We start from the raw sequence: 72,089 nt of genomic DNA, 5'->3' as shown, positions 1-72,089 counted from the left end.
AGAGGAAGCCCATGCGATCACAGGGAGAATATATTAACTCTTTACAGGCAGCAGTGGGAATTGAACCCTGGTCGCTGGTACTGTAAAGCGTTGTGCTAACTGCTACGCTGCCCATTTACTGTGAATGCCCACAAGAAAATGAATCTCAGGGTTGTGTATGGTGACATATACGATCTTTGATAATAAATCTACTTTGAACTTCATAAAATAAGGCAATTAAAATCCACTGTTCACATGGTCATGTAAGGGTGAGACACAACCTGAGCACACTAAAAGACAATTCATGCCATTTGCAGAAACATGATAGAACAGGATTTAAACCTTGGCCTTTTATGCATTTTCTTTGAAGTACCTCATTTCTCAGAACATGTAGGTGGAAAGAGAGATTAAATGCTCTTTGTTTGTTTAGTCAGGAATCAATCATCACAGGACCTACTTGCAGTTATAAATGTTGACTGCTGCAATTGTTTTCACACTGCACATTCCCTATATTTGAAGCAGCATTCAAAACACCATTTTTCTTCCTGTGGTTTGCCAAAGTTCTTGATATTTTATGTTTCAGTTTGACATATGCATAAAGCACATTAGTGGGTGACTAAAAGAACTTTACATAGAGAGGCCTGAGCTAATGATAAAGAAAATGATTTCTAGAACATTGAATTCAGACTAGTAAATGTGGATTTCATGGAAAAGAGAGGAAGATGCAATTGTTCCAGAAAAACGGGAACACTGAACCTAGAGTTTTTTTGTACTTTTACTAAGCAATATGGGCTCTTGGACAAATAAATCAATGGAGTTTTGAATCATAATTCTCTCTTCTCATTAGCTCCATCAGAGAGGAGGTACAGGAGCCCGAAGCCCCACTCTAAGCTCTTTAGAAACAGCTTCTTGCCTTTGGCCATGATGGAGCTGGCAGAGTTTACAATCCTCTGCAGCTTTTTCTGATCTTGCACATTACACCCCTCCTCCTCTCTAGGAAAAACAAACCCACCCTATCCAGTCCTGATGAAGGGTTTCGGCCCGAAACGTCGTCACTACCTCCTCCCATAGATGCTGTCTGGCCTGCTGAGTTCTGCCAGCATTTTGTGTTTTTATTTACCACCCTATCCAGTCTCTCCTTACAAACGGAATGTTCCAGTCCAGCCAACATCCCGGTTTATCTCCTCTGCTCTCTGGTCAACATAATTGCATCCTTTCTTTGACCATCTCCTTAGAATCATAGAGCCATGCTGCATAGAAACAGGCTCTTCAGCCCAAAATGGTTTAAGCTGACCAAAATACCAACCTAAACTAGTCCCATTTGCCCACATTTGACCCATATCTACTAAACTTTTCCTATCCATGTACCTGTTCAAGTGTCCTTTAAATGCTGTTAATGTGCTTGCCTCAACTACTTCTGTTGGAGCTCACTCCATATACGGTGCAGACTCGAGGTGAAAGGTTGCCCTCTCAGGTTCTTGCAAAAATCTCACTCCGCTCACACTTAATCTATGTGCAATTTGATTATGTACGGTACTCCTGATAATAAAACAGCTTTATTATCACTGACATATGTCATTAAATTTGTTGCTTTGTGGCAGCAGCACAGTGCAGGACATAAAAATTACTATAAGTTGCAATAAAATATAAATAGTGAGGTGTTTATGGGTTCATGGACCATCAGATATGCCACATCACTGCTGCACTCAATGAAACACTGCCTATATTTTCTGATCAACAATGTAGTCAGCATTAATGGTGAAAGTTTATGCCTTTGGCTGTATGTCCTTAGTTATGCAATCGGGTAAACCTATCCTCATCACCGACTGTAAATAGTAATGGAATCTGCAGACATGCAGGTCATAATCCTCACCTCCTATGGACATGGTTCATCTGCTGCTGGAAATGTGGCTGCTGTATTCTTCATTCCAAGAGCTGTGAATTCATACAATGCTGGGAACGTGTGTGAACAAGTCTGTGCATTACTGCAGTCTGATACAGGTGTCTGTCAATGCAACAATTATGCTTGTTGACGTGTTGATGCTTGGAGATGTCTGGGGTAAATTTTTTACACAGACAGTGGTGAGTGCTTGGAATGGGCTGCTGGCAACGGTGGTGGAGGCAGCTATGAAATGGTCTTTTAAGAGACTCCTGGACAGGTACATGGAGCTTAGAAAAATAGAGGGCTATGGGTAAGCCTAGGTAATTTCTAAAGTAAGGACATGTTCAGTGCAGAATTGTGGGCTGAAGGGCCTGTATTGTGCTGTAGGTTTTGTGTGTGTGTGTGTGTGTGTTAGAGTCACAATTAAGATTCAAGTTCCAGATTTATTTATCATATATGTCAAAGCATACAATGAAATGTGTCACTTCTGTTAACAACCAATACAGCCAAAGATGTGCGGGGGGAGGGGGGGGGAGGGGCAGCCCGCAATTGTTGTCAAACACTCTAGCACCAACATAGCACACCAACAATGCTTTACTGAACAACACAAGACACAGCAAACAACAAAACAACAGCAAAACAGCTCTGTTCCTTCCTCCCACCCAACCATGTACTGCCCTCCAAAGCTAAGACAAGCCGTCATGGGCCTCCAGCCTCCAACGGACTCGAACTCGCAGACATTGGGCCTTCGACGTTCCTAGTGGACTCACAAGGACTCGCAGACTTGAGCTCCAGCCTCTGTTCCTGGACCGGAATGGCCGTTGGGCTTCATTCTTCAGTACAGTCCTCAGGACTCACCAATCATTACGAACAAGGACACTGAACGTCTCAACCTCTTATACAACATTGAATCAGGCCCTTCAGCCCATTGAATCTGCACCAACCATCCATCACCCATTTACACAAATCCTGCATTGGTCCCACTTCTTATTTTCCACACTTTCCCCCAGATTCTACCATTCACTTACACTCTAGCGGCAATATACATTGGAGTGCTAACCTACAAACCCGCATGTTTTGGGGGTGTCTGAGGAAACTGGAGAATCTGCTAGAAGCTCCTTCCATCTGTCACAAGGAGAACACCCACCCAGACAGCAGCTGAGCACCTGGGTTGCTGGTGGTGTGAGGCAGTGGCCCTGCCAGTTGTGCCTCTGTGCCACCTTATGGTGAATTGTGTGTTTAGTTGTACGTGTCCATGTCATTTTAGCATGTCCTGTTACTGTGAAGGTTTCATATGTGTTTTCATGTTTTTGTGGGCTTCGTAATGCACAGTGTGTGTGTGTTGAATTATGCTTACGTATACGTCCACATCAATTGTGCCCGTGTGTGTCAAGTTTTGTATATTGATACAAGTAGAATTTTGTATAGTTAATGCTATAACAGAGGAAAATCAAGTGAGTGGGATTAGTAGTGTGTGGAGAAAAATACCAGCAAGGCCAACATGGACTAGATGGGCCGAAGGGCCTGTTTCTGTACAGTATTTCTCTATGACTCTATGACCTTGATGGTCTGAATAGTCTGTTTTTGTCCTTCATTCTGTGCCAACCAAAGAGCTTTGCCTGCATGTTTTTTTCCTAACAGATTTCTGTTTCAATGTTACAAACAAAATTTGGCTAAATTTTAATTGCCAGTCAGTCTTCCGGTCCTGGTGCAATAGGAAAAGGGCTGTGTTTCATTTGGGGTTTGAGAACCAAAAAACCAAAAAATGTCATGAAAAACTCTAGCAAATTTCTACTGGTGTACCATGAGGAGCATGCTAACAGGTATTTTTAAAAAATATATATTGTTTCTGTTTTTGCACTATTTTGATCTATTCAATGGATATATATATATATATACATATACTTACTGTTATTTCTTTCTATATTTTCATGTATTGAACTGCTGCTGCTAAGTTAACAAATTTCACAACACATGATGGTGATAATAAACATGATTCTGATTCTGGTATTGAGGGGACACTGTACAGGATCAGATCAAGCTACAAAGGGTTGTAAACTCAGCCAGATATATCATGGGCACCAGTGTGGACATCTTCAAAAGGCAATGGCTCAAAAAAGCGAGATCCATCATTAAGGACCCTCGCCACCCAGGAAATGCCCTCTTCTCATTACCACCGTCAGGGAGGAGGTCTGGAGCCTAAAGACACACGCTCAGCATTTTAGGAGCAGCTTCTTCCCAGATTTCTGAATAGTCCATGAACACAGCCCGGAGGCTGGTTCTGCAATGCTTTGTGGTGTGTGAAGGGCACGGCGAGGCACAAAACCTGTCACGGTCATGCACTGCAACCAAAGCAAGTTTATTGTCAAAGAACATTTATGTAACCAACTCGGACACATCAGAGTCAGTAGATTTTGGCCCAATTAAGTGGTTGCCCCATTCGTCAAGATTTCATGGAAATGGTTAAAAGGGTATAAAAAAGACAAACTACCATTTAACTGAGTAACGAATTATGTTTATAAATGAAATACAGAACAAATTCAAACACTACCAATCCTACTACAGTGCCATCAAGCTGTGTATTAGTTCCTAATAGTTATTGATGGAGGAATTCATCCTGTGTACTCTGCTGCATTCTTTTGAATGACTGTAAATGAACAAATTCAGTATAGACACCCAGTATAATTAATGTACTGCCTGCATACGATGCTATCCAAAGTTGTATCCTCCAAATCTTCATTTTCATTGTAACAGAATCAGAATCAAGTTTATTATCATCAGCATGTGACGTGAAATTTGTTAACATAGCAACAGCAGTTCAATGCAATACATAATATAGAAGAAAAATAAATAAATCAGTGACATAATTACAGTATACGTATATTGAATAGACTAAAAATCATGCAAAAACAGAAATAATATATACTAAAAAAGTGAGGTAGTGTTCACAGTTTCAGCTGTTCCTGAATCGCTGAATGTGTGCCTTCAGGCTTCTGTACCTCCTACCTGATGGTAACAGTGAGAAAAGGGAATGCCTTGGGTGCTGGGGATCTTTAATAATAGATGCTGCCTTTCTGAGACACCAGTCCTTGAAGATATCCTGGGTACTCTCTAGGCTAGTACCCAAGATGGAGCCGACCAAATTTACGACCCTCTGCAGCTTTGTTCAGTCCTGTGCAGTCGTTTCCCCCCCCCCCCCCAATACCAGACAGTGATGCAGCCTGTCAGAATGCTCTCTATAGTATATCTATAGAAGTGTTTGAGTGTTGTTGTTGATAATCAAATCTCTTCAAACTCCTAATGAAGTACAGTTGCTGTCTTGCCTTCTTTATAGCTGCATCGATATGTTCGGACCAGGTTAGGTCCTTAGAGATCTTGACACCAGGAACTTGAAACTGCTCACTCTCTCCACTTCTGATCCCTCTATGAGGATTGGTATGTGTTCCTTCATCTTACTCTTCCTGAAGACCACAATCAGCTCTTTCGTCTTACTGATGTTGATTGCAAGGTTGTTGCTGCAACACCACTCCACTAGTTCGTATCTCGCTACTGTACGCCCTCTCATCACCAGCTGAGATTCTACCAACAATGGTTGTATCATCAGCAAATTTATAGATGGCATTTGACCTATGCTTAGCCACACAGTCATGGGTGTACAAACAGTAGAGCAGTGGCTAATCACACATCAATGGTGATTGTCAGCGAGATGGAGATATTATCACCAATCCATACAGGTTGTGGTCTTCTGGTTAGGAAGTCGAGGATCCAGTTGCAGAGGGAGGTACAGAGGCCCAGGTTCTATAACTTCTCAATCAGGATTATGGAAATGGTGGTGTTAAGTGCTGATCTATAGTCGATGAACATTCAAGATGAATGCTGATACCGTCACATCTTTTGCAATTCCTAACTTGAAGGAGTGAAGTCACTTTATTTTCATTTGTGGCTATTCCTGGCATCTCCGAGCCAGAATCCTTGAAACCACATGAGCAAAACAGTTCTGAATTGTCCTATTGCTTATTTCTCAGCATCTATCAGTGACAAAAAATCACTGCTTTTTGAACACAAGCACACACAACTGATGCTATTTAAAAAGTTCACTCTAAGCGCAGTACAGTATCTAACAGTCACATACGTGCACACATCTGATGCTAGTTAGAAACTATTTGGCACAGTCTTCTGTCCCAATTAAGTGGCATAGTGTCCCAAATAAATGAAGGGAATACTGGCTATTTTCTCAATTAGGTTTTGTTCTTTAAGAGTTGTCCAAAATAACCTGTTTCCCCGATTAACCAATGGCCCAATTAATATAATTGGGACACATCAGGACTTGTAGATTTTGGCCCAATTAAGTGGCTGCCCCAATTAGCTGAAGTTTCATGGAAGTAGTTAAAAGGTATAAAAAACCGAGTAACAAATTATGTACTTAAATGAAATACAGAATAAATTAGAACACTTGCAATACTACCACAGTAATATAAAACTCTGTATTGCTGTGTTCATTTGGTTGACTGTAAATGAACAAAATCAGTGCTGATTCTCAGTGCCGATAATGGACTGCCTTCATACAGTACATTCAACAATTGCAACTTTCAAATCTTCATTTTCATTGCAACATTCAAGATGATTGTTGATAACTTCAAATTCTCCATAGTTTCTAACTTGTTGATGTAGTGAAATCATTTTCACAGCCATTTCCAGCATCTCCTAGCCTGAATGCTTGAAACTTCAGTCAGCAAAACAGGTCTGATTTGCCTTACTGCTTATTTCTCGCCAACTATCAGTGACAAAAATCATTGCTTTTTGAACACAAACACATACAACCGATGTTATTTAAAAACTGTTCGGTTTAAGCACAGTGTAGTGTCCAATGGTCATGCAACTTCACATGTCTGATTCTAGTTAGAAACTGCAGGTAATAGTCTCCTGTCCCAAATAAGCAGCATGGTGTCCCAAATAAATGAAGAGAATCATGGCTTTTTTCTTGATTAGTTTTTGTTTTTTAAGTGTTGTCCCAGATAAGTGGTTGCCCCAATTAACTGCTGGCTCAATTAACCAGAATCCACTGTGTTTCTTATTGTAAATTTATGTATATTTTATGTATTGCACAGTACTTCTGCCACGAAACAATTTTCACAATATACTGTACATCAATTATAATAAACCTGATTCAGATTCCGATGATACCAGTGAGTGCGCCATCTCATCCTTCTGCAGCAGGGCAGAGAACTGAGTTTCACTTCCTCGAGGCATCAAGGCTGAATCTAAACATCAGATGCCATCCAAGAAGAAAACTGTAGCTGTTCCAAATGTGTCTGGAATTGGAGGCTGCTTGGCTGCGTTAGCAAAAATGCACTGTGAGGATATGCAATATATGCCCACCCTTTTAGCTTCTATCATTTCACTAACATGTACTTTGCTCTCAAGAGGCTAGATCTTGGGCACTTCTTTTGCTGCCCTAAGTGGACTCTTTACTGTGCCCTAAAGCCACTGGAACATTTTATTTGTTTGTTTGTTTGTATGTTTATAGAGGTACATTGCAGAATAGACCCCTCCAGCTCTTCAAACCACACTGCCCAGCAACCCCCAAGTTAATCTTAGCCTAACCACATGACAAATTACAATGACCAATTAACCTACCAACCCATACGTCTTTGGACTGTGCAAGGAAACCAGAGCACTCGGAGGAAACCCATGTGGTCATGGGGAGAGCGCACAAACTCCTGACAGGTGGCAGCAGTAATTGACCCCAGGTCACCTGTACCGTAAAGTGTTGTGCTAACCACCACACTACCATGCTGCTCCTCATTTTAAGGTGTCACTTTTTCTTTTATTATCAATGAGTATCAAGAAGCAATCATTCTCCATTTGAAACAAGTCCACTAAAACACTTGAGCGTACAAGACTGGCAAAACTGAGGTAAGTGATGGCTGAAATCCAGCAATAACAATTGACTGAACTGATTGTAACAGTACTCCTCAGCTTTGGGATTTGTTATGTCTCTGTACTATAACCAGCATTCTCACTGCCTGTTATGGAGCCTCCAATATGCAGGATCTAAATCACCGCCTGTTATGGAGCCTCCAATATGCAGGATCTAAATCACCGCCTGTTATGGAGCCTCCAATATGCAGGATCTAAAGAGGCTGTAGAGGGTTGTAAACTCAGCCAGTCATCACAGGCACGTCCTTCATCACCATTGACGACATCTTCATAAGGTGCTGCTTCAAGAATTTGGCATCTATCATTAAGGACCCTCACCATCCGGGACGTGCCCTCCTCCCTAAGGCTTGAAATCCCATACTCAACATTTTTGGAACTTTTTCTTCCCCTCTGCCAGCAGTTTTCTGAATGGTCCATGAACCCATTGACACTACTTTACTGTTCCTCTTTTGCCCTATTTATTTACTTTGTGCAACCTATATTAATTTCTAAACCTTGCATTACACTGCTGCAGCAAATCAACAGATTTCACAAAATGTGTGAGTGATGATAAATCTGATTTTAATTTTCATTCTGATTCTGACTGTGGACTGCAATTTACCAGCCACTTGCAATTGACAAAATGCATTAGAATTCTTGGGCGTATTTGCAGTGACACAATTTCATCTTCAAGGTTTTCTGAGCTCAATGGACTTGACGGAATTCATTCATCTGCATTCACGCATAAATCTATTGCATGAGCCACAATCAAAAAGGCAACAAAAATTGCAACTTCTTAATGGAACAATCTACTAATTGCCTCAGTCTGTTTCTGGCTGGAATTTGTATTAGTTTATCTCATTGCCACAAGTGCTGAAGTACAATGAAAAGCCTTTGTTTACATGCCCTCCAGACAGACCATTCCATACATAAGTACTTCAAGGCAGTAAAATGAAGACCAGAATGTAAAGTTCAGGGATAGAGAATAAGACGGAATTTTCTGATGGTCATCCATTTCAATTCAGCTTCCCATTTCCATTCCGACATGTTGGTCCATGGCTTCCTCTCCAGCCACGATGTGGCCACACTCAGGTTGGAGGTCCAACACCTCAAATTCCATCTGGTTAGCTTCCAATCTGATGGCATTAATTTATCTAACTTTCGGTGGTTTCTCCCCTCTCCCCCGCCTTCTTTCTTTTTCCATTCCCCATTTTTACCTTTCTCTTCCCCTCACCTGCCCATCACTTCCTTCTGGTGCCCCTCCTCCTTTCCTTCTTCCCATGATCCACTCTCCTCTTCTATAAAATTCTTTCTCTTCAGCTCTTCACCTCTTCTCTCTTTCACCTTTCAGCTTCTTGCTTCATATTCCCTCCCCAACCCACCCACCTTCCCCACCACCAGCTCTCACCCATCACCTGCCAGCTAGTATTCCTTCCCCTTTCCCCATCTTCTTATTCTGGCTTCTGCACCCTTCATTTCCAGTCCCGATGAAAGGTCTCTGCCCAAAACATTGATTGTTTATTCATTTCCATAGATGCTGCCTGACCTGCTGAGCTCCTCCAGCATTTTGTATGTGTTGCGTAGAATAAAGAGATACAGTTGCAGAGAAAGTGCACTGCAGGTAAACAAATAAAGAGCAAGGCCATTGAGAGATCAAGAGCTTGTCTTCAAGTGTATGAGAGGTTCATTCAAAAATCTGATTACAGTGGGAAAGCTGTCCTTGAGCCTGATGGTAAATACTCTGAATATACAAGACAGACCCTGCACGTAAGTGCAGTTACGAAGAAAGCACAACAGTACCTCTACTTCCTTAGGAGTTTGCAGAAACTTTGCATGCCATCTAAAACTTTGACAAACTTCTATAGATGTGTAGTGGAGTACATATTGACTGCCTGCATCACAGCCTGGTGTGGAAACATCAATGGCCTTGAATGGAAAATCTTACAAAAAGTAGTGGGTACAGCCCAGTCCAACACGGGTAAAGCCCTCCCCACCATTGAACACATCTACATGAAATGCTGTCGCAGGAAAGCAGCATCCCTCATCAGGGACCCCCCGCCACCTGGGACATGCTGTCTTCTCGCTGCTGCCATCATGAAGAAGGTACAGGAGCTTCAGGACTCACACCACCAGATTCAGGAACAGTTATTACTCTTCAACTATCAGGCTCTTGAACCAAAGAGGATAACTTCACTTGTCTCATCATTAAAATTTTTCCACAACCAATGGACTCACTTTCAAAGATCCTTGATCTCATTGTAGTCTCCGTGCCCCCAGTTGACCCCCATTTGCCCAGGGTGAACCCACCGTCACCGTGTCAATAGTGTAATGCTTCGGTGTAAGTACGGAGTGATGCCCCCCCCCCCCCCCAGTACACGCTCGCAACACAAATACCAGACAATACACTCAAAAGCCAGTAAATAATTGCAACTTTATAGTTATCTCTTAGTGATGGGTTAGTAGAAACAGATCATCTAAAGGCTCCAAGTAAATAAGTTTACCAGTTTGTGCACATAATTTTTAATACATTGGAGCTCACACCTCTGGTTCCATCCACAATGACCTTCCAAGCTTTCGGCTACCGTCCGAACCATCGGCGTCCAGTATCCGTCGCTCTGGAACCGCTGTCCGCTCCTCACACGTCCGTCCTCCTCGCTCTCCTCCCGAAAAAGACCGCGAACTCCCGCTCAGCTTACACATACAAGATAGTATAACAATTCTCCATTGGTTATTTTCCCCCTTATCGATAGTCATAACCCAAACATACTAGAAACAGAAACCCATTTCAGCATTACAGAGAAGCCATTTTGTTAGCCTGAACAGTTAACACCACTGTTACTGAGAGTCCCACATCATGTTCTTGATATTTATTGCCTATTTATTTATCATTATTTTTCTTTCTTTGTGTATTTGCACAACTTGTTGTCTTCTGTATACTGGTTGAACACCCATGATGGGCAGTCTTGCATTGATTCTGTTATTATTATTACCAAGTATGCCCACAAGAAAATGAATCTCAGGGCTGTATATGGTGACATATATGTACTTTGATTAAAAAATACTTTGAACTTTGAAATATGGTAGTCTACAATGCAATAGTAAGAATGTTGAATTTTCTAATCTCAGGTAACTCGACCCCCTCTATTCCTTTTCAACTTCTACTAGCCCACCCTCGTTCTCTCTCCCTCCATTCAAATTATCAAACCCTCCCACTCCACCACCTTCCCTTCCATTCCCAAGACATTTCACCCTTCTCCCAGCTGGTTCTATCTCCCCATAATCCCTCCCTTATTTGATTCCACCTATCACCTATCATCCTCAATTTCTATACCCCCCCTCCACCATCAGCTCCATCTTCCTCATTATTTATTCCTAATCTGTTTCCACCTTACATCTCTGAGCCTCTGTCTCACCCTCTTTCTCCCCTCTGTATACCAGCTAACTGCCCTCCACCTCTCGATCCTGATGCAGGTCTTGACTCAACATTTTGACCATCCCTTTGCCTCCACAGATTTTGCCTCCTATTAAGTTTTAGTACAAATCTACCCTTGAACAAATGAGGAATGGAGTTGAAGAATGGGATGAAGGTCAGAGCAGGCATTCTTTGTGATAGAGGTGATGAGAATTTATATATGAAGAACAAGGTAGTGATCAGGCAGACTCAATTTCAGACAGTGCCGGAGAGAGAGAGGGGGGTCAAAACCTCACTGCTTTCATGTTCCCTGTATTTAGCAGAAAGGAATTTTTGTTTATCTGGAACTGGGCATCAAACAAGGTGCAAGGCAACTGAACTAAAGAATCCTTGCACATGAAATATATCTCAATAGAGAAACACCATCCTTTGGTGTCTTCGAAGAATATTTTTAAATATTTTGAATAGCAAAAATAGAGAGGGTATACCCAAGGAAGCTGATCATAAGACCGTGAGGTAGGAGCAGAATTTGGCCATTTGGCCCACCAAGTCTGATCTACCACTCAGTCTTGGCTGATTATTAGTGTGGTGGTTGGCACAACACTTTACAGTACCAGTGACCAAGATCCAATTGCCACTGCTGTCTGTAAGGAGTTTGTACATTCTCCCCATGACGACGTGAATCTCTTTCGGGTGCTCAGGTTTCCTCCTACAGTCCAAAGATGTACCGGTTGGTGGGTTAATTGGTCTTTGTAAACCGTCCCGTGATTAGGCTTGGGTTAAATCGGGATGTGGGGGGGGGGGGGGGTGGTCACTGGGCAGCACAGCTCGAAGGGCCAGAAGGGCCTACTGCGCACTGTATCTCAATAAATAATAAAATAAATAAATTTATAACACCATTCTGCCCCTAAATGTTATCCCTCCCCTTACCAATCAAGAGTCTATCAATGTCTACCGTAAATACACCCAGTGACGTGCTCTCCACCACATTCTGGGGCAATGCTTTCCACAGATTCACCACCCTCTGGCTAAATAAATTCCTCCTCATCTCGGTTTCAAAGGGACAATCCTTAGTACTGGTGCCATGCCCGTGGATCTTAGACTCACCTGCTAATGGATACGTCCCTGTCTACCCAGGCTTTTTGACCCCCCCCCCCATCACTCTCCAAGAGGACCACCACATTGTCAGGGTTTGGAGGCTTGCCTGCCTCAGTGACCCAGAGAGCTGTGTTGGCTGGGGTCAGGGTTTTATGTTCTGGCTCTAGGTAGGGTCACCCATGCCAAACAGTTCAAAGGGTAGAGACCAGACTAAGAGTGGTCCAGAACTAACAACTCTGACTGGTAAAAGATAATTGTTTCAGAAACAGCAATGAAGGATCTTTCTACATTTGAACGTGGCAGGATTCCCGCATCTCCACCCAGGACCTACATGACTGACAGTAGTGGAAATTGGGAGAAGTGGAAGCTACTGACGTGATGAAGGAATACTTGGACACCACCAGAGATGGAGGACCTTCACTGTTGTCCAGAATGCCAGTGGTGTAATAGGCAGCAAGTAAGTAACTAAGGAGCCCCCCCCCACCCCCACCCACATCATAGGCAGGAGTGAATTTGATAATGTAAGATGGAGGATTATCGTCTGCAAAGCCAGCTATTAAGGTGATTTAGTAAGTAATGTTTCACCGATTATTGTGACATAAATTTCATTCTGGTCTTCTTCCTCTTGCTTTACTTAAGATGCTGACTCTTACTAGATTCCAGAGAAACTGGTTACTTTTCATTCCTTCCTAATTCATCATAATACAGCTTAAAAACGACACAATGTGTTCATTCTTTCGTTTTTGTGCCATGTCATATGACATGGGCGATCATGGTCTTTCCACAGCCATGATTGTCCTTGCCAAATTTTTCTGCAGAAGTGGTTTGTGGTTGCCGTCTTCTGGGCAGTGTCTTTACAAGAGGGGTGACCCCAGCCATTATCAATACTCTTCAGAGACTGTCTGCCTGCCTTCAGTGGTTGCATAACCAGGATTTGGCACTTACGGCTTCATGTAACACTCGTCAGGGGTCTAAGCAGGTGCTACACCTCGCTCAAAGACGCCCTGAGGGAACGTGAGGCTTTGGTAGAGACGTATCTCCACCCTGCCACCCAGAAAATCCGTGTAACGACGCTGAATGACTCTTTGCTGCAGTATAATCTAACCAGGCGTTCGCATCCTGGGATCCACGGACCTCTCGGTTAATGGCAGGGTCCGCGGCATAACAGAAGGTTGGGAACAACTGATCGAAACAAATAAAAATACAGCAGAATGTTCTCAAAACTTAAAGGTTTCACATGTTAAGGAACTGCAATCTCTTGGAGACAAGGAGACTAGAGATGCTGGAATCTGGAACAAAAAAAAAGCAAGCAGCATTAGGCACAAGGTTTCGACTCAAAACATCCCTTTGGCTCCATAGATACTGCCTGAGCCGCCCGGCTTCACCAGCAGCTCTTTGGATTGAAGGATTTAAAAACGTATGATAGATGAAGAGGATTGGTAATAAAATAAATAAAACAGTAAAGATTTCTCATCAAATGACATTAAAAACAACACTCGCCTTATCCAATTGTGACGCTTGTTTGTGACTCGCCCTATCCAATTGTGCTAGTGAATGTAAAGGAGTGTAAAGCACAAATAAATGACAAATTTCCCGTACAGCCTTCCTCTTTTGAAAAAGACAAACGAAACAGATTACAGTACAAGACATTCCACTTCTAATTCCTTGTGGAATTTAGCTCTTAAACTGTCATTGATTGATTGAGAATCATTTCGGGATAGAGCGAGGATGTGGGCATAGTGCTAATATAACTAACGATGCTTTTTTGAACAGCTATGGCCACAACTTATCATCATTATTATTAATAATAATAAAAGCTCTGCCTGAGATGCACAGACGAGACAGCAATAACCTCGGTATCTTTAAAAAGCGCATGCGCCCATCCCCCCCTCCTGTCAATCAAGCAGGTCGCGAGAATGGTCTTGACGTCATCAGCAAAACAAAACATTATACTGTACCTGACCGCAGCGAGAACTGCGTACAGATAATTAATGAAAAACATACAGAAAAGGAAAATATTCTCTTTGGGTAAAGGATGAGTTGAAATAATCAGATGGTTGTTTAATTTTTTCGGTTCGTCGCCCATGATGCCCCGCGCGTGTATATAAGCGGCGGGAGCCGATGATGCGGCCGCTGAAGGTTCTGGAAGGGGATCAGAGCGGATGGGCAGGCAGGGCCGACACAGCAAGCCGACATAACCCTGGGGGCGGGTTCAGTTTGCGGCCGGATGGTGAGAAGCTCCGTGGAACGGATACTCAACAGTCACTACTTCGGTAAAGAAAGAGGACAGAACTCACCGACGTCGATCAGGATGATAAACGCCCAAGAGAGGTAAAAGTGGGGGGAGGGGGTTGTCACCGGAGAGGGGGAAATGGGGGTCGAAGAAGGAGATGGGGTGGCTGAGAGAGCTAAGGAGGGGATCGCCCGGGGTGATGGGCGGAAAGGAAGGGGGGAGAAAGAGGCGGTCGCTGGGGATGCCGGGGAAGATGGGAGGAGGGCGGGGTGGTGGGTTGAAAGGAGGGGTGGACCAGAGATTGCTGGCTACGTGTTTAGTGTGTGTTGAGGCCTTTGCATTGGGCATTTCTGGGTCTCGAGTTGTTGACGGACGGTTGTTCCTCAATGGCGGGTTCTATTGTGGTGGCTTAATAAAAAATTGCGAATCATATACAGCTTTTACATGTTCCTTAGTAACAAGTGTTTACTGCCTTGTTATGCACATTATCTGTTCTCATCCGTTTGATGCCAGAAGAATGCTATGCAAAGCAGTTGTTTATCTTGAAATCTATATTCAAAAGCCAGTTGAACCTTTCAAAAAATATATTTGGCAAGTTGAGAGATAGAGAATGAAAGATAAGAGAATGTTTGGAATTCAAAGCAAGTCTGTCATGAACCTGACAATGAAATGGATCTATTTTAAGTAAGGGCTCTAAAGATATTCTCTAAACTGAATAAATAGCTGCATAAGTTCCTTCTGCATTTCATTCTGCTATCAACAACTATTTTAAAAAATGTATTTTAAAATTAATGGAAATGGATATTGCTGTTAAAACAGCTCATAAAAAGTGAGACTTATGGGATCAGTGATCCCCTGGTGTTGCCTGAATTGGATACTAAATAGGAAGACAGGTAACATCCAAAGATACTAAAGTTGATCTACAAGCTGGAGGGACATAATATATTGAAGCTGTTATTCTCATTTGAATAAATCATTATGTTAAAGACTCAAGTTCAACAAAATCAGTTCAATAAGTGATATTTGATCTGATTTCTTCAGCCTTGGATGATGGAACCTTACACACTTTAAATATTCCCCTTTTCCTTTTAAAATATAAAAAATAATGTATAGCTTCCACGTAAAAGTTCAATTATATTGGTGTTTTCTTGTGCCCATTAATACTGAAGATCAGAAGATCATTTACAAGTGTATATTCACATATACACTTCAAAATATTCACATTTTATTGATGCCATGAAACATTTGGTTTGCAACAGTAATTTGAAATAGAAGTTTGTGATTGAAAGTTTAAGCAGCACAATGTAGTTAAATTGTTTAGATGGCTTGTGCAAAGTTGGAGCAAATAATTTGACTTTATTTTTAACTTTATCTGCTATTTCTTTGGAAAATACTGTTCTTATTAAAATTGTGTTGCAGCTTGGTTTTGAGAGCTACTTGAGTTTTTGTCAGAAATTAATAGTCCTCATGACTGGAACTTCTAAAAGCTGAAGGATTCCCTACGTAAACAAAAGAACATTTGCAGATGCTGGAAATCCAAGCAACACAGTGCTACGTTCCCTACATGTTGTTTTCTAAGATTTCTAATTTGGCAAAAATATACATTTTTCATGGAGTCTCAGCAATGATACTCAAATCAATCCTGTTAATGACAATTGCCAGAAAAGGTGGTAGATTCCCTTCCATGAAGCAAGCTTGTACCTTACTACATGGGTGATTTGCAGTGTGATAGTTTTGGAACAATCTTAACTTGTATTCATGAACTAATCTAAGCTGTGACTTTATTCATTAGCCAAGCAGTACTTCCTAATTATTGATTGAGAGCACTGTACGGGTTAGGTTGCAGTTAGATGCATTCATTTCACATTTGAGTTAGGTTCAAGGGATATAATTAAGTCACACAAGCCATGCAAGAGTAAACATTTTGATAAATTATGTATTTTTGTTCAGTTGCTGTAAATATTTGCATGTACATTCCACACAAGTTCTGAAGTTTGTCAGAGTCACTGACTTTCTATTCAGGTAAAACTTGTGTAGAATCTTCCTTCCAATGCTGAGATCACATTAATCCTGTTGTAATCTTCTATGTACATTGCGTTCCTAGGTGGATTTCCTTCAAAGTTGTGATCATATAAGTAGCATAATTGAAGTTCTTTGTGCTTTGTATACCTCCAAATAAATACCTACCTAGACTGAGGTCTGAGATTAATGTGTGCTAATCTCAGCAAAAGGTATGAGTGTTGTTAGTTAATTTGTATTGTCAATTCCTCTTTAAAATAGAAATCCTTAATTTTGCTTGGTTACATTTTGAGTTCAATCATTTACACTCATTCTCACATTTTTACCTAATGGTCAATGCATGGGTATTATACAAGATGATTTCCAGATCTTGGCAGCAATAACTACCATGTTTGCATCCAGTTTGCACTTAGTGACATTCATAAAGTGCAACAAAATTGGAATAGAGCCATTGAGCAGCATCGGTCTATTTTTCATTATAGTTACTTTATAGAAGCTATAAAGTATAGTATTTCTCACTGTGGTATTCTATGTTTTGGCTCTTTCATTAAAGTATTTGTAATTCGAGGATGGAAAAAATTTGTTTTAAGCCCAACCACAATTCCATATTTAAATTGAACACTGCTAAGGGTAGATGTTTTTGTTGCAGTTCCAAAGTTCAAGCAGTGCAAGAGAATGAAAATTTCCCATACTTTAAAAGTCAATGAGCTATTGTATTGAATTTTAAGTTAAGTATGGGAAATGGGTGTGAGGATTTGAAATTGCTGAGCACTTGAATTGAACTGTTTCCATGACTTTAAAGGACTCTTTACAACTCATGTTCTCATTATTTTATTTGCGCAGTTTGCCTTTCGCACATTGGTGTTCGCCAGTGTTTATTTATGTATTATTTTAATAAAATTCCATTATTTTTCTTGTGCAAATATCTGCAAGAAAATGCATCTCAAAGTATAATGTTAAAATATACATACTTTGATATTAACTTTACTCTGATCTTTGATCTGTTTAAAATGATAAATCTCAGGATTTTAAGTAGACTTTAGATGGGGAATACTTGGCATTGAAATTCCAAAGATCCTGTTAGCATGGATGTTGGGGAGATGGAAACTAGTGCTGTCTTCTGACGAGGTAGAAACAAATTTATCATTATTGCGGACTCTGGAAATTCCATTCACCCAAAATAATACAGATACTCTGGAAGTAATATATCCAAAAAGCTGTTGGGTGTATTCTATTTCTCATCAAAATTTGCTTAATTTCAGCCACTTAATTAACAATGTCATCTTCATCTACCAGTGATAGGAATAAAACAGTATCTGAGCACTCTGACTTTTATAGAATCTTATGTACAGACTGATTTCCTATACTACACTATTCACAAATTTGAAAGGTTATTAATAAATTGTTAGGCTTTGTTTCTGACCCTGGCTGTACAGATTACTAATTGGTTTATTTTGATCAATAAATGTAATTGAACCAAGCTGAAAGCCTTTTTGAGCTTGAAGTATCTGTAGCTTACACTTTTGCAATGTTCTATTAAAATTTTGTATCTCACCAAATTTATCAATGCTGTAATACAAGAAGGTCTTGGACTGTAAAAGCCAACCTGTTATGATTGAGGATGACTTCCACTCTGGTTTTGTGGGTTCTGAAGTAGCTAGTGAGGCAATGTAGGATCTAAAAATATATCTACAGATTGAGTAGGAGCTACCCTGCTGTCGATGAACATCTTAATTTTTATTTTGTCATTTATAGACCTAGAATGGTTCTGTCCCACTTATGCTGGTTGGACTGTTAAGGTTTGTTAAGTATCTTTCTAAAGGGTTGTATAAGGTAAGAATGTAGCTGCTTGTGTTGCCAAACTGTACAGAATTTTTCTAGTATATTTTTTAATTTATTTTTTGGTGTGTGGGTATCACTGGTGTTCATTGCCCATTCCTAATAGCTAATAGGTGATGAGCCATCTTGGGTTGCTTGTGATTGCAGACCTTTTCTGTCACAATGAGCTTTTGAACAAATAAGTAACTTAAACTTCGGTTTTATCACAGCCGTAACAGCTCAAGTAGAAATTGTGCTTTGTAATTAATCTTCTGTTTAGTGTTCTCAGTTTGAGATAGTCCTGTGTGAATTGGCAAATTGTCACATACTAAAAACTGAAAATCTTTGTTTTGCATGCAATTCACGTAAGTCATTTAATTTACATTGAGGTTTCACAAAGGAGATCAACAATGCTGCAGAAATTATTGTTGCTTACAGAGTGCAGTGCAGGCAATAAGGTGCAAAGCTATAACAAGGTAGGTTGAGGACAGGAGTCCTTCCTATCATAAGAGTATCATTTGAGAATTTTATAAGTGTTTTGAACCTGGTAGTACAGGCTTTTGTATCTACTGCAACTTGGGAGGAGGAATAAGACCTAAAGAAATCGGAGCCGAATTTGGCCCATCGAGTCTGCTCTGTCATTCCATCATGGCTGATCCATTTCATTTCCCTCTCAGCACCAATCTCTTGTCTTCTCTCTGTATCCCTTCATACCCTGACTAATCAAGAATCTAACAACCTTTGCCTTGTTTATAACCAATGACTTGGCCTCCACAGCCACCTGTTGCAACGAATTCTACTGCTTCTCCACTCTAAAGAAAGGGCAAATGTCCAGGGTGAGTAGGGCTTTTGATTATGTTGGCTGCTTTACTGGGGCAGCCCCGGAAGAGTGGAGCAGAGGCCCATTACCGTGACGTTCTGAATTGTCCACAACTGAAATTTCTTTCAGTCTCGGGTAGCACAGATGCCTGTTTGCTTGGCAGCATTTAAATAGTGTTATCAGTAGTTCAACATCACACCTTACACTGGAGATATTGTCTTTTGTCAGTAATTTGCACAATTATGTACTTTAGTGAAGTGCTGTTCATATGATGAAGAAACTTGCTTTTGCTGGGGCAAAAACCTTTGGATGTAAAAGGTATAAATACTTTTGCAATAGTTAATGACCTGGAACACTTGTACTTGCTGCAAGTTTGAAAAATATTTTCACAACATTGCAAGTAGTTTTTCTAAAAGCATACAGATTGCACTAAAAATGAGAACAAGGAGTCTTCTAAGGCAGTAAATGAAATATCAGTCAAGTATATCGTTTTGTATAAATGTTTAACTTTTTGTTGAAGTGCATTCCAATTGGAGTGTATTCTATAAAGCTTTCTTACTTGGTTAAATCAATGGCCTTGCCTTGATCTATACTTCACGCTAGATGATAACTCCATACATTCCTATGACAGCTTCTGTTTCATAAACATGGGTAACTCAGAAAGATGCTACCCTTCAAACTTTTTGCCCATGTGAATGTAATTGAATGCTGAACAGCTTTAGTTCTGATTTGAGTAATTTGATGAAGCAGCTGATTAGTTGCTAGGACAGCTCCCTTGGGTGCTTCTGTATTGTTCTGAATTTAGTGGATTGGTTTTCACCCAAAGCTAATTTTTGTACTAATGATGGTACTGCATTTATGGTTGCTTATGCTACTCATTTTCCTTTGCTCTTATCTGAGGTTGTCGTACAATTTTTTGAATAATAGAAACCAATAATCCTCAATCTTTTAATGGCTATTTTATCTCAATGGTACTTGCACTGCACGGTGTGAAGTAGCATTGTGATGAAATCACAACAGCACAAAACTAGTGTCTTGTCAGTGCATGATCTGTCAAATGCAGTTACAGTATATTTCTATAATTTTAACCTGAATGGGTTTAAAATTTGACAGATAAAAGAATGGCCTTTTGTATCTAAAGGAGTCACAAGGTCAGGGTCGGGCACTCCGGTTTGCTGAGGGGAAGTAAAGGTGGAGCTTGTAGAGATGCCTGTGATATCCCAATCATCTTTGTATTCTGTGGTTCAGTTGTACACAGTGCACACTTTAGAAAAGAGAATTTAAACCTGTATATAGGTTTACTAGAACATAGAACAAAACAGCACAGCACAGTACAATGTGCCGACCCTTAAACCCTGCATTCCATATAATCCTCCACCTTAAATTTCTCCATATTTCTGTCTAGTAGTCTCTTAAATTTCACTAGTGTATCTGCCTCCACCACTGACTCAGGCAGTGCATTCCACACACCAACCAGAGTAAAAAAAAACCTTCCTCAAATATCCCCCTTGAACTTTCCATCCCTTACCTTAAAGCCATGTCCTCTTGTATTGAGCAGTGGTGCCCTGGGGAAGAGGCGCTGTCACTCTATCTATTCCTCTTAATATCTTGTGTACCTCTATCATGTCTCCTCTCATAATGCATACTCTATAAACCAGGCAACATTCTGGTAAATCTCTTCTGTACCCTTTCCAATGCTTCCACATCCTTCCTATAGTGAGGCAGCCAGAACTGGACACAGTACTCCAAGTGTGGTCTAACTAGAGTTTTATAGAGCTGCATCGTTACCCCCGTGACTCTTAAACTCTATCCCTCGACTTATGAAAGCTAACACTCCATAAGCTTTCTTAACTACCCTATCTACCTGTGAGGCAACTTTCAGAGATCTGTGGACATGTACCCCCAGGTCCCTCTGCTCCTCCACATTCCCAAGTAACCTGCTATTTACTTTGTACTCTGCCTTGGAGTTTGCCCTTCCAAAGTGTACCACCTCACTCTACTCAGGGTTGAACTTGGTCTGCCACTTCTCAGCCCACTGCTGCATCCTATCAATGTCTCTCTGCAATCTCCAACAATCCTTAACACTATCCACAACACCACCAACCTTTGTGTCGTCTGCAAACTTGCCAACCCACCTTCCTACCCCCACATCCAGGTCGTCAATAAAAATCACGAAAAGTAGAGGTCCCTGAACCGATCCTTGTGGGACACCACTAGTCACAACCTTCCAATCCGAATGTACTCCCTCCACCATGACCTTCTGCTTTCTGCAGGCAAGCCAATTCTGAATCCACCTGGCCAAACTTCCTTGGATCCCATGCCTTCTGACTTTATGAATAAGCCTACCATGTGGAATGTTGTCAACTGCCTTACTAAAATCCATGTAGATCATATCCACTGCATTACCCTCATCTATATGCCCGGTCACCACCTCAAAGAACTCTATCAGGCTTGTTAGACACAATCTGCCCTTCACAAAGCCATGCTGACTGTCCCTGATCAGACCATGATTCTCTAAATGCCCATAGATTCTATCTCTAAGAATCTTTTCCAACAGCTTTCCCACCACAGACGTAAGGCTCACTGGTCTATAATTACCTCCGGACTATCCTACTACCTTTTTTGAACAAGGGGATAACATTTGCCTCCCTCCAATCCTCCAGTACCATTCCTATGGACAACGAGGACATAAAGATCCTAGCCAGAGGCTCAGCAGTCTCTTTCTTCGCCTCGTGGAGCAGCCTGGAGAATATTCCGTCAGGCCCCGCGGGGACTTATCCGTCCTAATGTGTTTTTACAATTCCAACATCTCTTCTCCCTGAATATCAACATGCTCCAGAACATCAACCTCACTCATATTGTCCTCACCGTCATCAAGTTCCCTCTCATTGGTGAATACTGAAGAGAAGTATTCATTGAGGACCTCACTCACTTCCACAGCCTCCAGGCACATCTTCCCACCTTTATCTCTAATTGGTCCTATCTTTACTCCTTCAACCTTTTGTTCTTCACATAATTGAAGAATGCCTTGGGGTTTTCCTTTACCCTACTCGCCAAGGCCTTCCCATGCCCCTTTCTTGCTCTCCTCAGCCCCTTCTTAAGCTCCTTTCTTGCTACCCTATATTCCTCAATAGACTCATCTGATCCTTGTTTCCTAAACCTCACATATGCTGCCTTCTTCCACCTGACCAGATTCTCCACCTCACTTGTCACCCATGGTTCCTTCACCCTGCCATTCTTCATCTTCCTCACCAGGACAAATTTATCCTTAACATCCTGCAAGAGATCCCTAAACATCGACCACGTGTCCATAGTACATTTCCCTGCAAAAACATCATCCCAATTCACACCTGCAAATTTTGGCCTTATAGCCTCATAATTTGCCCTTCCCCAATTAAAAATTTTCCTATCCTCTCTGGTAAAGTTTAGGAAAAAGTTACGAGATATATTTGCAAAATAGAGAAAATCTGCAGATGCTGGAAATCCAAGCAATACAAACAAAATGTTGGAGGAACTCACCAGGCTAGGCAGCATCTATGAAAAATAGTACAGTTGACGTTTTGGGCTAAGACCCTTAAGGACTACAGTAAAAATGAAGAGTAAGAAGGTGGGGTCTGCTTCTTTGATCACCCACATTCCATCCTCTTGTATGAATACTGCCTTCTGTGCCATTGTAATATTGTCTACCATATTACATAGACCAGTTCCTTTATTGTTGCATGTATTCTGATTTTGTGTGGTTTTTTAAGCCACCTGCCTTTTGTCTAATGAAGTGGTTGACCTGCTTGTGACCACATGGGCTTCTTGGTGCTCCAGGTTTTTTTCTGAAAGACCTGCATTTTGGGCAGTTTAATTGGCCACTAAATTGTACTTACTGTGTAGCTGAATGATCAAGTGCAAGGGGGGAACAAATTAGGAATATTATAAATTCTCTCCCTCTTGCAAGTGTACTGTTTTTTTGGGCAAGGACCAACATACCAATGCCTTGTGTAATTAATGTACTTTTATTCAATCCTCAAGCAATGAGGAATCCTGTCATCCTGATTGCTTCCTGCACCTCGTCGTAGTTCCCACTGACATGTACAAGAACACTTAATCTTTTGAACATCAGCCATTAGTCTTTCCAGACCCAAAAACAATTATTTTATCTACTGAAATGGATAGTATGGATAATTCTACATTTTTCCATACAATTTTCCAAGTTTGCAACTCACAAGCTTGTCTGTACTCCCTTGAAGCCTCCTTGCGATCCCTATCATTGCTCAATTGTTTTGCTTAATTTTGTATTATTAGCAAACTTGGAAATGTTGCATTTAGTCCCGTCAGCCCCTTCTTAAGCTCCTTTCTTGCTACCCTATATTCCTCAATAGACTCATCTGATCCTTGCTTCCTAAACCTCATGTATGCATATAATTGGCATCTGTTGTGTATAGTTGTGGCCCAAAGACTGATTGATCCCTGTGATACCAAACTAGTCACAACCTGTCAAGCCAGGAAGCTCTGCTTTACCTGGTAACAAACTCTCAGCCCACACTGGTTATTTAAACACACCCACCCCAAATTCCACATACTTTGTTTGAAGCTCCACTGCCTGGAACCTTGTCAAAAGTCTTCAGGAAGTAGAAAATTCACCACATCCATTTGTTCCCGTATCTACTTCAGTAGAGTTAACCTCAAAACTCCAGTAGATCAAACATGGTTTCCCTTTTATAAATACATATTTTCTCTTTTTTTCCTTTGGATCTCGATACTACATTCATTAATATAAGTTCTATCGTTTTCCTAACTTTAATGTTTACAAGTCAGAAGCATGGTATCACATTTGGTACTGTTAGTAGTTAGAAACCTGTAGAATCCATAGAATTTTAGATGACTAAAGAATCCACTATCTATAGCCACCAACTTCATTAACTTCAGTATTTTAATGCTAATTTCTTTGTACAGTATCCTTGGTTCTTGGTTATTTGTAGGATGTTTTCTGTGAAGTTTCTTCAACACTTCCATGATAACTGATCGATCAGACCCATCCATGTCCTCCCCAGGCTATAAATACCTGAATTGTGCACAGTCCATACATATGAGTGTTTTGGGAGACAACCAGGGTGAATTTACTTGACTATTGAAAGACTCCAAGTATCTTGTACCCCCTGGGAATTCAGTTCTTGGCTACATTTCCAGGCTTTGAACTGTCGGGGTTAAGGGAAATCGTGTGTATGTATGCTGTCTTTAATTTCTAAAAGTTAGTTGCAATGAGAAATTTTGGTTAGAAAATTCTTCAACTCTGGCAAAAAACAAATGGTTGTTAATCTCATTTTCATTTATTGATGTGTTTGTGTAAACCAGATGGTTGCATTTATTTGTTTAGTAGTATTTGTATCTCAAAAGTGTCATGTGAGTTAGTCTAATAAATGACAAATTTATTACTCCTTGATCAGTAATTATCCGATCAGTTTCAGAAAGGTTTTTTTTTAACCAATAGCTAAAGGGTATTTTTTTAAAAGCAGTGTTTTAATTATGAAGTGTAGTGGACTTTTGGTGCCATTTTGGATGGGGAAAGGGAAGAAGATAATTTAAATATTAAAATGTATTTCTGACCTGAAAGCATGATTGAAGTCGATTTTGCAACATAGATCAGTGCTGCTGAGTAGGAAAGGAAGTGTTGCCTGCAGCCAAAGCAGTAAATTGGTTATTAATGCCATGTACTGAGATACCATGAAAAACATGTTTTGCATAACTTCCTTGTCCTAGCCCTTGTAAATAATTTTGCAATCCATTATCCCACAGCTGACAATGTTAAGGGGACTTCATTGTGGATGAGCGAACAGTCTATTTCTTGGCAATTAAAGACTTTCCTTTTATAAAATCTCTTAATGCCAACTGACTTAAGATGCAAATTTGGCATATAGTGGGCATCTGGCCTTTTCAAAGATTGGACATGTCAGATGTTGATTCATAACCTGGCTAACTGAAGTTAAAAATTATGCAAGATTGGTATATATGAGCAAGTGACTCAGTAAGGAATGCATGTTCTTTTTAAAATGCGAAGATGAAATTTGTTTGAAATGAGTTGGTCAGAAAGCTTGTGTGAAGCTGGTTTTCTATCCTAACATTATTAGTATTGTTGGTATCTAGTTCTTCTTGAAATACATGTGCTTAACACTGCTTTTGTGTTCTTTTTTGCAGTAATATTCCTTTGTGTGGTACCTCTCAGCAACAATACTGCAGGCACCTCGGTCCAGGGCCTCTGTGGTGCTCCTGATGCCCCTCACCCATCAGTGAAGATCCCGGGTGGGCGAGGGAACGGAAGGGATCACACTCTTGCAGCTCTCTTGCATGCGGTTTGTATAGTTTTTCTACATAAGATTAAAAAATCAAGTTGCTGCTCTGGTACAAAAACTGAGTGTAATTCAAAGACACGGCCAGTGTGGGTGTTTCTCTGTACTTGAAAACAGCTAATAGGTGAATTGTGTTGTAATTGAAAACAGTTAATAGGTGGATTGTACCGTGTTCTGACAGGTGGTAACAATAATAGAGCCAGTAGAGCCTGGGGGTACATTAATTAAAGTTGCAGCATTTTGGCGAGCTGCTCCTGTATCATGGAGCATGAATTGTACAAAATGGCACTACTCAAAGATATCAAACTTCGAGTTTATTGTGGTCCAGTGTCATTTTACAATTGAAGTTATCATGCAGCAAAGGTTATCAAACTAAAATTTCTGAAGTGTAAACCAACTGTGAATTTGGCTATGATGCATTGGAAATTTGAAGCTGAATGCTAATGGTGAAGGTTTTTAAAAAATCTATACCCATGCTCTTGAGCATTCTTAGACCCAAAAGATTTTGATCTTAAATTTTGCAGTGCTGGACATTATAGTGTTCTTGCACAATACAAGTAAAATGCAATGAATATTGAAATTCTAAGTTAAAATCCATAGAATTAACAAGTGTCTCAGCGTTAATGGTGAGTCTTTTTGGATTTGAAGATGTTAAGGTTCAAGCAGTTTAACTTACACAAAACAAAAAGAGGAAAGAAAAGGGTAAGATTTGGTATGTAGGAAAGCAATAATTAAATGCCAAAAACAATGGTGCAAGGACAACTTTAGTATTGAAAGCTAGTAATCTGGTAAGCTTGAAATCTGGCATGCAAGTGTTTTTATTGACAGTGTGATACACGCAAAATGCCTGAGGAACTCAGCAGGCCAGACAGCACCTATGGAAAAGAGTAAACAGTTGATGTTTTGGGCTGAGACCCATCATCAGGACTACAGCATTTTGTGTGTATTGATTTCCAGTATCTGCAGATTTTTTTCTTGTTTGTATATTGAAAATGTGGCTTGGCTATCGGCCTCCTCAACTGCAATGAGTCCCTAAACCACCTATTCTTGGTAGCTCTAGTGTAGCTTCCATAATTAGCATGTTCTATATTAATATTATCCACTGCTATTTTCTCTCAACATTAAGGCTGTAATATACAGTTGCCACACAAAGTTTGGAAACTCTTTGCAATTACCGGCTTTCTGCATTTTTTACTCATAAAAAGTGGTCTGATCTTCATCTAAGTAATTAATAGACAAACACAATTTAATTACACCAAACAACTGTACATTTCATGTCTTTATTGAATACTGTTTAGTCATTCACAGTCCAGGCTGGAAAAATTATGTGAACCCCTGTGTTTAATGAACTGGTTGAACTTCCTTTAACAGCAATAACGTCAACCAAATGTTTCCTGTAACTGCTGATCAAACTTGCAGAGCAGCAAGGAGAAATTTTAGACAATTCCTCCATTTAAAAAAAACACCTGTTTCAGTTCATCAATATTTCTGGGATACCTTGCATGAACAGCCCCCTTTGGGTGATGGCACAGCATCTCAATTGGGTTAAGGTTTTGGACTTGGCTATTCCAAAACATGAATTTTCTTTTTAAACCATTCTGTTGTTGATTTGCTCTTGTGTTTCAGATCGTCGTCTTGTTGCATCATCCAGCTTGTATTCAGCTTCAGCTGATGGACTGCTACATTGGCATTCTCCTATAAAATATCTTGATAAATTTTTGAATTCATGGTTCCCTCAAGCTGCCAGGTTTTGAGGCAGCAAAATAGCCCCAAATCATGATGCCCCTTCCACCACCCTTCACAGTTGAGATGAGGTTTTGGTGTTGGTGTGCAGTCCCTTTTTTCCTCCAACAGAGCGTTGTGCATTTCTGCCTAAAAGTTCAACTTTTGTCTCATCTATCCACAGAACATTGTCCCAGAAGTGTTGTTGAACATCCAGGTAGTCTTTTGCAAACTTGAGATGTACAGTAATTGTTATTTTGGGAGAGCAGTGGTTCCCTCTGTGCTGTCCTTCCATGAACACCATTCTTGGTCACTGTTTATTTTATAGTGGACACATGATTAGAGACTTCAAGTTCCAGAGATTTTTGCAGATCTTTTGCTGTTATCATTGGGTTCTTTTTCACCTTCTTCAGCATTGCATGTTGTGCTTTTGGTGTGATCTTTGCAGGACACGCACTCCTAGGGAGAGAACAGTAACAGTACTGAATTTCCTCCATTTGTAGATAAATTCTCTTACTGTGGACTGATGAACACTCAGGTCTTTAGAAATGCTTTTGTAGCCTTTTCTAGCTTCATGTATCTCCGTAATTCTTCTAAGGTCTTCTGAAAGTTGGTTTGATCGAGGCATTGAGATCTTTCTCAAGAAGAGCAGGCTCTGTCAATAAACTTTGTCTTTTTTGTAGGGCAGAGCACATCCACAACCCACACCTCTAATCTCATCTCATTGATTAGAACGCCTGAATTTTGTAGAAGGCAATGCCCCAGAGGTTCACATACTTGTTTAAATGATGTATTCAGTATTGATGAGAAATGCAATTGTTTGTTACTCGTTTGGCACATTGTTTGTCGATAGTGCCTTGGATGAAGATCAGATCACATTTTATGAGTTAATTAATGGAGGAAGCCAGGTAATTGCAAAGGATTCACAAACTTTTTCTTGTAACTGCATGTCATTAAAAATGAGGCAAAATTGAACTCATATGATCAAAATGCTGCCAACATATCTCTTAAGATTATTGATAATGCCATATTACCAGTATTGTTGACTCTTCATCTCCATTAAATCATATTATTGTTAAGCTCTTCATGTTATCACTTAGAAATTGTCATTGTTGTGCTGATTTGTTGTGACTTTGATGTTTGTTGCTATGGTGACCAATCCAGTGCTTGCCTGCAATTTATTAAAAATGCTGAGCCACTGAATTGAAAGTATGCTCCTGATTTTCAGACTTTATATAGGCAATTGCCCCACAATTCCCCAAATGAATTATTTCAGTTCATAAATGCATGGTAATCTTGTTAGACGCAATGGCTCTTATCATTTTGTGAATTTGATCCCTGATATGGAGCAGTTTGACACCCAAGCCTGCAGCAGTGAATTGGGAGGGAAACTGACGTTATACATTGAGGGAGAGAAAGATTAACATACTTTTGAAGTGGAATGCCAGAGAGAAATAGCCTAGCAGTGTATGTTGTGGACAATAGACAGTAGGTGCAGGAGTAAGCCATTCGGCCCTTCTAGCCAGCACCGCCATTCACTGCGATCATGGCTGATCATACACAATCAGTACCCCGTTCCTGCCCTCCCTCCATATCCCTTGACCCGACTATCTATAAGAGCTCTATCTAACTCTCTCTTGAATGCATCCAGAGACTTGACCTCCACTGCCTTCTGGAGCAGAGCATTCCACATATCCACCACTCTGGGTGAAAAAGTTTTTCCGCATCTCTGTTCTAAATGGCCTACCCCTTATTCTTAAACTGTGGCCTCTAGTTCTGGACTCACCCATCAGCGGGAACATGCTTCCTGCCTCCAGTGTGTCCAATTCCTTAATAATCTTATATGTTTCAATCAGATCCCCTCTCATCCTTCTAAATTCCAGTGTATACAAGCCCAGTCGCTCCAATCTTTCAACATATGACAGTCCCGCCATTCTGTGAATTAACCTTGTGAACCTACGCTGCAGTCCCTCAATAGCAAGAATGTCCTTCCTCAAATTTGGAGACCAAAACTGCACACAGTACTCCAGGTGGGGTCTCAACAGGACCCTGTACAGCTGCAGAAGGACCTCTTTACTCCTATACTCAATTCCTCGTGTTATAAAAACCAGCATGCCATTAGCTTTCTTCACTGCCTGCTGTACCTGCATGCTTGCTTTCATTGACTGATGTACAAGAACACCTAGATCTCGTTGTACTTCCCCTTTTCCCAACTTGACTCCATTTAGATAGTAATCTGTTCTTGCCACCAAAGTGAATAACCTCACATTTATCCACATTAAACTGCATCTGCCATACATTTGCCCACTCACCCAACCTGTCCAAGTCACCCTGCATTCTCCTGTCATCCTCCTGACATTTCACACTGCCACCCAGCTTTGTGTCATCAGCAAATTTGCTAATGTTACTTTTAATCCCTTCATCTAAATCATTAATGTATATTGTAAACAGCTGCAGTCCCAGCACCGAACCTTGCGGTACCCCACTGGTCACAGCCTGCCATTCCGAAAGGGACCCATTAATTGCTACTCTTTGTTTCCTGTCAGCCAGCCAATTTTCAATCCATGTCAGTACTCTGCCCCCAATACCATGTGCCCTAATTTTGCCCACTAATCTCCTATGTGGGACTTTATCAAAAGCTTTCTGGAAGTCCAGGTACACTACATCCGCTGGCTCTCCCTTGTCCATTTTCATAGTTACATCCTCAAAAAACTCCAGAAGATTAGTCAAGCATGATTTTCCCTTCATGCTGACTCGGACTGATCCTTCTACTGCTATCCAAATGTGTCGTAATTTCCTCTTTTATAATTGACTCCAGCATCTTTCCCACCACTGACGTCAGGCTAACCAGTCTATAATTCCCTGTTTTCTCTCTTCCTCCTTTCTGGAAAAGTGGGACAACATTAGCCACTCTCCAATCAGCAGGAACTGTTCCTGAATCTATAGAACATTGGAAAATGATTACCAATGCATCCACGATTTCTAGAGCCACCCCTTTAAGTACCCTGGGATGCAGACCATCAGGTCCTGGGGACTTAACAACCTTTGGACTCAACAGTCTATCCAACACCGTTTCTTGCTTAATATAAATTTCCTTCAGTACATCCTTTACCCTAGTTCCTTTGGCCACTATTACATCTGGGAGATTGTTCGTGTCTTCCCTAGTGAAGACAGATCCAAAGTACCTGTTCAACTCATCTGCCATTTCCTTGTTCCCCATAATAAATTCACCCATTTCTGTCTTCAATGGCCCAATTTTGGTCTTAACTATTATTTTTGCTATTCACATACCTAAAGAAGCTTTTACTATCCTCCTTTATATTCTTGGCTAGTTTACTTTCGTACCTCATTTTTTCTTGGCGTATTGCCTTTTTTGTTACCTTCTGTTGCTCTTTAAAAGCCTCCCAGTCCTCCGGTTTCCCGCTCATCTTTGCTATGTTATACTACTCTTTTATTTTTATACTGCCCTTTACTTCCCTCATCAGCCACGGCCGCCCCTTACTCCCCTTAGGATCTTTCTTCCTCTTTGGAATGAACCGATTCTGCACCTTCTGCATTATTCCCAGAAATACCTGCCATTTTTGTTCCACTGTCTTCCCTGCTAGGGTATTGTTCCATTGAACTTTGGCCAGCTCCTCCCTCATAGCTCCATAATTCCCTTTGTTCAACTGTAATACTGACACATCCGATTTTCCCTTCTCCTTTTCAAATTGTAGGTTAAAACATATCATATTATGGTCACTACCTCCTAATGGTTCCTTTACCTCGAGGTCCCTGATCAAATCCGGTTCATTGCACAACACTAAATCTAGAATTGCCTTCTCCCTGGTAGGCTCCAGTACAAGTTGTTCTAAGAATCCATCTCGGAGGCACTCCACAAACTCCCTTTCTTGGAGTCCAGTACCATTCTGATTCTCCCAGTCTACCTGCATACCCATGACAACTGTATCATTACCGACATGCCAATTTTAACTCTTCATTCAACTTGCACCCTACATCCAGACTGCTGTTTGGGGGCCTGTCAATAACTCCTATTAGGGTCTTTCTACCCTTAGAATTTCTCAGTTCTATCCATACTGACTCTGTGTCCCCCCTCGCAAGGGACTGAATATCATTCCTCACCAACAGAGCCACCCCACCCCCTCTGCCAGTCAGTCTGTCCTTTCGATAAGATGTATATCCTTGAATATTCATTTCACAGGCCCTGTCTGCTTGAAGCCATGTCTCAGTTATTCCCACAACATCGTACTTGCCAATTTCCAACTGAGCCTCAAGCTCATCTACTTTATTCCTTATACTTCGTGCATTCATATATAATTCTTTTAATTCGGTACTCCCCTCTCCTTTCATATCAATTCCTATTTCACTTGGCCATACTGTATGATCTCCTCTTGAACTTTCTACTCCATTGATTCTGTTGTCCTTTTTAACTTTTCTTATTTTCACTTTCCCTTTAACTCCATCCTTATATTTCCAGTTCATCCCCTCCCCCCACTACTTAGTTTAAACACATCCGTGTTGCAGTGGCAAACCTGTCTGCCAGAATGCTGATCCCCCGCCTATTAAGATGCAACCCGTCCGGAGATTATGAATGGACACAAAAGGAAGGACTATTAATGTCATATTATTAGTACTTGTAGCAATCACCTGCAATGCTAGTGGAAGAATCCTTGTAAGATTTTCATATTTTGTGCCTCTATTTGTACTGAGTGTTCTGCAGGGATCTGTACTGGGACCTCAGCTGTTTGTGATGTATATAAATGACCTGGATGAAAATATAGAAGCGTGCATTAGTAAGTTTGCTGACAGTATGAAGATTGGTGGCATTGTGGATAGCATAAAAGACTGGAAAAGAATACAGTGGGGTTGATCAGTGGCAGAGAAATGGCAGATGGAGTTTAACCCAGCCAAATATGAAGTGTTGCATCTTAGCAGGTCAAACGTAAAGAGACAGTAGACTTAAAGGAAAGATGCTTAACTCTGTTGATGAGTGGAGGGATCTTGGAGTAGAAGCTCATAACTCTCAGAAGGTGACTACACAGGTTGATATGGTGATTAGGAGAGCAAATAGCACGCTTACCTTTAATAGTTGAGGCGTTGAGTTAAAGAGTCAGGAAGTTGTGTTGCAGCTTTATAAAACTGTTAGGCCACATCTGGAGTATTGCATACAGTTCTGGTCACCCTATTATTGGAAGGATGTTGTGGCTTTGGAGTGGGTGCAGAAGAGGTTTACCAGGATGGTGCCTAGATTAGAGAGCATGTACTAAAACAAGACGTTGGACAAACTTGGATTGTTTTCTCTGTAGTGGCAGAGGCTGAGGGGAGATCTGATAAAGGCATATAAGATTGATAGGCATAGATAAGAGTATCTTTTCCCAGAGAGCATGCATTTAAGGTAAGAGGGTATAATTTGAAATTAGATGTGAGGGGTAAGTTTGTTGTGGTGGTAGAGACAGACACATTAGGGATGTTTATGAGACATTTAGATAGCTCAGGAATGAGAGGAAAATAGAAGGATTTGGATATTGTGTGGGTAGCGGATATTAGTTTAGTTAGCCATTTGATTACTAAATTGGCACAACATTGTGGGCCAAAGGGTCTGTTCTTGTGCTGTACTGTTCTATTATTTAGTTAAAAATGCTAAAAGGCTGAGTAATTATGCTGTCACGACTCAGTAGTTATTTCCTACATCTTGCCTGTTTTTCTTAATGTGGAAATGTGTGCAAAGTACTTTTCCTCAATTGGTGCCTTTCTTATTTGTAGGATGAGAAGCTAACCGTAACGCAAGAACTACCAGCAAATGGAAAACAGCATATTATCCACTTTCAGTACAAGTTGACAGAATCTAAGATCTCTAAATGGAATGCAGTTTTCTCCAATAATAGTCTCTTTCTGGAGATCCCTGATGGTATTTTGGCAGAAGGAAGCAAGGAAGGGTGAGTGGTTTGAAACCTGTTATGTTCTCATGTCATTGTCTGTATTGAGCCATATGAAAATATTTATTCAGATTAAGCATTCAAATTAACAATTTTTCACCTTGCTTCAGGGTAGCCTGTGAGGAGGAGATTGTCTAATACAATCAGTTTTAGTATTAAGAAGGAACTCGTAGATTTCTCTTAGCAGTAAAATGAAATGGTCTCTTAGATACTATTGCAGCAGGGTGATTTGGGAAGTGAATATTGTAAAAAGCTTGAGGCTTCTGTTGACTATCGTCCTTTAATGAATTTGCCATTGTATTTGCTTGCATTCCTAAAATTTAGGCTTTAAATTATATTAGTCTACATTTGGTGCTTCCAAATGGCTGTCTCCGACTTCAGGTTGTATCTTAAATTTCATTCTCCAGTGCTCTTTCCACTGATGCAATTAATGCTATCCACTGAGTGTCCTTTATTTAATAGTGCTACCTTGGGTATCCATTTAAAAAAACACCTTGAATCAAGAAATATTCTAGCTGATTTTAAATTACAGTCTTGCTCAAATAGTACTAAAATTAATCCAGTATTTCTTTTCCATTGTGTGTTTTGTTAGTTTCTCATTCTTTGGCTGTTAAGTTAAATGTAGTTGGCAAGTCTCACTCATTTGCATTCAGTCCCTGAACAAAACATAAAGTGCAATTCTTTGAAATACAAAATGGAATTTGTCTAGTTCTTTAGTGCATTATGGGACATTTTGACCTTTTGTACTATAAGCTTAAGGTTACTTCATTTAACTTGGTTGTAATGAAAACAGGAATAATAGGGTAGCACTGAGGCTTTGGGCCTACTCCATGACGTTCCGGGGATTCGGATCTAAGGACACAATTTGTTTCGGAATGCTGTTGCTTGCTTCTTTGTTTGCATGATTTGTTTTTTGTCTTTCTCTGCACGTTGGGTGTTGATCTATTTTTATTATTGGTTTCTTTCGGGTTTCTTGCTTTAGGGCTTGCCTGTAAGACAAATCACAAGGTTGTATAATTTACACATTCTTTGATATATTTTCTGTCTTTGAGATGGAACTGCTGCATGATTGTGCTGGGGCTTAGTTGCATAGGTAAGTAGTAGATTATGGGACATTCAGAGAATAAAAATAAACTGGGATTAATGTAGAAAATGTGTAAATGGTCAGCAGTCTGCATGGGCAAAGGTTCTGTTTCTATGATATGACTATTGATAGGGTAGGTTAAAACTTTCTCGTTCCTTTAGACTTGTTTTATTTTGGCCAGGTTAACTGTGCTGTTAGAATTTGCTGAGGAGAAGCTGAAGGTGGAGTACGTATTTGTCTACTTCTACAAAAACAGAGAAGATCGAGGTAAGGGCTTTCTATATTTCTGTAATAATAAACACTGAAGAAATGTCCAATAACGGTCATCAAGCCAGACAGTTTCTCAGTCTTTTTTTCTAAAGGCTAGGTTGAATATTGACTTGGTGAAGAATAGAAAGTAATAGCAAAGGAAATTGGTGGTGATTAGATGCTTCCTATCAGTGAATGCATGCCAACATCTTGAATTTCATGTAGTGTCTCAATTTACAAGTGTTTAGTTCTTGCAAGATTTGTATTCTCTAGGAATAACAAATTAAAGCATTGGATTCTTTTCTCTTCACAGCTATTCTTTTGAGGACATTCAGCTTCATGGGCTTTGAGATTGTGAGACCAGGCCATCCCTCAGTTCCAGCTCGGCCTGGTGTCTTGTTCATGGTGTACTCCATTGATCAGTCATTATCTGAGGAGGAGTGACCACATACTGTGTTTTCCTTTCCCTCCTTTATAATGTAGCTCATTTGGGAGAGGGTAGTCCTTAGTATAAACGCTGTGTAAAACCCATAGCTACAGCCTGTAAAAGGTGCAAATTTTTGTTGTCTTTTGCGTAAGCAAAATTTGATCATCTTGCCTAGATGTTCTTTAGGCAGCCTGGGCTGAATTCAGCTTCATGGATTGATACTGAGCAGTAATTGTCTCAAATTACAACTTTGTCAAGATTTTTTTTGTCTTTTGTTTCTTGAACTGTGTGACAATTTGTCATTGCTGTTTACAGAAAACATTGAAAGCCTGTGCATTCCTTTCACATACTGTGTTTTTATGTACCTTCTTGAAAGCTGTTTAAATAAAATAAAATATTTCAAATTTACCTTTGCATGATGTATTGATTTTCTTTTATGCGTGGTTGGGTTCTGTACAAGGCACATTGCCCATTCATAGCGGTTTTCATTTGGGAATTTATCAAAATTTACCATTTGATGTTGACTTTGCCCCCAATCAGGAATTTATAGTGTTCAATATTTGGGCATTTATAATTTCTTCACAAAAATTTTCTAGTGGGTCAATTTTTGTCTTGCATTTTCTTTTTTTCAAATATCAATTTTACATGACTAGCACAACAATTGCTATTTCTGGTCTATGCAAATTGCTAACAGCATTAAAAAATAAACTCAATTTATATTGCACTTAATTGACTACTACATTAGAGTGATTTGACAAATCATTTTGCAAATCTGAAAATCTTGACATTTGCAGCCACTTGTAATTTGTGCAAAGCTCTAGCTTTCTCGTTTACCTCCTAATGAGGAAAAACTGAAAAATAAGGAAATCCATTGTTCAGAGTGTAAATGTGAAATTAAAAGGCCTAAATGTGAAGTGTTGTTTCTTTTTAAGACTACTGCGCAGTGGGCATAGGGAGTTATGAAAGAGGCTGAAAAGTAGGACCTCAAAGGTAGTAATCTGGATTAGTAGTAGGTAGCTATCAATCCCAGGGGATCATAGCTCTCCAGAGCACAAGCTGGGTGGGAAGATTTGAAGAACTGGCTATTGCTCTTAGAGCAGGTTCCCCCTCTCCACACCACTGATGTAGTCCAAGGGCAAGTGCTGATACAGCTTGGCACCAGTGTCATTGTAAAGGTTGCCAGACTAAAGTTGTAAAGAGCCTCAAACTGCCTTAGGGACCCCGGCTCCGGATTTCTTCCTTGGGGTTTACTCCTGAAGCTTTCCCCATGGGTGGGTATGGCTGCAAGGCAGCAGAGATTTAAAATCAGAATCTTCCTTCTCCTAGATGGACTGCTGCCCAAGGCTGACGAGCCCCAACTACCTGAAGCAACTGGTTTGAGGCACCAGTGGTCTGCCTTTTCCCCTTGTCAGTAGAAGCAGTTCCACTGGGCCTCGTAGCTTAGCCACACGTGAAGGACAAGAGTTGGACTTGGTTGTCAGAGGCTATTGGAGATGCACACCATTTGGAGCATTTTATAGGTGGCGGGAGCTTATCCTCACTAGCACCCATGGCTATGACAACCTTAGGAATCTCTGGATTACTCCCAGTAAAATACACTAGTTAGGATAGGAATGGAGAGAGAAAATAGATTAATGAATGGCTGACAAACTAGGGCAGGGGTTGAGGGATCATTAAAACCTCTTCTTGGGCAAGGTTGACTTGTCCAAGAGGGACCTTAACTGGAAGGGAACAATTATCTTGGCTGGAAAGTGCGCTAAAGGGAGGGCTTAAACTAGTTTGGCAGGGGATTGTACACCAGAACACCAGGAGGGATTGAGAGGAAGGTAGATGCCATGAGCAGTAATAACAGGCAGGGGCAAGGTAAAAGACACAATAGGACAGAGGGTTTGAAGTCTGTATTTTAATGCTATGAGTATTGGGAATAAGGATGATGAACATGGAACTAAAATAAGGCCATATCAGTGATTTGGTTGAAAGAGGGAAAAGAATGGATGTTTAATTTTCCAGTGTTTTAATGTTCTTGAAACGATTGAGAAGGAGGTAGTGGGGATGGTTAATCAGGAACAATATCAAACATACACTCGGAGGGAAATAATGGAAGGCTAGTCCACTAAACCTATATAGTAGAACTCAAAAGTAAGAAAGGTGCAATTACTCTGATGGGGTTATGTTACAGACCTCTCAAAAATTATCTATTTTGTAGAACAAATTTTCAGGCACTTTAGGGAAAGTTGTAAAACCAACAGGTGTTGACTTCAAGAACTTACCTAATATAGATTAAGACCAGGAGTTGTAGATGGCAAAATTTGTTAGGTATATCCAGGAGGACTCTTTATGCTCGTCATCCAGCAAGAGGAGAATCTATACTAGACTTGGTGTTATTTAATGAGCAGGGTCGGGTGACTGACTTTTCAGTAGAGCAGTGAAGGAACATTGATTACATCGCCTTGTGTTTCAATTTAGTGTTTGATCAGGATTAAGTTTGGACCTTGCAGGAGAATATTAAATTGGAGAACAATAGGCAGGAACTAAGGACAGCTAATTTAGAACAGCTGTTTTTGGGCAAATCTACATGGGACATGAGGAGGATGTTTAAAGACAAATATACAAAGTACAGGACAAGTAGGTTTCACTAAGAAGGGGGCTAAAGAGATCATATGAATGCAAGAACCTTCTCTTGGGAACAGAGAGTGAGACACCGCCACAGTGAGCAAGAGGCTGGTGGATGCCACTAAAACACCTGTTTGCTTTCTGCACCCGCCTCGATTTCTATCTTCCTCAGCGGTTTGATCAGAGAGAGATGGAGTTGATCATGTGCTCGTGCCCCATCTTCTGCTTTCCTGGCCTCCATGCCACACATTTTGGTCACAGTCTCGTGGAACACTCCCGGAGATGGCAAAGTGCCAGATCAACTCGAGATCACTCCGCCAGAATGTAGATTACGTGCTCTAACAGTAGCAGAACCATATCAAAAATAAAAAGATTTAAAAAGTGAAAAGAATTGCCTCGTGACCCGTCGTCTTGAGGATGTCGCCTTTGGTATCTACCTCAGAGGCTCTGTAACACTGACCCTAGCATATAAAACCTTTCAAACTGCTACTGACAGCAAGTAAAGAACACACTTCAATCCAAGAGTGAAATAAAGTGTAACAAGTTGTGAATGTAATGATTAGCAAAGACCAAATAAACTACCGTATTCAGAAACTGAAGCTATATAAATAGAACAGAGATTACCATTCAGCTACTTCTGTTAGTCATCTGCTTAATCAGTGCTTCTGTTGACCTTGAGTAAAACCAATTCTCCTCCTATGTTGCACATTTTTGTTTATTAACATTAGACTTTGCTTTACAGATTTTTTTTTTGGTTCCCAATATGCAACTTGCAAATTAACCCACCATAAATTATGCATTTAGAAAGACAGCTTGTTTGTAGATTCAATGAGAACACCTGTGGGTGGCTTGAGGTCAGGATCTCATCAGAATATTAGATGGCTGGGAGATTACACAGAAATGGCATTGCATTGGATCAAAAGTTGCAATTACAAATATGTGGGTAAAGATCACCCTGGCATGCGTTACATAAAAAATCACTAGAGTTTAACATTTTAGATCTCCATTTTATGACTTACTGTATGTAAACAGACACAGGGCTTATTAAGTAAAATATTAAACTGAAAATAAAACGCTTAAGATGTTTGGGAAAGCTGGAACAAGAAAATTTGATTGCAAACATAATTATCTTTTTAAAATTCTTATGTTTTTTGGAACTCTACTTTGAACTAAACATTGGATTTGTGTTATTTATATGGTGATTTTAGCAACCTTGATCTCCCAAAATGGTATAGTCTAGTGACAATTATGGGAAGCAAGGACACTCATTCAATTTACCAGCTGAAGTATTTTGCAGTATTGTAAGAAGGCAGAGGTACCACAGATTATAATACTACTCCATCCATTTAATAGGGAATTCAATTCCAATTGCCCAGGAGTGGCAATTGTGGCAGGAATTCACTTGTTTCCCCATTGTCCCATTCCAAACTTGGTGCTTCCCAGCCCAGTGCTTGTTTCAACACAGTTTGCTGTTTCAACATACAACAGGCTGGAGGAACTTAGCATCAAAGGGGGGAAACAACCTGTTGGAAGTTTCAGGTCAAGATCCTTCAAGACCAGTACTGCTTTTTTCCTCCGTAGATGTTGCCTGACCCACTGAGTTCCTCCAACACTTTTTATGTTGCTCCAGATTCCACTATCTGCAGTCTTTTGGGTCCACAGTTTGCATGTTCCAAGTTTGAATCTAAAACTTCAACTTACAGTAATTTTTCTCTTGTCTAGTCATCAACATCTAGCATTACCATGAGAGAGCTAATGTAATGGTACACCTTCTTAAGATTCAAATCATTCAGCAATTCATTCTGTTCTTTCCTTTGACACTCCTGGGCATTCATCCTCCAATCTGTCATTATGAAAGCTGCCTACCTTTTCTATCATTCACCTTGGCACATTTTAGAAATCCAGATCAAAAGTAGTCTTTGATCAGCTTTTTCATTACCCCTTCTTATCCAGTTTTAATGATTCTCATCCCTTTTTTGTGAAAGGCTTTTAGATATTTCTTCATGCTGAGGGCTCCTTTGAAATGCAGGTGCAGTGATGAAGAAGTTCTGGGTGAAGATGGGAATGGTACAGTATTTTCTGTTTACACTACAGTTCGCCACAAATAGTCCCTAATCATCACATTAATATGAAGAGAAATTATTTTCTTTGAAAATTTCAATGTCTTATTAGGGCTGAGTCCATTTGATCTTAATGAGTATCATTTTGTGACATGTGAGATGGAGCATGGATCCTCAACTAATTGATAGATCCAGGAAGTTCAATTATCCATAAAATTACAGTGTGTATTAGCTTATCTTTTAAGATGAAATACACAGAGGACTCCACTTATGACCATTGAATGCTTAGGGCAGAGGAGGATCATGGTAATTTGTATTACAGAAGTTATGTTCTTTTCTAGTGCTAGCAGCCTTCTTTCAGTTAAAATTCACTGACAGTGAAGTTTATTAATAATCTTGACATCAAGTAATAAACTAGATTACCTCATCAGTTACTACAGGAAATTCACATTATCACAATCATATGTATTACAATGACAGCCTTCATTTCCAGTATAATTGGAGCAAATGTTAAATGACAATCTATGATTTTAATAATTGAATTTGCATTGGACTGAGCTGTCAGACAAATGAAGTTTTGTAAATATTGATCTTAATGATGAGGCAAGTGAAGTTATCCAATGGACTCACTTTCAAGGACTCTTTATGTTCTCAATATTTATTGCTGTTTTCTTTGTTTTTACATAGTTTGTTGTCTTCTGCACTGATTGAATGACCTAGTTGGCAGTCTTTCATTGATTCTGTTATAGTTATTACTATAGATTTACTAAGTATATCCACAAGAAAATGAATCTCGAAGTTGTATATGGTGGTATAAATGTACTTTGTCAATATACTACATTTTCAAGTGTCTACACAAACAATATTCAAACTTTTCTGCCTCATTTGTACAAGCAACACTAGGAAGTTGTGTTTCAGTGCTGGAAAGTTTATTTCCCTTAGCTTTTATTAAAAAATCAAACAAGGGTAAAATTTTATCTTCAGTCATAAGCACTGCATTCAATTAGCAATTATGTTCATTCCCATATTCAGATTTGATTACCACTAGTCTAGTCTGTTCAACAGACAGGTAAATGTCTACATCTGGAGTAGGATTATAGGAAAGATATCAGCAAAATAGACAGAGTACAGAGAAGATTTACTAGAATGTTACCTGGGTTTCAGCACCTAAGTTACAGGGAAAGGCTGAACAAGTTAGGTCTTTATTTGGAGCCTAGAAGGTTGAGGGGGGACTTGATCGAGGTATTTAAAATAATGACGGGGATAGATCGAGTTGACGTGGATAGGCTTTTTCCATTGAGAGTGGGGAGATTCAAACAAGAGGACATGATTTGAGAGTTAGGGGGCAAAAGTTTAAGGGTAACACAAGGGGGAATTTCTTTACTCAGAAAGTGGTAGCTGTGTGGAATGAGCTTCCAGTAGAAGTGGTTGAGGCAGGTTCGATATTGTCATTTAAAGTAAAATTGGATAGGTATATGGACAGGAAAGGAATGGAGGGTTATGGGCTGAGTGCAGGCCAGTGGGACTAAGTGAGTGTAAGCGTCAGCATGGACTAGAAGGGCCAAGATGGCCTGTTTCTGTGCTGTAATTATTATATAGTTATATACGGAGTAAGACTGGACAACAAATATATTGCTTCCTGAATATTTTTGGGTGTATCTTATGGATTTTGGGCTCCTGATCATGAAAATCACCATCAAATTTCCCTATCATGAAACATTTTTTAAACATTGCCTACATTTGTTTTTTCAATTCATAATTCAAGTCAGAATAACTGATGCCAAGAATAAGGAAGGCATTTTTGTTGGCCCACAAATCAATGACAGTCAATTCAAAGAAATTGTAGTGGGATTGGAGAAAATTGCATGGAAGACATTCAAGGGTGTTTCTTGGCAACTACAGAGCACCAAACTACGTGCACCTAGTTAACAACATTCTTCAAGCATATAAAACATGAAATGCAACATGTCACAAAAGATTCATTTTCTGCATTCCCATTTAGACTTCTTCCCTGCAAATCTTGGTGCTGTTAGTGACGAGCATGGTGAAGGGCCTCACCAGGACATTGAGGTCATGGAGAAACGCTATCAGGGCACCTGGAATCCATCAACGCTGGCTGATTATTGTTGGACATTTAAGCGAGAAGCCTCAGACACTGAGTACAAATGAAAATCATCAACAAAACATTTTTGGCTTTGTTGAACATTGTGAAGTGTCAACACGGTTATGTAATTAAACATGTTATATTCAATTAAAGATAATCTCTTGTTTCTCTAAATTCCTATATGATACAAGTAGTCTGAAATTTATATTCAGCTTCAAGCAGTCTAACAAACAAAAGAAATTTCTGAGGAAACAACACTCAAAATAATTTGTTCTGTGTAATTCATATTTCATAACAACACATGGAAATCATGATTGAGAAATAGGGAAGGGAGAGGGGATCACCAGAGAGACATGCTGTAATGATCCATAAACCAATCAGAATCAAATGACCTTGCCTGGTGTCTCAGGGCTGGGTGTGTCTGCACTCAAGCCATCAGCCCCCCAACCTGGAGCTTCTTCTCGACCATCTGTCCCACCTTTGCCATTCCCAACATCCTTTGCTCCTGCCAGATTTACAAACTCAATCTTCTCCGTTGACAAATACAGTACTGTGCAAAAGTCTCAGGCACCCTAGCTATATATATGTAATTTTATCACTCCTTATGGGTGGAGTGTATATGTATTTTTCCCTCAATCTCGGGTCTTCTACCATATATATCCATTTCCTTTGCACAGTGGTCTTCTCACAAGAGGTCCACAGACTGGTTACTCCTTAACAATGCTTCTGTTTCATTTACATCCTCACTAGCTCATTATTTCATTAGAAAAGTCAATGCCTGAAGATTTAAGAGAAATAGGTGAAAGCCATCACAATATTGCAAATGACAGAACTACATTTCAAGTGTCTTTTGTTGAAAAACCAACCACAGCTGGAGCCAGGAATTTCCAGGACTGTTATGAAGCTGCAGGATATTGGTAGACTGCTGCTGGTCTCTAGGGTCTCTCAGGCAAATGGGTCTCCCCACCAGATTGTGAACCAGCCTCCCTGTGTTGGATTCTGATGCTTTGCCAATCCAAATGTTCTTCATGAGGCATAATAATTTCTCTCTCTGAGGCTGAGCGCTCTGTCCTTAGTAACGGCCTCACCAAAGCTCTCAACCCTGCCGGGTCTTCACCATCCCCTCCGACCTTCCTCTCTCTGAGGCTGAGCGCTCTGTCCTTAGTAAGGGCCTCACCAAAGTCGTCACTACCTCCTCCCATAGATGCTGTCTGGCCTGCTGAGTTCTGCCAGCATTTTGTGTTTTCATTTTTTTTGCATAATAAACATGTTGCTTATGATTGTTGTATGAAGTGTTACAAGAGCAAAGGAGAAGGAAAAGGAACACGACGAGAGACAAAGGAAAGAGAGAAGACTAAACAGCAGTTTAGAAAGTGGTCTTCTCATAACAAACTACTGGCAACAGAAATTTCATTGGTAACATTAACCAATGAGATAGCCAGACTCAGGTAATGTGACACTCACCACGGAAACCAAGAAGTTTTCTGAGAAATACAGAGGCAATTAGAAGCACTGGAAATCTCACTGAACAATTGCTTGTATATAGGTGATTATATAAAGAACAAACAAGCGTACAACAGTTAAACTACAAGAAAAATAAAAATCCTGCAGCCCAATCCAATGCTCGCAATAAAGCAATACACAACTGGGAAACAGGTAGAAATGCTTGCTTTCCTGCAGAACATAACTCAGGAGACAAAAACCAGTCTAGGATTATATGTAGCACACCTATCAGCACAGGATTTTGTCCTGGGGAAATTCTGGGGCAAGAAGGATTATTTTCATGCTCTGTAGGCTTTGGGTAAAGAACTCAGGTGTACTGTAGATCAGCAAGTGGTTGGGCAAGATTGTCCCAATTCCAGAGGCAGTGCTGTTTATTACAGGCAATTGTAAATGACAAGCACAAGAGATTCTGCAGATGCAGGAAATCCAGAGCAACACATGCAAGATGCTAGAGGAACCCAGCAAGTCAGGCTACATTCACGAAGCGGAATAAGGAGTTGGTGTTTTGAGCTGACACCCTTCATCAGGACCGGAAAGTAAGATGGAACCTGGAATAGGAAGGTGGTGGAGAGGGCAAGGCATGGAGGCTGGCAGGTAATAGGTAAAGCCAAATGAGGGGAAGGAAGGTGGTCGTGTGGGGGAGAGGGAATAAACTGAGATGCTGAGAGGTGATAAGAGGAAGTGGCAAAGGAATGAAGAAGAAGGAACCTGATAGGAGAGGACAGTGGGTCATGGAAGAAAGAGAAGGAGGAGGTGCATTAGAGGGAGGGCAAGTGAGGAGAAGGGAAATATTAAGAGTGGGGGACAGAATGAGGAATAGAGAAAGGAAGGAGGAGGATTAGAGGCTACCCGGATGCAATATAAGGTTTTGCTTGGCCTCATCAGGGCTGTGGACAGACAAGTCGGAATGGGAGTGGGAATGAGAAATAAAATGGATGGCCACCAAGACAGTATCACTGTGTGACAATGTTCAGAACAGGTTCATAACACCTGAACAGACTGTACAATAGGCTGTGGGTACAATGAAGTGGTTAGGATGAAGGGAAAAGGCACATCAGCATGTTAGATCCTTTGTTTTTTGACTGAGACATTGGTATTAGCCTGGGCTCATATCTCTCCTCCTCAGCTGTTGTTTATATCACCTGGGCAAGATAATTTTAGAAGGTTAGTGGATTCACGTCTCTCCAGAGGCCTGCATGTGTGGTCAAATGGTACCCAGGGAGAGCAACACTGTCAGAAGTGCCATAGGGGTGAATCAGAATCAGGTTTATTATCCTATGAAATATGTTGTTTGTGGCCATGTTACAGTGCAAGACATAAAAACACTAAGCTACAATTAATAAACAAACAAATAACTGGACGATTGAATAAAGAGTGCAAAAGAAACGTAGTGAGGCAGCATTCATGGACTGTTCTTCATTTTCATTTTTCAATCTATTTTATTGGTTTCCAAATAAAGAATATACAAATCGGAAGAGGAGTTTAACAAGTAGATAATATAAAAGACATATAAACAGCAATAGTAAAAACAGAAAGTATATGATGTCAAAATCAAATAGATAAAATATTATGCTGATATATATACAATGGTTAAAAAAAACTACAACTCCTCATAGCAATCATAAAAAAAAGATTGGAAATTTTATTGATAAGAGAAAAAAAACCCGCTAACTAAACTGAAACAAAAAAAAGAGAAAGAGGAAAAAAAAGAAAAGAAAAAGAAAGATTGGGCAGTCCAATTGAGGATAAAATTAGAAAAAAGAGAGAGAGAGAAAAAAACACATCCTTCCAGTCATCTCCAAACCTTCATGGATAAGAATTTCCCCCAAAGAGAATAAATAAAAATAAATAAATAAAAATAAATTAAATCATGTGAAAATATTGAATAAAGGGTCGCCAGACTTGTTCAAAATTAAAGGATGTATCAAATGTCCGGCTTCTAATTTTCTCCAAGCTTAGACATGACATAATGGAGGAGAGCCAATAAAAAACAGTAGGTGTTAGATTCTTTCCAGTGTAGCAAAATAGCTCTCCTAGCCAGTAAAGTTGAAAAAGCTATCACATGTTGGGCAGAAGCAGACACTTTGCTTGCTTCCTCTGGAATAATCCCAAAAATTGCTGTAAGTGGATTAGGTTGAACATCCATGTCTATAACTTTAGATAATATTCCAAACACATCCCTCCAAAAGTTATTTAAACTTACACATGACCAAAACATATGAGTTAGAGTAGCCACTTCTGCATTACATCTGTCACAAATAGGGCTCATATTAGGAAAAATATGTGCCAATTTATCTTTGGACATATGGGCCCTGTGTACTATCTTAAACTGAATTAAGATATGGCGTGCGCAGTGGACTGTTCTGGAACCTGAAGGTGGAAGGTTAGAAGCTGTTGAGTGTGGTTCTAAAGGTTCTTGTACCTCCCCCCAATGGTAGTAGGAATAGAGGGCATGCCCTGGATGGTGAGGGTCCCTAACGATGGATGCCACATTCTTGAGGTACTGCCTCCTGGAGATGTCCTCAGTAGTGAAGAGGGTAGTGCCTGTGATGGAGCTGGCTGAGTTTATATTCGACTGCATCCTCTTGTGAACCTGTACATTGGAGCAGCCATACCAGCAGGTGATGCAGCCCTCCACCATACATCTGTGGACATTTGCGGGAGTCTTGGGTGACATACCACATCTCCTATTGAGGCAAGCGTCACTGGCATGCCTTCTTTGTGACGGCATCAATGTGCGAATAAGCCAAAGCTCCATCTGTCTCCTCAGCCAATGTAAAAAGAAGTACAGAGAAAAAATAGAGCAGGGAGTTCTCTCTGATGTCCTGGCCAATATATAGCCTACAACCAACATCATTATCTTGCTCCCATCTGTGGCATTTGCTGAGCACCAGTTGGCTGCTGTACACTCATTAGGTACACCTGTACATCTGCTTGTTAATGCAAATATCTAATCAAATTTTAAAGTATATATGTTATCAAAGTATGTGTAGATTATACAACCTTGAGATTTGTCTCCTAACAGACAGTCACAGAACAAGAAACCCAAAAGAGCTCATTTAAAAAAGAAGACTGATGAACACCCAATATGCAGACAGAGAGAGAAAAGAAAAGAAATGTAAACAATGAAAGTAAGCAAATAGCATTTAGAATGGAAGTGAGCCTATATCAGCCGGAGCAGGCCCACACACCCAACCACAGTTCAGTACATCGCGGAGTAAACACTGCAGAGTCTGCAGACATGAAACCCGGAGCAGCGACAGCAGAGTAAGCTTTGTGGAACAGGGAGCAGAACCTGCCCGACCCTCGCCGCTGGTCCCAACACCCTGCCGTTTCAATCTGTCTGGCCCAGCTTTAAATCATCCAGACATCAGGTTGTATCTCACTCTGATACCCAGGCCCTGTCACATCAATACACTCTGGAGCTGGACCCTGCCACTACATTTAAGCACGTGCCTGAACTTCGCAAATTGGCCCTGTGCTTAGATGGATCAAACTTCGCTCTCTATTTAGGTGGGTGGGCCCCGAATCTGACCTTTCTCCACTCCGCTCGCTCTGACTTCATCTTGAATATGCCTCGACTCCGCCTCACACCCGCACACTTTGACCCTCAACTCAGCCTCACCTTCACTCACCTCTTCATTGCTTACGGTGATCGTTTACAATAATTTTATACATAAAAAGTATTAGTAATGAAGTTGTATTTCTTTTTTTGTTAACCACCAGTGAGCTGTCTCTTGCTCTCAGCAGCGGCATTTTAAGGAGCCAATCATGTGGCAGCAACTCAATGCATAGAAGCATGCAGACACGGTCAAGAGGCTCAGTTGTTGTTCAGGCCGAACATCAGCACGGGGAAGAAATATGACTCAGGTGACTTTGACCGTGGAATGATTGTTGGGACCAGACAGGGTGGTTTGAATATTTCAGAAACCGAAATCGCCTGGGATTTTCGCTCGCACACACACACACACACACACACACACACACACACACACACACACACACACACACACACACACACACACACACACACACACACACACACACACACACACACACACACACACACACACCAGTTTCTCTAGTTTACAAAGGACTGTACGATAAAAACATCCAGTTCTGTGAACAAAAACACACGGTGAATGAGAGAGATACAAGGAGAATGGCCAGACTAGGGTTACAGCAGTGGTGTGCAGAAGAGCATCTCTGAATGCATGACACGCCAAACCTTGAGGTGGGCCTAATGAAGTGACCTCTGAATGTAGATCAATGTAACGTGAGCATGCAGGGCGCCCCACAGGATTTGACTAAGGATGCACGCAAGTGGTGCAATATCACTCTTCAGTGCAGAGTGCAGCATCTTGTTAAAAGTAACGCTGGTTGGTCTGATGATTCTGAAAAGATATTGTCTAGGTGCCATTTACCCATGAGATAGGCTTTCTTGGAGATAATTGAAGAATACCTGATGCACCCTCAACGATAATTCCGCCTCCACTAAGCCACCATCTTTACTGACCGTTCTTTCTGGGATCTTACTGTGCACTAATTGGTGTGGGTGCATTTCATAATAGTGATGACTGCACCTGAGAAGCAATTTACTGCTTACAAAGCATCCAAGGACATTCAGAGCATCCGATGGGTGCTTACATAAGTGTATGCCATCAAGAAAGAAAAGTTTGCACGGATTAGTGCCCTTTATCTGGTGTGGAGCGAGCAATGCTCGGCACACTTCGTCTTTATCAGTTACACCACCGACTAGCATAACCTCAGCTGAATGATGGCCGATGTTCAGCAGGCTAAGTTTTTGTGTGTCGCACGCCTTTTACGGTTATTCGTAACAGGCTGTTCCACAGTAAAACAAGACGAGTCAACTGCCTCAAAGTCTACCAAAATTTGGGGGAGCTGGTTGCAGCGATTCGGCACTGAACTCTCAGCAGTAGTCAGGATTCTTCCCAGCTGCTCGGCAACAGCTCTATAAATAGATGCTATATTTGAGTGGCAATAGAGATGGAAGTGTTGTCAGCGTGGAGCTTGTTAAAGTGCAGAGGTATAAATCATGTCTCAAATGGGTTTTACAGTCTGCTGACTCATTGGCTTATTTTTACAAGCAGGCAAGAAAATGAATCAGAATTAAAGTGGAGGGAGGTCTCCTGGGGATTGTTGTTTGTGTTATGTAAGGCTCAGCTGTCCTTGCCTTACAGTGGATTGCCAATAACAAAATACCTCTTTTCATCAGCAGCACAAAGGAGAATCTATTGCTAACTCTATTCCCATTATACATTCCCTCTATAAAACTCGGGCTGGACCACACGTGGAGTATCGTGTTCAGTTCTGGTCACCTCGTTACAGGAAAGATTTGGCAGCTTTAGAGAGGGTGTAGAGGAGATTTACCAGATGCTGCCTGGACTAGAGAGCATGTCTTAGATGAATGGTTAAGTAAGCTGTTCTCCTTGGAGCAAGGAAGAATGAGAGGCCACTTGACAGAGGTGTATAATATAAGAGGCATAGATAGAGAGGACAGTCAGAGCCCTTTTCCCAGGGTGGCAATGGCCATTTCTAGAGGACATACTGGTAAAGTAATTGGAGGAAAGTTTAGGGGAGATGTCAGAGGTAGGTTTTTTACACAAAGAGTGGTAAGTGGTAGAGGCTGAAACATTAGGGATATTTAACAGGCTCATGACGGAAGAAAAAATAAAGGGTTACAAGTGATGTAGGAAGGCAGGGGTCGATTGATCGTGGAGTAGGTTAAAAAGTCAGCACAACATCATGGGTCAAAGGCCTATTCTGACCTGTGCTGCATGTTCAATATTTCTTAATTCTAGACTTAAAGACAATAAGACTATAAGATATAAGAGCAGAATTCAGCCATTCAGCCCAACATCTCTTGCTCTGTCTTTCAATCATGACTGTACTATCCCCCCTTCTGCCCATAACCCTTAACACTCTAACCAATCTTTGCCTTAAATACACATACAGTACTGACTTTACCCCCATAGTCCTCTGCAGCAATGAATTCCACAGATTCATCATCCTTTAGCTGAAGATATTCCTCCTCGCCCCATTTTTAAAAGGACATCTCTTTATCCTGAGGCTGTCCCCTTGGATCCTAGACTCTCCAACTGATGGGAACACCCTCCCAACATCCACTCTATCCCAAGTCTTTCATTGTCTGGTAAGTTTCAGTGAGATCCCTCCCTGTTTCTTCTGAACTCTATCAGATACAGACCCAAAGACATTGAACGCTCCTCACAGGCTAACTCTTCCCTTTCTGGGATCATTCCGGTGAAACTTGTCTAGATCCTCTCCAGGATCAGAACATCTTTCCTTTGACACAAGGCTCAAAATCACTCAGAATCTTCCAAATGTGATAAGACCAACATGTCATAAAGCTTCAGCGGTATGATTAAAGCCTATTTTATCTCTAGATGTCTAATCCTAGACCTACACCAAGCTCATTGCCAACCCTAACCTTAGCATTAGCTCATGAATCTAAAGCCTAGGCTAGCTCACCTCAGCAAATGCTGCATGCAACATCATTTTTAAGTGAGATCCTGAGAGAGGCACTTTTGAGGTCTCAGTGAAACAGTCAACACGACCAAACACCCAAACAACCCGGACGTGCTCTCTTCACCGCCCTCTCCCTTCAGGCAGAAGACACAAGAGCCTAAAAGCACAAGCACCCAGGTTCAAGAATATCTTCTCTCCCACTGTTGTAACACTATTGAACAGTGTTCTAGTATGATAGGATGGACTCTTGGCCTCACAGTTAGGGCCTTGCCCCTAACTGTCAGCCTACACTACACTTTCTCTAGAGCACCTCATTCTTCATTTGGTTATTGTTTTCCCTCGTACTATCTGTAATTTGGTGGGCTGGAATGATCTGTATGGATGGCATGCAAAACAAGTGTTTCACTACATCTAGATACATGTGATAATAATAAGTCAAATTTGCCAACTTGTTTCCTTTAAATGTCCTTTCTTTGGAAGAGCAGTAATGGAACTGCCCTAAAGTCCAGGGCCAATACTTACCCATTGGCCACCATCTCTTCAATAGGTACATGTACAAAAGCAAAATGGAGAGACCTCCAGGACAGAAGTGTTACATTGATCTTGTAGTAGGTGAAAATGTCAGCACAACCTAGTGGGCCGAATGGCCCGTACTGTGCTGTACTGTTCTATGTCCTTGATCATCTGATCATTATCCATCACTGTGGGATCTTGCTGTGTATTAACTAGCAGCCACATTTTGTACATTACGACGTTGCTGATGCTTCAGAATTACTTTGTTATTGCGAAGTGCTCGGGGGCATTCCGAGTTTTTGCCGGAACTGCAAGGCTTTTCCACACCAGAAGTTGTCTTGGTTAAACTCATTATCCTCTCTAGGTACCATATACTTCGTTACATACAAGTGGCAATAAGTCTCAGCATTGGGTAACATTGCAATAGTGTAATGAAGGCAGTTGGCCTAACTTTATTGCAGTGCCAGTGTCCACCAACTGAGGTTGATTTCCTTCCAGTATCTATAGGGTATCTGTACGTTCTCCTCAAGACGTTGAGTCAGGATTCATAACCGGTGGGCATACTATGTAGGTGCTGGAAGTATGGTGACACAGTCCTTGGATTGTGCTGGTTGTTTATGCAAAGTTGCATTTCACTGTCTGTTTCTATGTTTCAATGTACATGTGATAAATAAAGCTAATCTTTCAACGGTATCTGTGTCACGTTCCTGTGGTCGAGCTGTTAGTAGGTTGTGTTTTCCTAAGTGTAAGAGCATGCAAGATTGGGGTACAGAAGCGCTGCACTGGGTTCTCTAACCCAGAGGCCAACAAACCCAAGACCCGTGTTCAGATCCTGGCAATATCGGCTGAGCTAAGAGAATTCTATTAATGGTCTAGAATTGAACTGAAAGGAACAAGCGATGCCATCAGGTTCAAGGGAGGATACCTGCTATCCTTACACCATTTGATCTTCAATGTATCTCAGCAACATTGCCCCTCTATACTGGTGTCAGTTAACGGTCATTTTGGGATGGCCAAGAAATTCTGTCCTTTCTATCCCCACCTTGTAGCTAAGGATATTAAATGAAAACAAATGACCACGATCCACCCACCAGACATGAAGACAGAGACACAAGATATCTTCCACAGGAACAGTACTGTTGTGATAAGCACTTGTCTGTTCCTGGCTGTTATAGCAATATCCCGTAACAGGAAGACCTAACTATAGGGAGGACATCACTTTTGCATTCGAAGTGCTCTGATTGTTATCCAAACAAAGGCAAGATCCAATTGTTAAAAGTTATTGAAACTCTCAGAGCTCGGCGTATAAACAATTAGAACTTCCGTCTTTGGATCTGTCCCAGCCATGTCCTGGCTCAGACTATGAGCTCAGGATTGGAGGTCAGGGGCACAAGAAGAAAGAGTAGACCCAGAACCATAGAGTTACATAGCACAAAAGCCTTTGCACCTCCCTGAACTCCATACTTAATGTCACAATGGGATCACCTTCACCAAATGACACAAGTACAAGGTGAAGACCTGTCATCACTTTTTCAAGGATCTGGACATGGGAAATCAAGATGCCCTTGTCTCATCAGCAACATTCAGGAGCCACAAGTAAATCTGAAAGAGTATTTTATGCAGTAACAATGTTATCTTACTGGGCTTACTAAAATCCCAAGAACTATTAAAAGAAAAACAAAGTTAGTGCAAAGGAATCAGGTCTTTTCAATTCCGAATCCCATATGAAATGTATAATTGACATGTTGACAGCAAATGGTATCCAAGAGGGACCAGGTAACCAAGGCTATCCCTCAATGCTCTGTGGTATAGAAAGACCTCCATTAAGTAGTCAATTCTGTTAAAAGTTTTTGGTTGACTGTAATAAAGTCAAGTGTTTACCTCCTCTGTAGCTTTAATAGGAGGGCTTCATGCTTGCAGTGGCTTCTGGGTACCCAGCCTCCATGGATGTAGAGGTACGTGCAGGAAGTTGAAATGCTGATGGACACTTTAAACATAGACACACAACCTGTGGTACTTTCTAATTCTTGTATGGAGGCAGAGCTGACGATGACCCACAACAGCCCTCACTCTATGCCTAGAAAACTAAAAACTAGGGGCAGTCCTATTAGGAATACATTGGTGTCCCATGTTGTCCCGCAGAGTATTGAGATGGGTCCAGCAATCTGCTGTTGGTTATGTTTTCAAATGCAAGGCAATACTTCTACCTTGAGGCTTTGGTGGAAGTTCAGCCTGAAGCTTCCCCTGGTCTCTGGTTACAAGTGACACCTTTTCAATTTTCAGTCTCATTACCAAGAATACATCATGTTCTCTGCAGCACACGCACACAGATACTTCTTCATGCCAAGTTTCCTCTGACATTTCAGATCCCATATAATCATATTTCTCCTGACTTTGGAAAGAGGGCACTTAGACTATCATGTATACTGGGCCCTCAGAGTATTCCCATCATATCCCTAGTCCTATTCCCCAACATATCCCTAGAATCAATTCTCTCTCACATGCCAATCATCAACCCCTTCCCCCCCCCCCCCCACCACCAAGTTCTCCTGCAGCCTCCACAGTGGTTGTGAACAGAAAACTGTAATCTTGTTTCATCCAAAATGAGGAGGAACTCAACAGGTTCAGTAGCATCTATGCAGAGGAATAAAGAGTTGATGATTTAGGCCGAGGTCTTTCATCAGGACTAGCAAAAAAGAGGAAGAAGCTGGAATAAGAAGGTGGGGAGACAAGCTGGCAGGTGAAGGGGAAGGTGGGTAGTTGGGGAGGGGAGATGAAAGGAGAGAAAGTTAGAGAACACAACACTGACTCTGACCTCAACCCTGAGGATGACCGCCATTCCAATCCTGACTGACATTGACCTTGAACCCATTTCGACCAGGTCCCCACCACAATTCTGACCTCTACCTAGTGACCTTGACATTGATGCTGACCACCAACCCCAGTCCTGACCCTGATATTGACCTTGAACCCATCCTGAGCATGACCCCACCACTCCTATCCTGACTCCCACTCTGACCTTATCACTGACCCTGACCCCCAACCCTAACCATTACCCTGATCCCCTTCAATGACTCCGACCCTGACCGTAACCACAATCCCAGCTACTGACCCCAGCCTGAACATGACCCTGACACAAATGCCAGCCTGGGCCACAAAATTGGAAGGTTGGACTGTGCGCACATTTACGTCATTGGAGACATTGTGGTTGGATACGTTGGATCTGACAGACACAGAGGAACCTGTGCGAGCAGGGGGAAACACGGATCTTGCTTCAAAGTAAATCCACTCCGGTGTAAAGGATACAAAAACTACATATTCCAGCAACAATTGCCATGCCAATGACACTTACAGGCCTCCAGGTTACAAGGCTTTGAATCTGATAAGCCCTGACAGAGAAACACTTGTCTACAGTGTCTAAAGTAAATGATGTGTCTAGACAGAGATCTGTCTTTAATTCTCCTTAGCAACCATCAGCCCAGCCCACTCTGCACTGGTCATTGCCTAGCAACCCTTTGTGCTAATGCTAGCCTATTAATTTTTTACCTCTGAGTGATACTCATTGAAGTAAAGGCATTATTGAAGGCAGTCCCTGCCTGTAAAGGAGGCACGCCTGTGACATTACAGCTCAGGCGGAGGGATGGTGGTTGGTTAAATGCTCTCAGTTTGCATTTCTGCTCAACTACTTAGCAGGCCACTCACATTTGTCTGGAACTTGTGAGCTTGTGGTTAAGTTGCCTGCAGAAGCTGAACGTAGAATAGTAGAGAGCAGGAAGAAGCCCTTCTGCCTGCACAACGTCCATATCTCACCATTCTCTGCACATTCTTGTACCTATCTAAGAGCCTCTTAAGTATCTCTATTGAATCTGCCCCCACCACCATCCCTGGCAGTGGATTATAAACTTGCCTTGCACATCTGCTTTGAATTTATCCCTCTCACTTTAGGATTAGATACTTCAACCCTGTAAAACGTTGCTAGTTCTCACCGCGGCACCTTCGATTATGAGGCTCTAAATCCTTTCCTGTCATCTAGAAACCTCCTGTAATGCTGTGAGGTTTGAACACTACCTCTTCTAGTTTTTCTGGCTGTGTACTTCATCATTGCACTCATTCGACACAAACAGAAGTACTTAGAGACAAGAGGAAGTTCTTACCAACTCTGAGCCTTTGTCAGACCCTAGACACCTCTGAAATGGGTTGTACATACATCACCAGGATCTGAATATACCATAAGATCACAAAACATAGGAGCAGAATTAGGCTATTCAGCCCATTGAATCTACTCCGCCATTCAATCATGACTAGTTTATTAAAAGCAGTGGTAGAGGATTGCGTCCCCACAAAATAATTCAGGGTCTTCTCCAAGCAGAGGGTCTGGATGAACCATGAGATCCACAATATGCTGAGGGCCAGATCAGTGGCGTTCACATCAGGTGACCAAATAAAATACAAGAGGTCTAGGTACTATTGTGTATTTAATAGTTCAGTAATATTTGAGTGAAAATGTAAATTCATTGTTTGATTAAACATTTTTGTTTGTTCACATAATTCATTATGGGTTATATGTGAGCAATATGGGAATGGCATACAACATTACACCACCAGTTCATAAGTGAGCACCTCACTGAAACAAAAGGAATGAAAAATTAAATAGACAAGTTTCCTGGCTCCTGTGATTTTCTTTTGATCAGTTTCAGGAGTTACAAAACATGACAGAAGTGATGAGGAGGCTTTAAAAAGAACCCAAAATAACCCTAATGAAGTGCAGCGTGTTTTTCTTCAGAAGAGAAGAGAGATACTTGAGTTTAAAAAAAATGCTGAAAACTGATGAAGTTAATAAACAACGAGTACGGCCACAGGATCATAAACAGTGAGTACCAGGTGATAATAATAATAAACAAAATAGAAGAGCAGAAATGGCTGTCTACATTAGTAAGATAGATGTGTTTGATTGCACAGCAGATAACTGGATGATATATACTGAACAAATGTAGGAGTATTTTGAAGCAAATGAGATAGCCCATGAAAAATGATTGCCAGTGCTGCTGAGTGAAATGGATGGAAAAACATACAGTTTGCTTAATGGTTTAACTGCTCCAACCAAACCAGCCAAAATAAGCTTTGAACATAATGCAGGAATATTTAGAACCAAAACCATCGTTGATTGCAGAACCATTTAGGTTTCATAAGTGGAATCAAAAAGAAGGGGAGTCCACTTCACCTTACGTGGCTAAATTGAAGATATTGTCTGAGCATTGTCAGTTCAGTAATGGGCTTAATGATGCACTGAGAGATTGTTTAGTTTGTTTAATTTTTCAGGAAAGCATTCAAAAATGGCTCCTAACTGAAGTACAACTCACATTTAAAAGAGCAGTTGAAATTGCTGTTTCAATGGAAACATCAGCCAGAGATGCAATTGGGAAGCAGTCAGGAATGAAAGTGAGCATGAAGTTTCAATAAGATCCTTCCACATTCTTCTAAACTCCAGCAAGCACAGGCCTAGAGCCATCAAATGTTCTTTATATGGTAACTCTTTCATACCTGTAAAACTCCTCTGGACTCTCTCTAAAGCCAGCATATCCTTTCTTAGATATGGGGTCCAAAACTACTCACAATCTTTCGAGTGTGGTCTCGGCATTATAATCTGTGTTCTAGTCCTCTCAAAATTAATGCCAACATTGCATTTACCTTCCTTTCTACTGACTCAACCAGCAAGTTAACCTTCAGGAACTAATTCACTGGTACTCCCAAGTCCCTTTGCACCTACGATTTCTGAACTCACTCCCATTTAGAAAATGATCTATGCTTTTATTCCTCCTATCAAAGTGCATGACCATACACTATATTCTATCTGTCACTTCTTTGCCCATCTCCTAATGTGTCCAAGTCATTCTGCAGATTCCCTGCTTCCTCAACACTACCTGCCCCTCTGCCTATCTTTGCATCATTTGCAAACTTGGCTACAAAGCCATCAATTCTGTCATTCAAATCATTGACATACAACATAAAAAATACTGGACCCAACCCTGACCCCTGCAGAGCACCACTAGCCACTGAGAGCCAATCAGGAAAGGTCCTCTTTATTCCCAGACTTTGCCTCCTGCCATTCAGACAATCTTCTGTCCATGTTAGTATTTTTCCTGCAATTTATCTTGTTTAGCGAGCTCATGTGCAGGACCTTGTCAAAGGCCTTATGAAAATCCAAGTAAACAACATCCAATGACTCTCCTTTATCTATCCTCCCTGTTATTTCCTCAAAGAATTCCAACAGACTCGTCAGGCAAGATCTTCTCTTAAGGAAACCATGCTTTCCATCCATGCCGGGTTGAGTGTCGAGCTCGCAACTTGGCCTCGTAAAAAAAAACAACTGCACTGTGAGAAGGACGTGGGGGACCACTCACAGAATCTTTCCTCCAACACTTGAAAAAATAAGTGGTCGCCGAGGCTCTGGCAGAGTATGACACCAACAAAAAAAAATCTACAATGAATGGCAGGACCCTGGGAGTGTTGTAGAACAGAGGAACCCAGGAGATCCCTGAGAGTGGTGTCATGGATAGACAGGGTAATGGAGATGCTATTAGCACACTTATCTTCATCAGTCAAGGCATGGAGTATAGATATTGCAGTTGTACAAGATGTTGATGAAGCCACCCTCAGTGTATTGTGTTTAGTTTTGGTAACCCAGTTATAGGAAAGATATTGTTAAACTGAGAAGAATCTAGAGAAGATCTATGAGGATGCTGCCAGGATTTGTTGGTCTGAGTTACAGGGATACATTGGGGAGGCTAGGACTTTATTCCTTGGAATGCAGGACATTGAAGGGTGGCCTTACAGAGGACATCATATAGTCATAGAGCACTACAGAACTGAACCATACCCTTTAGCCCATTTAGTTTGCACTGAACTGTTACCCATAGCCCTCCGTTCCCTTCCCATCAATTTACCTATCCAAATTTCACTTAAGTGTTTCAATCGAGCTCGCATCCATCACCTTCGCTGGCATTCCACACTAACACCACCCTCTGATTGTAGAAACTTCCCCTCAGGTTCCCCTTAAATATTTCACCGTCCACCCTTAACCCATAACCTCTAGTTTGTCTCACCAATCCTCAGTAGAAAAAGACCTGCTTGCATTTCACCTATCATTTAACCCCTCACAATTTTGTATACCTCTATCAAGTCTCTCCTCATTATCCTACACTCCAGGGAATAAGTTTTAACCTATTCAACCGTTGCCTAAAACTCAGCTTCTCAAGTTGTGACAACATCCTTGTAAACTTTCTCTGCTCTCTTTCAATGTTATTGCTATCTTTCCTGTAGGTGTGTAGGTGACCAAAACTGTACACAATACTCCAAATTCAGCAGCACCAATGTTTTTTCAGCATAACATCCTAATTCCTGTACTCAGTACTCTGATTTGCCTGGATTGGGGAGCATGCCTTATGAGAATAGGTTGAGTGAACTCAGCCTTTTCTCCTTGGAGCGACGGAGGATGAGAGGTGACCTGATAGAGGTGTACAAGATGATGAGAGGCATTGATCGTGTGGATAGTCAGAGGTTTTTTCCCAGGGCTGAAATGGTTGCCACAAGAGGACACAGGTTTAAAGTGCTGGGGAGTAGGTACAGAGGAGATGTCAGGGGTAAGTTTTTTACTCAGAGAGTGGTGAGTGCGTGGAATGGTCTGCCAGCAATGGTGGTTTAGGCGGATACGATAGGGCCTTTTAAGAAACATTTGGATAGGTACATGGAGCTTAGTAAAATAGAGGGCCATGGGTAAGCCTAGTAATTTCCAAGTTAGGGATGTGTTCGGCACAACTTTGTGGGTCGAAGGGTCTGTATTGTGCTGTAGGTTTTCTATGTTTCTATTACGAAGGCCAACCTGCCAGAAGCTCTCTTTACAACACTGTGTCTCCACATTCAAGGAATTACGGATCTGTATTCCCAGATCCCTCTCTTCTACTGCTCTCCTCAGTGCCCCACCATTCACTGTGGAAGTCCTACTTTGTCATCTTAAAGTTTAACACCTCATACCTGTCTCCATTAAATCTGCCATTTCTCAGCATATTTTCCCAGCTGGTCCAGATTCCACTGCAAGCTTTTGATAGTCCTCCTCCCTCTCTACTATGCCACCACCCCTCCCAATCTTTATGCCATCCACAATGTACAAAATTATGAGGGATATAGAGAGGGCACATGATCATTTTTCCAGGGAAGAAGAACTAAAACCTAGAGGGCACAGGTTTAAGGGGAAGGTGAAAGATTTAAAAGGAACTTGAGAGGCAACATTTTTTACAGAGTGTGATGGGTATAGGGAATGAGCTGCCAAACAAAGTATTACAACATTTAAAAGATATTTAGATAGGTGCAGAGATAGGTAAGATTTAGAGCAAGGGTTCCCAACCTTTTGAAATGCCAAGGACCCCGAGCATTAACTGAGGGGTCGGTGGACGCCAGGTTAGGAAGCCCTGTTTAGAGGGATTTGGGTCAAATATGGACAAATGAGACTAGCTTAATGGTTTTGTCATGGTTTCTCGTGCCCCACAAACGACCAGGAGACGCAGAAGATTCTTCAAGAAGGGTTAAACTTTTAACTTGCAAATCAAAACTGAGACCGTCATTGAGCTAGTCGCTGATTGCCCACCGATCCTTGTACATAGCATTTTTTACAGCAATCTCCTGGTTTAGTTGCATTAGCATATCCAATCGGTCTATAGTTGCTTATCACAAGTACATCCGCCACTATTGTTTCTACCCATTGACTTAATCATGTTCTAATCTACATCTCTTAGCTACCTCTCATTAGCACCCCATTATCTTCTACATTCTTAAGATTTCATTCTCCTACTAAATTGGATACATGCATAACAAATAGCAAACTCAAAGCTGACTACATAGTTTTGGTTACACAGCAAACAATGCAACTTTTATACTCCAATATATCCCCCCTTTCTCAAATAGAGAAAGAAGACTAAGAGTCCGCGCACAAAAGCCCCAATAAACTCAAGCACTTATTCCCAAATCTCGGGTTAAACTATAATTTTCTGCGCCAAGACCTCAAAGTATTCTTTCCCTGTTACTCTGGGCCGCTGAGCCAAAAACCTGTCCCTTTGTACCTGAGACAAGGGGGAAAAAAACTCAGAAGCCCTTACAATCTACTTCCACATTGTCGTTTTGCTTTTGTTCATCCTGCAGGTGTTGTAGGCTGTAACGATACATTTTCGGTGTTTCTTTCTCCACTAAGCTTGCTTCAGTAATTGCCACAAGCATCGGAAATTATTTGGTTGCAGCACGCACTACAAGAGACTTGAGACAAGGAAGAAAACAGCACAGCACAAGCGCACAGCTCAACAATACAATACTGACAGTTATTGCCATTTTAGTCAGCCATGCTCCCCATCCTCTGAGTCTACTTTCTAACCAGTCAAATAACTGATGTCCGAACCCTGCATTCTGTGCGCATACCTCGCACTGTGACAAGACAAAGTCCACTGAAGCCTGTAAATAAGGTGACCAAAAACCATCCTTCTTTATTTTCTTTATCACTTCCCCCCTTGCACAATGGTCAATCCCATGCGCTTCTGAAATCAGAATCGTCAGTAGAGGGGTGGGCGCTACCAACAAACCGTGTTCCATGCTCCACAAGCCTTCCAGGTTCTGCTTGGCCCCCCTTCGTCTCCACATTGTCTGTTCTGCCAAAGTTGCCTTACCTTGTATTTCAATTAGGTCCTCTACGACAGGTTCTGGAGCTAGGCTTACCTGGGGGGCAATGACAGCTGATGTACATCCAGACGCTTTTCTGGCTGCCTCGTCTGCAGCTTGATTTCCTTTTGTTATTACATCATTTCCCTTTTTATGTGCCTGGCATTTTACTATAGCCAATGCTTTAGGTTTCATTATGGCTTTTATTAAGTCTAGAATTCGCTGACAATGTTGTATGGGATCTCCACTACTTTTTTTAAAACCTCTCTGCTTCCACACTGCCCCGAACAAATGGCATACTCCATGAGCATATGCCAAATCAGTATAGATGTCTACTTTCTCACCTTCCATCATTTCACATGCAGCTGTCAGGGCTTTGATTTCCGCTAGTTGGGCGGAACACGGTTGGGGACAGGACTCCAACCTAATAATCTTATAGCTCGACTGATCCTGCTGCACTACTGAGAACCCTGCATGATTTCCATCATAATCCCTATAACAAGAGCCATCTACGAATAGAACCTTTTTATCTGCATCCTCTAGTGGTTCTGACCGTAAATCTGCTCTCAATTTGGTAAATGCCATTGTCTTCCCTACACAATCATGGGGTTCTCCTTTATAGCCCAAAGGGACAAAATCGGCTATGTTACTGGTAGTGCATCTCTGTATGGTTATGTCAGGAAATGTCAATAGCATCTGATACGCTGCTATCCTGGCTGGCGTCAGCACAAATTTCCCTCTTTCTAGCAATTCTGCTACTTTGTGGTGTGTGTACAGAGTCACAGGATAGCCCAGGGTTACAGATGATGCCTTTTCATATGCATAGTACAGCGCCGCCAATCCCTGATAACAGGGTGGATACCCCTGAGCCACCTCATCTAGTCTCGTACTGTAGTGTGCTATTGGCTGCTTTGCTTTTCCTGTGCCTGTCTCTTGTGTTAGAACTGCTGTGATGTAACCCTCCTGTCGGTCGGATATATACAAATGAAAAACCTTCTTGTAGTCAGGCAAAGCTAATGCTGGTGCTGACTGCAATTCCTGCTTAATAGTATTGAAAGCTATCTCCGCTTCTTCATTCCACTGTAAGCCGTTCTTCAAATTTGTATGTCCTGCTTCTTTCATTATCTTTCTCAAAGGTGCCACAATCTCAGCATATTCTCCTATCCAATCTGAGCTGTACCCTGCCATTCCCAAAAACGTCATCATCTGCCCTACAGTCTGGGGTTTTGGGGCCTTAGTTATTGCCTCAATCTGATCTGGTGCTATCGCCTTCACTCCCTTGGATATTACCCTGCCTAAGTATTCCACTTGCTGCGTGCAAAATTGCAGTTTCTTTTTGGATACTTTATGTCCTCCGTGTGCCAGCTTCTCTAACAGAGTTATAGTGTCCTGCTTACACTGTTCCTTACTGTGGGAGCAAATCAACAGGTCATCCACATACTGTAACAATGTACTTTCCAATGGTATGCCCTCTAGGTCTGCCTTCAACACCTGATTTAAAACATGGTGAATGTTTAAACCCTTGCGGCATTCTAGTATAGGTATACTGAGCACCTCTGTAAGTAAATGCAAACAGATACTGACACTGGTCGGCTAGAGGAATGCTGAAGAAAGCCGAACACAAATCAATCACTGAAAAGTAACTCGCTTCTGGTGGAACATTAGTCAAAAGCGTGTGTGGGTTGGGGACTACCGCTGGCCAGTCCTCTACCACATCATTTACCGCTCGCAAATCATGCACCAATCTCCACTTAGATTTATCTGCTTTTAAGACTGGCAGCAATGGGGACTGTTTGTTCTTTTAAGCACTCCTATTTCAAGCAACCCCTGCACTGTCGATGCTATTCCCTCTTCTGCTTCTGGTCTTAGAGGGTATTGTGGTCTCCTGGGTGGAATTGCTCCCCTTTTTAGCCTTATTTCCACCGGACTAGCTGTTTTTATTTTCCCTACATCCGTGTCATGATGTGACCACAGAATAGACAGCAACTCATCTAACCTTCTATCTTTCTGCTGGCCTCTTAATGGCATGTGTGGTTGGGGAGTTATTTCGACCTCTCTCACTGTCCCTACCATATCTACACTTACCATTATTTTAATGCAATTGTTGTCTTCTGATATCCACACCTCTGGCGTGATTTTCCTCCACACTGTTACGGTTTCAGCACTCTTAACTAAGGGTCCTAAGTCTTTAGACTGATATCCCTTGTTTACCAACAACGTTACATGGGGCGCAGCCTCCGGTATCCTGTACCATTTTTCTAAAAAGGTGTTCCACTTAACTTGTAAAGCTGCCCCTTGCTTTCCAATTATCACAGCCTCCCCTTCCAGGTGCTGTTGGGTACATGCCTCCAGGTGCCATCTCTCCTCTAACTCCCTATTCTGAGTCTCGTCAAAAATCACTGTACAATGTAGCTCAGATTTGGGCATTACAGCCCTGGGTAATATAGCCTGCACACCCTTTTTCCATTTTTCCCAGGTTCCCTGAATCTGATCTGCGATGTCTCCTATCCAAAAGACATTAGCCTTCTTGTCTTCTCGCACTATCAATTGAGCCCCTGCTCTTTCCACACTCAGCCCATTTCTGGTGCATTCTAATTTTAATTCCAGTTTCAATAAGGCATCTCTGCCTAACAAATTAATCGGAGTTCCTTTAGATACTAGCACCGGCAAAACAATTCCTTTATTTCCCATTCTCAACTGCACTGGAGCCGTGCACTGTGTCAACTGTGTTTTCCCTGAGAACTCTACCATCTTAATAAACTTTCCTGACATGGGAAGGTGAAGAGCATACTGTGGCTGTACACAAGTGTACGTGGCTCCAGTATCTATCATCATTGGTGTCAGTTGCCCTTCTAACATAACCTGAACAATGGGTTCCTCATCTGCCTCCCTTGTTATCATTGGGTAATGTCCCTTCCCACTCGAGTTCTCGGGGCACCCCTAATAGCTCGCATAGGGGTTCACAGGCCCGCTTGGGCCTGTGGGGGCTGGTCCTTGGCTAAACTTTAGTTCCCTTCTTATCGGTTCCTGCTGGTGTGCGACAGGCCATGGTGTAAACGGACAATCTCTTCTCATGTGACCTGGCTGATTACATCCCCAGCACAGTCTCTCTACCTCTCTTTCCCCCTGTTTCCTCACTGGTCCCCTCTGCCCATAGCTCCTCTGTCCCCCTCCTTGAGACTTCCAGTCCTGTCTGGGCTGTTTGAATTTAGTCTGTTCCTGATAGGGCATTTGTGGGAATGCTCCTCCAAAGACGTTGATTATTGGCATGGGGTTTTCCGGCTCTTGTCTTACAGTATGATCGGTTCCTCCATATAGTGGTGCTTCATCCAGTTCGATGGCAGTACTCGGACCGGTCATTGCTGGCAGCATCTTTTTGCTTTTCTCTTTTTCCTTCTTTTTGAGTTCTTCGAGCTGCATTTGTATTAACTTTCTTTGCACCTCTTCCTGCTGCTCAGCCAACCTTCATTTGTCTTTCCGGTATTTCTCAACCGCATGGACTACGTGGTCTCTAAATTCTTGTGGGGTCATTGACGTCAGCCCAACCAATTCCTCCAGTTTGGATTTTACTTGCATTGCATCCAAAATGCTATGTCGGAACAGTGTGGTGATAAATAAGCTATTTTCCACCTCTTGCTCAGTCTCCAGTCTCCACCTTTTCAACTGGTTTTCTACATAGGCTGCTGGGTTTTCAGTGTCTCCCAGTGGATCCCCCTTTAAGGCTTTGGGGTCCACTTTGGGTGGATAAAGCTTCCTGAGGGCCTGCCATACCCTCTGCCTCACTCTGTCAAACCTGTCTCCATCAGTTCTCGGGTCGTTCGAGTTTACTATGTCAGCCATTTCCATTAGTTCGTTAAATTTGGAGGTTCCCATCAACCTTATCAATAGTGCCTTCAAATCTCCCATAGCCAATAATCGTCCCGCCGTTTCTTCTTCAAAGGCTCTAATCCATCTCCCTGCTCTTTCATGTAGATTGGGCAGAGTGTTTTTCAGTCCTTCTAGGTCCTGGGATCCCCAAGGGATGTACTGCACTTGTCCTGATCCTTTAACTAACAACGGCATCATTATTCCTCCTTCTTCCCACCTGCCCTGGCTCTCCTCCTCGCCTGACTCCCCATCTGTCTCAGGGTATGCCTTTACTGCCTCCCACACAAATTTCTCCGGGGTCCTCTTCTTCCCTTGGTCTCCCTGTGGAGTCCTTCCTTTCTGTCCTGATTCAATACTTGGTTGGCCCCTGGAGTATTTTTTGCATCTCCTCTGGCAATCCCCTCTCAGTAACTTATCTAGCTCTCTCTCTACTTCCGCAAGTCGTTTCCCTACCGCCTCCTTCTGCTCTTCTAGGCTTCTGCCTCCTACCTCTTCCCCACAAATTCTCGCATCCTCTCTCTCTCCACTTAACTCTTGCTCCTCCAATGAGTCACCTTCTCTTTCTTCCTGTCCGTGTCTGTACACCTGTGGCAGGGACTCCTCATGATCCTTACTCGTGCTTGATTCCCTTCTCTCTTGTGTTTCTCCAAGACTCTCATCTCCTATCTTTTTTCCACTTCCTCTTGAATGCCTCATCTCTTCCTGCCCTGATGAGCCACTTTCTTTTCTAGTCTGTTTATTTCTATGGTATAACCGATACTCCTCATACTCCTTTTCCTCTCTCAAGTATTTCATCCGTTCAATCTCTTCTTTCATTTCTCTCTTTGCCTGTTCCACCTTTATCCTTTCTGCCTGTATCTCCTTCCATATCGCCGCTTTTTCCTTCTCGTATTGTCATTTTTCCTCCTCATTATCCCAAACTTGTACTTCTCCCTGCATGTTTACTGTTCCCGTCAGCAGGGGACACTGCTTAGGGGTTCCTTCCTCATTATAGGGAGGGGGCTTTTCTGTTTCTTTCGCATCTGGGTACGGAGCTGAAGCCAGCTTCTCACTGTACCTTCCTCTCTCTCTAACAGACTGTTTCTCCAGCACCTTAGTGTCTTCCTCGCTTGTAATCAATATTCTAGATAGATAGATAGATAGATACTTTATTCATCCCCATGGGGAAATTCAACTTTTTTCCAATGTCCCATACACTTGTTGTAGCAAAACTAATTACATACAATACTTAACTCAGTAAAAAATATGATATGCATCTAAATCACTATCTCAAAAAGCATTAATAATAGCTTTTAAAAAGTTCTTAAGTCCTGGCGGTAGAATTGTAAAGCCTAATGGCATTGGGGAGTATTGACCTCTTCATCCTGTCTGAGGAGCATTGCATCGATAGTAACCTGTCGCTGAAACTGCTTCTCTGTCTCTGGATGGTGCTATGTAGAGGATGTTCAGAGTTTTCCATAATTGACCGTAGCCTACTCAGCGCCCTTCGCTCAGCTACCAATGTTAAACTCTCCAGTACTTTGCCCACGACAGAGCCCGCCTTCCTTACCAGCTTATTAAGACGTGAGGCATCCCTCTTCTTAATGCTTCCTCCCCAACACGCCACCACAAAGAAGAGGGCGCTCTCCACAACTGACCTATAGAACATCTTCAGCATCTCACTACAGACATTGAATGACGCCAACCTTCTAAGGAAGTACAGTCGACTCTGTGCCTTCCTGCACAAGGCATCTGTGTTGGCAGTGCAGTCTAGCTTCTCGTCTAACTGTACTCCCAGATACTTGTAGGTCTTAACCTGCTCCACACATTCTCCATTAATGATCACTGGCTCCATATGAGGCCTAGATCTCCTAAAGTCCACCACCATCTCCTTGGTCTTGGTGATATTGAGACGCAGGTAGTTTGAGTTGCACCATATCACAAAGTCCTGTATCAGTTTCCTGTACTCCTCCTCCTGTCCATTCCTGACACACCCCACTATGGCCGTGTCATCAGCGAACTTCTGCACATGGCAGGACTCCGAGTTATATTGGAAGTCTGATGTGTACAGGGTGAACAGGACCGGAGAGAGTACGGTTCCCTGCGGCGCTCCTGTGCTGCTGACCACCGTGTCAGACCTACAGTCTCCCAACCACACATACTGAGGTCTATCTATCCATTTCTTCGCACAAGCTTACATCAAACGTTCCTTTTCTTGGCCATTTTGTGACCAGGTTTTTGGTTCTCTTTTCCCATTTTTCTGAAGTTTTTGTGATCTCATATTTATTTACCGGGATTTTTTTTGCTCAGAATCTCTACTGCCGTTCCTTTACCTGTCATGTTGTTCTCTCTTTTTAAGGTATTTCAGAGATTCACGGTTCGTTTACAGGATAATATTATTTACTCTAATTCTATGCCTAGTCTATCGTCTATCTACCAGCGCTTTAAACTATATATTGGACTGTCCTTGTCTCCTATTCTGTTCTGCCCATACAGACCTCTACTCAGAGCGGTATCCACAGAACTTTCTCTATGCACCTCGTCTATTCAGACCCTTATCTCTTAAGGCGGTATCCACGAGGATTTTCTCTATTTTTCCTTTCCCTGCCCGTTCAGACCTTCGCTTCATACGAAGCGGTATCCACAGGGATTTTCTCTATGCATCTCGTCTATTCAGACCCTTATCTCTTAAGGCGGTATCCACGAGGATTTTCTCTATTTTCCTTTCCCTGCCCACTCAGACCTTCGTTTTATACGAAGCGGTATCCACAGGGACTTACCAACACCACGTGGAATTTTTCTTCACTTAACTTCTTATTAGCTTATTTGTACTTACCCTCACTGCAGTGTTCTTGATCAATCCTCTGAGCCTCCTGTTAACCCCCAATTCTGCCAGATTCTTTGGACCAGAGAGACCCTTCGGCAGTGGTTCCACACTTCTGAGTCTCCAAGACCTCTCCAAAACCAACAGAATTCTTAGTCCAAATTGTCGCAAAAAGCGCTTACCTTTTGTTTGGGTGCACCCTTAATTCTGTTAGGCTTGTGGGGGTCCCTAGAGGACTGGGAAGCGTCCCCAATCTGCCATTTCCTTTCCGCGGGTCTCTTTCCGGTCCTGCCGCGGTCGCCAATTTTGTCGTGGTTTCTCGTGCCCCACAAATGACCAGGAGACGCAGAAGATTCTTCAAGAAGGGTTAAACTTGCAAATCAAAGCTGAGACAGTCATTGAGCTAGTCGCTGATTGCCCACCGATCCTTGTACATAGCATTTTTTATAGCAATCTCCTGGTTTAGTTGCATTAGCATCTCCAATCGGTCTACAGTTGCGTATCACAAGTACATCTGCCACTATTGTTTCTACCCATTGACTTAATCATGTTCTAATCTACATCTCTTAGCTACCACTCATTAACACCCCATTATCTTCTACATTCTTAAGATTTCATTCTCCTACTAAATTGGATACATGCATAGCAAATAGCAAACTCAAAGCTGACTACATAGTTTTGGTTACACAGCAAACAATGCAACTTTTATACTCCAATAATGGGTACCATGTCTGGCATGGATAAGTTGGGCCAAAGGGCCTGTTTCCCACAGAGAGCACCATCCTTATCCACAACTCTCTCTTTGTTTTGACTTTAAAAAAGTCACTCCCTGGTTTTCCCATCATCTTGTGGCCTTGCTCTGCTTTTCACTGTGACCTCCTGCAACCACATTTCCCCCCGTTCCCATCTGCACTCCCCTTTCTCCTGACCTCCTCTCTGCCCCGGATCCACTGTTGGAGGTTGACTCTTCAGATGCCCAGACCCCGAGCTCTGGATCTCACGCCCCTCGCTGATACTCTACACCCCACTCTTTCCCCTCACTTTCTGCCCAAATCTCTGAACAAGGTCAAATTCCTGCAGATGCTGGAAATCTGAGCAATCAACCAGCAAAGCAGGAAACATTCAGCAGTTCAGGCAGCATCTGTGGAGAGAGAAACAGGATTACATTGCAGATTGAAGGTTCTTTGTCGGAACCTGGCAAGTGAACGACACCAGACTGTAGATGCTGGCAGAAACAGGAGAAACACAACAGGCCAGGCAGTATCTGTGACGGTAAATGGACAGTCAATGTTTCATATTGAGACCCTTCATCTGGACTGAAAGATAACATAAAGATGTGGAGGGAAGGGTTGGAGAAAGAGCAGGCAAGTGATAGGTGGATCCAGGAGGGGAAAAGGGTGATAGGCAGATACATACTGTGTAAAAGTCTTAGGCACCTATACACAGCTAGAGTGCCTAAGGTGTTTGCCCAGTACTGTATTTGTTAACGTGGCAGGAGTAAAGGATATTAGAAATGGGGAGGGGTGTGGGGCAAGTAGCAGAGAAGGAGTGCCATGGCCGGGACAGAGCAGATACACCCAGCCCTGAGGCACCAGGCAGTGTCATTTGATTCCAAACAATTGGCTTATTGATCATTACAGAATCTCTCCAGTGTTTCCTGCTCCCTGCTCCCTCCTTTCCCCTTTTCCCAACCATGATTCCCCTCTCCCTGCCCCCTTCCCACTCTCAGACCACAATGGAGACCCATATCAGAATCAGGTTTATCATCACTCACATGTCATGATTTTTTCTTGTGGCAGTACTACAGTGGAACACATAAAATTACTCCAGTGTTTAGGCAGCCTAGCTATACTGTACATGTGCCTAAGACTTTTGCACGGTACTGTAGATGAGGGAAGAGTAGGAATGTTGTGAGCGGCTGGAAGGTGATTGGTGGAAGTGACAAAGGGCTGAAGATGATTAATCTGATGGGAGAGGAAGGTGGAGCATGGAATCAAAGGAGGGAGCTGGGGAAGAAAGCTGTTAGGAGAGTGTTAGTTTTGTACTGCACAGAGAAGGTAAAAACACTGTTTCCCTCTACACAGATGCTGCCTGACCTGCTGAGTGTTACTAGTTTTTACTTTTTTATATCTTTGATCTGGCTTCTGCTGTGATATGCTTCTGGGTGCTACACTTATTTTAAGAAGATCCCTGCAAGGATGTTTTGCAGTGCTTGTTTACAATGCTGAAGTCGTATGCAAACCAGATTATGTCATGCTTGTTTTTCTCCTATCCACCTGCAATCGGTTGAAAGCACAGACTTCCCTGCTTTCTCTCAGTTCCTCCTAGGCTGTCCTCGGTAACTGAGGGTGAAGTCAAGTCACAGTGATGCAACTCCAGTGACCCTGGTAATGTGCTGGCCTCCAGTGCTGTCTGTGTGGAGTTCGCAGGTTCTCTCCAAGACCACCTGGGTCTCCTCCGGGTGCTCCGGTTCCCTGACCCATCCCCAAAACATTCCAGTTAGAAGTTTAATTGTGTAAGGAGAGTGGTGAAACTGTGGGTGAAATTGATGGGAATGCAGGAAGAATAAATTCAGTTAGGGAGGATTAGTGTACAAATGGGTGCTTGATGGTCAGTACAAAGCCGGTGGGCCGAAGGGCTCTTATTAAGCCAAATCTATCCATGGCTTTACGGCCTAAATTTTATCAAACTAATATGACATGTTAATGACTAATATGACTTAAAGGTAAAATAGCTGATGAGGCCAAAGTAGGAACGACAGATGGGGCAGATGAGAGGCTAGTTTGGCAGGTTGTGCAAAGCAGTCTGCTTTTGGTGTCCACAAACTCAAAGAGATTACATCAACAGCGAAGACTCTGTAATGTGGACAGTATAACGAACAACGTAAGGTGTCAACCGTGTTCCCAGCGCCTGCTCTTGAGTTCCCTGTTCAAGCACTGCCACCTGGTGTTATTAGACCGTAGGTTCTCCATCAGCAAGGCTTGGATATTTAACCTAACAATCATATGAAGCCCACAATACTCTTGGAGAAATCCACTCTGTTTACACACTTTCTTTTCTTCTGTATTGATATATCTGTAATGATCCCTCCTTGAGTGAAAGTTCCCAGTTTAAATATTGGGAGTGCATCACTGCATCAAAATAAATGGCAGGATAGACTAAAGGACCTCTTATGTTTTATACTTTATGTCCCTTTTAAAATTTATTTTCCATAGAAACCATTTAAAATACCCCTCTCCTGTGCTTCAGAACAACAGCAGAATAGAATAAGGTTGTTTGCCTGGGGACCTTTCACTCCAGGACTCTGATCCCCCGTTTACACAAAACTCGAGTTCATGGACATCTGCACAAGTTCATGTGTGCACAGGAGCAGTGAAATGCTTACTTGCAGCAGCTTCACAGGCTCACAACATTAGATAAGCACCATTCTTCAAAGTTCAAAGTAAATTTATTATCGTATGTCATCATATATTACCTGGAGATATATTTCTTGCAGGCATTCACAGTAGAACAAAGAAATACAACGGGACCGATAAAGACTGACAAACAACCAATGTGCAAAATCAAACTGTGCAAATATAAATAATAATAAATACATAAACACACAAATAGACAAATAAATAATGAGTTACAGAGTCCCTGAAAGTGGTTCCATAGGTTGTGGATTCATTTCAGTGTTGGGGTGAGTGACGCTACTAACATGGTTTAGGAGCATGATGGTTGAGGGGTAATAACCGTTTGGTGTGGGAACTAAGGATGCTTTTCCTCCTTTCCGATGGTAGCAGTGAGAAGAGAGCATGGTCCTTGATGTACTTCTTGTGGATGTACTCAATGTGTGGAGGGCTTTTTCTCTGATGGACTGGACTGTATCCATCAGTTTTTGTAGGCTTTTTCTTTCAAGGGCACTGGTGTTTTCATACTAGGCCATGATGCAACTAGTCAGTCTATTCTCCACTGTGCACCTATAGCTGCACTCGATAACTGATAAATGGAGAGGAGAAGGGATAGACAAAGGGGATTATTCCGAAGAGACTCTTCCGTTCTCTCCTATTCCCTGGAGTAGGGCTTCACCTTGATTGCTGCCCATGCCAGCATCCCAGGCGCCTGTGCAAATAGGCCAGACCAGGCTCTCTTGAGCTGAAAGAGAGAGAGAGGAAGGAGGGAGAAGTGTTGCATTTACTGTGAAGAAGCTGGACGCTATCAAACCTCCTGTCCCAAGCTGCCAGAACACTTCCTGGGACCATACAGCGTAGGGAGGGCTGTGACGGCTGATGGCCTCACTCCCAGTTCGGCTCCCTCTGGAGTAGTGCTCCCTGTATCACTTCCATGGGGAGACTGAAAATGTTCTTTAAACCGAAAATCTCTTTATTGACTCCAGTGCAGTGGAGTATTTTTTGGATCTCTGACTGGCCCGAAGATTGAAAATCCCCTTTTCACATCTCAACCAGCAGCTCGGTGCCACAGCCTTAGATGAGAGCCCTCTGGTGCCAGGGCAGATCAACCATCAAACATCCCCACTCAAGCTCAGGATTGGCCAGCATGTGGAATCAATCCAGCTCCATCTCATTTGCTCCCCAGAAACCCCATTCATTCTGGGTCATCCCCTGGCTGTCATCCCACAACCTGAGAGTCAATTGGACTACTCGTGTCGTTCTGGGCTGGTCAAACCAGTGCAAAAATAAATACCTCCAAAAGGTGCCTAAGACACCTTTTGAGACTACTTCCTGAATTTCCTGTTGAACCTTCCACCTCAAACCCCAGTGCATCTGATTTGTCTAGAGTACCTCCAGAACATTCAGACCTGCTGAAGGTCTTCAGCATCAAAACGTCCACCACCCTACAACTTCACCAGGACTACAACTGCCCCATCGATCTGCTGCTGGGTACTTGTCCTCCTCAGGGACGACTCTACTCTTTATTGACCCCAGAGAGAAAACCCATGGAGGACTACATCCAATGAGCTCTGGTGTCTGGGTTTAATCAGCCATCCACATCTCCCACTGGGACCAGGTTTTTCTTCATCACCAAGAAAGATGGTGGACAAAGGCCCTGCATGGACTATAAACTAAATAAGGTCACTGTAAAAAACCGGGACCCTCTCCCTTTGAGATTCTCCAGGAGCTACAATATACACCAGATTGGACATCCGTAAAAACCCTAATCCACGTTTGTGAGGGGGATGAATGGAAAACGACCACTACAAATATTGGGCCATGCCTTTCAGGTTGGCAAATGCTCCAGGGGTATTTCAAGCCTTCATCAATGATGTCCTCCAGGAGATGCTAAACCACTTTGTCTTTGTCTACCTAGGCGATATACTAATTTCCATCCAGTCCACTCAAGAACACTTCCAGCACGTCAGGCAGGTTCTACAAAAACTTCTCAAGATTCAACTTTTCATCAAGCTCGAGAAGAGAGAATCCCATGTATCCACAGTCTCCTTCCATGGCAACCTACAAATGGAGCCTAAAAGACCCAGGCTGTGTG

At 41.8% G+C, this 72,089-nt stretch overlaps 1 protein-coding gene across 1 annotated transcript; it reads left to right on the top strand.

Moving 5' to 3' along the window:
* The first annotated feature begins 14,408 nt into the window (after positions 1-14,408).
* LOC140714157 (ornithine decarboxylase antizyme 2-like) lies at positions 14,409-35,341 on the top strand. The gene is given in 6 exon segments (XM_073025003.1): positions 14,409-14,621; positions 25,364-25,436; positions 25,438-25,518; positions 33,001-33,173; positions 34,439-34,524; positions 34,820-35,341. Coding segments are annotated over 6 exon segments (648 nt in total). The 5' UTR covers positions 14,409-14,517; the 3' UTR covers positions 34,951-35,341.
* The last annotated feature ends 36,748 nt before the right edge of the window (positions 35,342-72,089 follow it).

The sequence above is a fragment of the Hemitrygon akajei genome, chromosome 21, assembly GCF_048418815.1.
Source record: "Hemitrygon akajei chromosome 21, sHemAka1.3, whole genome shotgun sequence".
NCBI classification, from domain to species: domain Eukaryota; kingdom Metazoa; phylum Chordata; class Chondrichthyes; order Myliobatiformes; family Dasyatidae; genus Hemitrygon; species Hemitrygon akajei.
Note: the sequence above shows the minus strand (reverse complement) of the source record. Positions and strands in the feature narration are given on the sequence as shown.